This window comes from Tiliqua scincoides, chromosome 1 (genome assembly GCF_035046505.1).
Source record: "Tiliqua scincoides isolate rTilSci1 chromosome 1, rTilSci1.hap2, whole genome shotgun sequence".
Taxonomy (NCBI): Eukaryota; Metazoa; Chordata; class Lepidosauria; order Squamata; family Scincidae; genus Tiliqua; species Tiliqua scincoides.
Window position 1 is genome coordinate 248,250,040 of NC_089821.1, and position 71,766 is coordinate 248,321,805.

General features: G+C 45.7%; 1 protein-coding gene and 1 pseudogene across 4 annotated transcripts; one reads left to right on the forward strand and one right to left on the reverse strand.

The window, feature by feature from the left end:
• The first annotated feature begins 850 nt into the window (after window positions 1–850).
• On the forward strand, window positions 851–35,700 carry LIN9 (lin-9 DREAM MuvB core complex component). 4 transcript variants are annotated; one of them, XM_066618691.1, is made up of 15 exons: window positions 851–929; window positions 8,086–8,118; window positions 11,471–11,553; window positions 13,987–14,091; window positions 14,276–14,409; window positions 16,037–16,162; window positions 17,098–17,255; window positions 19,516–19,649; window positions 21,423–21,542; window positions 21,712–21,813; window positions 23,599–23,679; window positions 26,461–26,586; window positions 32,627–32,809; window positions 33,894–33,991; window positions 34,603–35,700. In XM_066618691.1, the coding sequence occupies exons 1-15, from the start codon at window positions 851–853 to the stop codon at window positions 34,706–34,708; spliced, it is 1,668 nt and encodes a 555-aa protein (XP_066474788.1). In that variant the 3' UTR covers window positions 34,709–35,700. The 4 variants fall into 4 exon arrangements, with proteins under 4 accessions (XP_066474788.1, XP_066474789.1, XP_066474791.1 ...); XM_066618692.1 differs by having other exon boundaries at window positions 14,279–14,409; XM_066618693.1 differs by lacking the exon at window positions 851–929 and adding an exon at window positions 6,747–6,765.
• An 8,964-nt stretch (window positions 35,701–44,664) lies between these two features.
• LOC136636533 (DNA/RNA-binding protein KIN17 pseudogene) lies at window positions 44,665–46,523 on the reverse strand (annotated as a pseudogene).
• Window positions 46,524–71,766: the final 25,243 nt, after the last annotated feature.

A 71,766-nucleotide genomic window follows, 5' to 3' on the forward strand; every position in this document is an offset into this window, starting at 1 on the left:
TTAATTACAAGAAGTCTATGCGCTGTCTGCTCACAGGAAAAGGAGGATATTTAAGTTCTTTTCCAGGACATGGAGCTAAAAAAAAAAAAAAGAGGACATGTCCTGGAAGAAGAGGGTATCTGGTCACCCTATTTGTAGTAGATAAAACTGTCCAAGTTGAGGAACGCAAAAAAAAACCCGAAGCCATTTCAAATAAGGGCATAACAAATCTGCAAAAATCCAACATCAATAGGAGACAGCTGGGAAATACGTGGTGTACAGCGGAGTTGCTGAAGGGAGGGGGCAATGCTATCCACACTAACCTGGGAGTAAGCCCCACTGACTATACTGGAACTTACTTCTGAGTAGACAGTTATAGGGTTGTCTCTGAGGCAGCGATCCTATGCACACTTTCCTGGGAGTAAGCCCCATTGACCCTAACGGGACTTACTTCTGAGTAGGCGTGCACAGGACTGGGCTGTGAGGCTGCAATCCTATCCGCACTTACCTGGGAGTAAGCCCCACAGACTCTAAGAGGACTTACTGCTGAGTAGACAGGCTTGTGCTGCCAGTGCCATTCCCGCCCACCCCGGAGCGTCCCACTGGCAGGCAGGCGCCGGGAGCTGCTCCGCGGGCGAGTCCTGGTCCGTCTGTGGCGTTCCAGCGGCAGCCAACCTGAGCCGCGCCCGCGGCCGCGACCCACCGGAGACGGGCTCCCCTCAGCCCCGCTCTCCAGTTCCCGCCTCGCGCCCGGAGCGAGGCTGAGAGCGCGAGGCCCCTCCGCCCCTTGGGGAGCCCGGGCGGCCGAGCGCCTGTCCGCGCCGCCCCCCCCCGCCCGGGCCAGCAGGAGGACTCGCTCTCGTCGCCCACAATGCACCGCGACAGGCAGCCTTTGAAAAAGCGGCGCGGCTCCTTCAAGATGGCGGAGTTGGATCAGCTGCCTGACGAGAGTGAGTAGCGCTGGCGCCCCGCGCTGTGCCTGCTCCGCCACCCCTGCCCGCTCGCCGCCAGGGTGGTGGGGCCGGCACGGCTCCCGGCCCGCCCCGCCCCCTTCGCGGAGCCGTCGCCGCGGTCGCCGCCGCCGCCGCCGCCGCCGCCGCTCCTGCCGCGGGTGCTGGAGCGGGTTTGTGCGGGGCCGGAGCCGGAGCCGGAGCCACCGCCTCCCCCCTCAGTGCCCGGCCTGGCCTAGCTCCGCTCCGCTCCCCAGTGCCCTCCGCCGGTCGCACCCCGGGGCTGGGGAGCCGGGGAGGCCGGGCGCAGGGCCGGAAGCCGCTGTTATGTAACCTGTTCTTCTCCTCCCGGGGTGAGCCGCGCCCCGCGCCCCCAGACCTGGGGCAGGGAGTAGTGCGCGCCTCCCGAGGCCGGCGGGGAAGCCCTGTCTGCGAGCAGCGGCTGGCACTGTCACTGTCACTGTGCCTCTCCGGGGCGGGCAGCCCCACAGCGTCACTGGGGAGGGTCTGGCCCTGCCCTGGGCGTCCTGCTCCTGGGGTTTGACGTGCCACTCACCTGGGGCGCATTGGGGGGTTGAGGTGCTCTGCCCCTTGCAGGAAGGAGCATGCTGTGGCTGGAGAAAGAGACTCTCTCCACAGCCCTTTGCCCACACCAGCAGGGCACTGGGAGCCCAGTCCTAGGCATGTCAACTCAGAAGTAAGTTCCCTTAGAGTCAGTGGGGCTTACTCCTAGGAAAGTGTGCATAGAATTGGGCTGTCAGACTGATAAAAGAGCAGTTTCCTTCTGTCTGCCTCATGTATACATACCCAAACCAGTGATCTGAACAAATGTTAATGCCTACAAGTACAGGACCAAGGATAGTAGAACATGTTTCTGTGGACAGGGTAAATAACCCTGTATACTTCCTGGTATTTGATGTGGTATGACATGCACATTGCACCAAGGAAAACAATACTGTGTCATATCTTGAGGGTAGGATCCACTTGGATTGTCTGGACAGTATCTCAGGAAGCCAAATCAAGAATATATTTTCAGTGGGGAAGCATTTAGAGAAGAATGGCTGGCACATTGTTTTTCTGCTCAAAGGCAGTACCCAAATTGCCATTTGTGACTGTCCCCTTGTCTACTATGTTTTATAAGATGATGAGGAAAGGGTACATTGTCAGGTGAGAAGGAGGGTAGGTTGGTGCTGTTGGCTCGTGGCTTTCATGAGGGGTGTCCTTATCTCTGCCCCCTAATTCAAACACTACTCAAAGTTACAAAAATTGAGAAGCACTGGATGGGGGGGGAAGGTGTCCTGGTTAAGTACACAATTGCCTCACTGCAGTCTTTTGGGGGGGGGGTACCTGCTGTCATAAACATACACCTCAGAGACAGGTGAGGGTATATTTAACCTTTTGTTATGTTCATGCAAAAATACATACAGAGAATTAATAGACGGCTCAGGATGAGCAGCAGTGGATGTTAATGTAAAGATGTGTGCGAGTACCTGGTGGTAATGCAAAGTCATAGACACTATAACTCAAGTGCACATTTGTGTTGGTGCTACACAAGTTAAGAGAAACACTGAGGTGTCTACATAGTACCACTTGCTGATAAATTATAAACAACTTTTGAAGTGTACCTAGTATGTAAAGCACAAATATTTGGACATAGAGCTGAATCCTTAGCAAGTAAGAAGAGTCTAAAATATGTTGTTGTGTTAAGTATTTAACTGAAACAGAAAACTGAAATTGAGAAATGAAAGCACTCAGGAAATAACTTAGAGCCCAATCCTATGCATGTCTAAGAATGAAGTATCATTATAGCCAATGGGGCTTACTCCCAGGTAAGTGTGGATAGGATTGGAGCCTGAATAATAATGTTTTAAGGTAGTATTTGTAGAGGATTTGAAAATAATACTCTCTAGTTTTTGGAATAGTTTGTGTAACAAAGCAAGGTTTCCATTTTCTCTGTATGGTTAATAAATCTTTATAAAAGAAAGAACAAATGTTTAAGTCGTGAAAGAGGTTTTCTAGACTGTGATGATAGTATAGTTAAGGATGTTCCTTTGCATTAATACATGATCATGTACAATACTTGCATATGTGTATTATTTTATATACATACTTCTTGGCTCAGTTGCTGATTATAAACTCTAAAGCCCAAATGGTTTGGGACCTGAATACCTTAAGTATTGCCTTCATCCAATATCCCTGTCCATACTTATGCTGTGGAAGGCAAAGGCACCCAGAGCAAGACCCAACCTGGTGTTCAGACCAGCTTCTTGGGTCTTGCTCTGGGCGCCTGCCTTCCATGGCATGTAGGACATCCACTAGGAATAGGACCTTTTTGGTGGGAGCACTGACCATGTGAAATGCCTTCCCAACTAGCTCAATTTGCCCCACCTTATCCTCCTTCATATACTTTGTCTTGGCTTTTTCTTTCTGCTTTGGTGCAGGATGATTGTTGGCTGTCGTTGGTAGTAGGGTGAGTTGCCTTGGCGAGAGAGGTGAAGCAGGTTTTCTAAATACATAAAACTTTTGCAGAGGGAAATGCATCTATAAAAATGCCCTACGTGGATATTGTTAAATGAACATGGATACGATATTTGTAACTGTTCAATATAGTAATAAAGCTGGCTGAGGCTAAAGACCATATAGCCTACCCTTTCCCTAACTCCGATCTATTTTCATGCTTACTCACATAATCCCATGTGGGAATTCGTACACCAAGCAGAGGACACCTATACCATGTCAGAGGTACTCATCATATGAAAAATAATTTAGTGAAACTGTCTTCAAATGACTTAACAAGTTTATTCAAGCCAAGTTTTACAGAGAAAGATAATCCAGCCTGAATTGCTGGTTATTCTGACCCAGAGGAAAATTTTAACTTTAATTGCAGTATTAAGGCAATCAGTTATTCCTGAGTGAGGAAAACTAATTCTCTGAGCTTTTTTAAAAGAGGTCTTTATTGAGACATATAATCACCTCTCCTGATATAGCATTCTAGCTGTAGAAGTCTGTGATGCCTCATGTTTGGTCCTCACAGACAGAAGATAAGGTAGTACACTTGTCCTGAACTGTGCTACTTCATGCTGTAATCGAGAACTCACACAACTAATCCTGTACACACAACTGTGTACCAAAAAATTGTCTGACCATAGAATAGTACATATTGGGAGAAGGGTTTTAGCTTAACTTTCTACAGGTAGGATTGTTGTGATTTGTGGGGAACATTCCATCATAGGATCTCTCTCCTGCAAACTGAACTGTTGCAATCATATACAGGGTTATTATCTAATCTGCTGATTGTGGGAACTAGGCCTCAAAGGAAAGCAGTTTAAGAGAATATTTCTGTTGAATGTTCTGTTCACACGAATTATTTCTAAGACCTTCTTTTTACTAGACTCAGTTCCCTTACTCTGGGTAAGTAAACAGACAAAAACAGTGGCAGATGGGAGGGATTTTAACTGATCTCCCTTAACCCTGCAGCCCTTTGCACCCTATACCAGAGGTTCTCAAACTGGGAGCCACTTTTTAGAATGACAGTCTGTCCGGGACCCACCGGAAGTGATGTCATGGCCAGAAGTGAAATCAAGTTAATTAAAGTAAAACAGATAAGGAGAAGCCAGCCCTGTTCCACCAAGTGAATTTTCTCTGTAACCTGCCTGCATTAATGCCCCCCCCACAAAAAAAATCAGTAAGATTTTCAGCCATACCCAATGCCCAGTTCACTTTAAGTTCTTATATTTAAACCATAGCACCATCAGGACTCACCTATCTTTACAAGTCTAAAAAAGAAAAAAAATTCACCTTACCAGCTAAAGTCTCTGTTTTATTCTTTTTATGGGATGGGGCTGCCTCTTGGAGCATTTGCTAAACTCCACTTTCATCAGATCAGGACCATTCTGGTGGCCTTGCATTCCTCTTTGCCTGACCTGAGCATGAGTCAAGGCACATTTGCTTACTTGTAAGTAAACACAACCGTGTAGCTTACTTTTGCTTTTCAAAGGGCTCAATACATTTGTCAGCTTGGAGGGAGGGATTTCCTTCTCGGGTGTTTTTTGGGGTGTGTGTTCATCAGATCGGGACCATTCTGGTATTGTTGGATTTCTCTCAGCCTGCCTTTCCAATGGACTGAGGCAAGTTTGCCTACTCATGAGTAAATGCACAATATGGCTCAGTTTACTTTCCTTAGGCTTCATGCAGTGGTTCTCAAACTCTCAGGGAGAGTTTTGAGAGCCACTAAATCTTTACTGCAAGGGCGGGTGGAAGGTGGAGATGCGATGCTCAGCATCATGCCTCTGATTTGGGTGCAAGGGCGCACTGCCACACACCGCCACTTGCAGGAGCCTCCCGGGGGTTGGGGGAGCCCAGCACCAGCCTCAGTAGGGCTCCCCACACAGCACAGAGCCCTCCAGAAGGTGATCGCGACCACTTCCTGTTTCTTGATCGCAAAATCGACCCCTGGGAGGCTCCTGCAGGTGGTGAGAGTGGCAGCGTGCCCCTGCGCCCCAAGCAGAGATGTGATGCTGGGCATCGCATCTCTGCCTTCCCCCTCTCCCAGCCCCTTAAGGGAATACTGCCCAGGGCTTTCAGGCTGGGGTGTCACGGCACCCCAGTTTGAAAAGTACTGGGTTTCATGCATTTGACTTCTCAGCTATCAGCTAAAGCTTCGTGACCCACCAACACTGAGATCACAACCCACAATTTAAGTAACAGTGCCATATACAATCCACTTTCAGATGATCTCTTCTTTCTGGAGTAGAATTTTAGGAAGGCTGTTGTGCTGAGGAGGGAAAGGAGAAATTAGCTTTCATAATTTTGTTCCAGTTGTGCTTTTTAGGATTTAATCCATACACTTTAAATATTTTGGAGGTGAATTTCCATTATAACCTCACCTGGGCTGTCCATCGGAAGCTGTCAACTAATCTAAAGTTTTACAGCATCTGGACCTTATATGAAACTGTATAGCAAAGTTGGCCAGTATAGCAAAATGTACTTCAAAAATTGATGCTCCCCTAGGATCATAGGTATTCTTACATCTTGATAAATGTGTTGCTTACTTGTGGGCCTAATTGAAATTGTGAAACTCCCATTTACTTGGCAGATTGGCCCATGAAGATGCTCATAGATCATTGGTGTTTATCATCCAGGAAGATTCATAACTGGTAGAAATTGTAAAATTCATTTCTTCTTTTGGTCTTCAGTCACTTTTACAATTATTTTTTTATTCTAACTTTGAGTCCACTCTGAGAGCCCTTGTGATGACATAAAGCTTTTAAAGCCTTTTCCTCTGGCAACTTGTTTATCTACTGTAGTTTAGGAGACATTGGGGAATGAAGAGAGTGGAAAGCAAGGAATGTATAAACATAGCTTTGCAAGTTCATATTTGGCTGTGGTATCTATTCTGTTGATGTAGTAGAGCAGGGGTGCCCAAACTCCAGCCTGGGGGACATTTGCGGCCCTTAGGGACCATCCAATCCAGCCCATGGGGAGCCCCCAGTCTCCAGTGTGCCTCAGGCCCTCCGGAGACTTGCTGGCCCGACACAACTACTGTCAATGTGAGGGTGACTGACCTCTCGTGTGAGCTACGAACTTAGGGCTCCCTCCACTGCTTGCTGTTTCACATTTGTGATACAACAGCGAAGGAAAGGCCTTTTATAGGCCTTGAGCTACTGCAAGACCTTCATTCATTCATATAAGTTCCATTTCTAATGTATTCATTTATGTAAATTTATTCAAATTTTAATGTAAATTCATTTTTTCCCAGCCCCCGACACAGTGTCTGAGAGATGATGTGGCCCTCCTACCAAAAAGTTTGGACACCTCTGTATTAGAGCAGCCTACGGTCCTGTCTGCACCAATTTTTTTTTCTTGCTGTTTGTTCAACTATGCAATATAAATCCCGGTTTAATATTCTATGTGTGCTAAGATAGATGTTGATCTCAGTGTATCAACAAACTAGTTAATGTATCAGTTGCAGTTCATTTTGTTTCAGTGTGGATTAAATAAGTCTTGAACTGTTTCAGGCACCTAATAATATAAAGCATTTATGCAGCTGTCTGTAGAGCTGGCATCCGATGCTAGTGCCAAGGTATTGGAGATATTTTGATGAAATTGTATTAATGAAGTAGCAGAACACTTAATTATATCCAACTAGATTTCTTTTTCAGCATTGTTAGTTAAGATGAAACTACAAGCTCTGATTTGCCACAAACCAGGACATAACTAATTAACAGCGCAATCCTATCTTGCACTGGAACAGGCAGGCCAGAAAGCATGCACGTATCCAGTGCAAGATAGAGGTCCAGAGTGGCTCAACCAGAAGTAAGGGAAACTATTCCTCTTACCTTTGGGTAAGCCACCGCAGCCCCAATAGGTCTCCTTAGACTTGCGCCACCTCCAGAGGTGGCATGAGGAGAGCACAGTGGCTTCCAGCCGCTCCGCACCACTCAGGAACAGGGACTAGGATCCAGCATATCTGTTGGGTCCCAGCCCCGCCTGCCTGCCCACTCCCCAGGACTGCCCTCTGCCCACCCTCCGCCTGCTCCAGAATGCCTCTCTCCTGCCTCCTCCCTGCCCTCCCCAGTCCCTTGCGTCGGCCAATGCAAGCCTCCCCTTTGAAGTGGAGGCTGGATTCAACCTCTGCAGGCTGGCACATGTTCCTGTGCTGGCTAAGCCAACTCTTGAGGAGGTGCAACCAGCACAAGGGACTTGTGCCAGCCCAAGGCGCAGTTTGGATTGCGCCCTAAGTGGACCACACAAAATGATTAGGAGAGTGTGCAAGTTCAGTCTAGGAGCACCGAACCATGACTGAGCATTAAAAACTCACTCTAATACAGCTGCTGTTCTGATACTTTATTTGTACACTACAATTGTTTAGCTGTCATGGTGCTCCCAAAGAAATGTAGTTTTGTGAGAATACCTACGCTTCTTTCTTGGAGAATCCTGTCCCTTCACAGAACTACAGGTTTACTGAATTACAGCTCATTGGTTGGGAGTCATAATAGTTAAACGGGTTTGAAAGTAGAATAAATTTGTGAAGTAGGTATACCCTAAATAATTCCTTAGTAATGAAGAAAAATAAATTGAATGTAATTAGTGCATGAACTGTGTATCCATGTGAGACATGTTTTCACTATATTGACTTTCTGTTATTTATTTTCAGGTTCATCAGCCAAAGCTTTAGTCAGCTTGAAAGGTAAAACACACAATTTATTTCTTAAGTTGAACACTGCTTTTGCTCTGAAAATCAAATCCTCTATCACCTGACTTGTATGCAACTGCTACAAATAGATCTGCCATCCTTGCATCTCAGTTATCCATTACCATAAAGCAGTGATTCTCAAACTGTGGGTCACAGGCCAATTTCAAGTGTGTCCCCATTCATTTCAATATTTTATTTTAAATATATTAGACTTCATGCTACCCTAGTATGTGACTGCATTTGGGGAACTGTTACAGACCTGTACTTTGAACAGGCTACTCTGTATATGCTTTTAACAATGATAGTAAATGGAATTTACTCCTGGGTAAGTGTGGGTAGGATTTCAGTCTAGGATTGTTAAAACTATTCCTGCTTGATGATGTCACTTCTGTTCATGACATCACTTCTGGTAGGTCCTGACAGATTCTCATTCTAAAAAGTGGGTCCCAGTGTTAAAGAAGTGAAAACCACTGCCATAAAGTATACTAGTATTTAAAGTTATATCATATCAGTTACAGGGATATAGTGGGATAAATATGATTTAGGATAACTTATGTTACACTTATGCTGTGTCATAAGAATGCTCATTCATAGGCAAGTCTCACCAAGTTCAGTAGGCTTACCATCAGGTAAGTGGGCAGTTTTACTGTGCATGAAGAGGTCAGTGCTACTATGAAGTTTAATGGAAAATCTACATTTATTGCCTGTTCTAAATTGTGAAAAATAAATACAGGGATATTTATTTTTGAAGCTTTTCCCCTAAAAATTGAGTTTATTCTGGTTCTTCTTGGTATTGCTGAGGTTCTTCTAAATCCTTCCTTTTGTTAAACACAGTATCAATTTCATTTTTTTAGACCTTTATTTTCTTCTTATCCCAATGGACAAAAACTAAGGTATACTTAGGTGCCTTAAGATGCAGCAGTTTACAGGGTTAACAGCTTACAATAACCCTAGGTATATTGAGTGAATAAAAATCAAGGTATTTATTTTGTTATATATACAGCATAAGAACATAAGAACAGCCCCACTGGATCAGGCCATAGGCCCATCTAGTCCAGCTTCCTGTATCTCACAGCGGCCCACCAAATGCCCCAGGGAGCACACCAGATAACAAGAGACCTCAACCTGGTGCCCTCCCTTGCATCTGGCCTTCTGACATAGCCCATTTCTAAAATCAGGAGGTTGCGCATACACATCATGGCTTGTACCCCGTAATGGATTTTTCCTCCAGAAACTTGTCCAATCCCCTTTTAAAGACGTCTCTTTTCTAGGCTGAAGAGGCCCAAACGCCGTAGCCTTTCCTCGTAAGGAAGGTGCCCCAGCCCCATAATCATCTTAGACGCTCTCTTTTGCACCTTTTCCATTTCCACTATGTCTTTTTTGAGATGTGGCGACCAGAACTGGACACAATACTCCAGGTGTGGCCTTACCATTGATTTGTACAACGGCATTATAATATTAGCCGTTTTGTTCTCAATACCTTTCCTAATGATCCCAAGCATAGAATTGGCTTTCTTAACTGCCACCGCACATTGGGTCAACACTTTCATCGACCTGTCCACCACCACCCCAAGATCTCTCTCCTGATTTGTCACAGACAGCTCAGAACCCATCAGCCTATATCTAAAGTTTTGATTTTTTGCCCCAATGTGCATGACCTTACACTTACTGACATTGAAGTGCATCTCTCCTCCATAGTATATTTGTGCATGCAGCTCCATTATACATAATATTTTTCATGCCATTAATGCAATAAAGTACATTTAAGTTCATAAATACCTCCTTATATTTCCATTTTCCCCCATCATTTCTTCTCCTCCCCCCCCCCCCACACCTAGACTGAAAAAGGCACCAGTTTTCTTGTTTTTGTAGATCCCATGCATTTTACAACTGCAAATGCAATATCTGTGTTAGGAAATTGTAATATGAAATAGACTTTAAGCTGAGTACTGCTTCCATACATTCTATGCGGGAGGCCCAGACATGTTTACAAATATGTATTTCTGAATGCTTTAGCAAGATGCTTGAATGTGTCTCAGAAGAAGCAAGTTCTGCAGTTTCTTTAAGTGCAGTGAATAATCCTAATTTGGAATACACATTGTAGGGCCAAAGAGCCCTTCTAAGAGATCTTGTTGGAACGCAAGGTAGAAGATTACATTAGTTCCAAATGCATGCCCTCTTTCTCACAAATTGTCTTCCCATTTTCAGGCATGCCAAAGGACCATTACTCATTTCATTTTCAGACGTGGTTCAGGGGAAAACCTGCCAATACTGCTTAGAACCAGACAGCAAACCTGAGATACTGGACACACATGAAAACATATACAGTATCTTCAGGGAATGGGACAGAAAAGATGCAATAAGATTACTCTAATTAAGAAACACGGTTTTTTTTGCCCCTCAGTTTGGAAATGACATCTGAAAATGAGAGAGGGAGGGAAACTCAGAGATTGCTTATCAAAAATGTAGTAACGCTGAATTATGTACTCTTCGAAAGTGCCATGTTGTCCTTCTATATTACATTATGCTCCTCTTTTTGTCCCATTGGTAGAGGTGTGCTTTTTCAGTTTTATTTGACAAAAATGAGTCACGCAGAAAGCAATGTTATGTCTTTTTATTCCAATGGTACATTTTTATAAATTATAATTATGAGTTATAATTGCTTTAAAAGCATACTGGGTAGGTGATATAAGTGGTATAGTGTCGGCAGATGCAGCCACATACATGTAAAAGTAGAGATGTTAGAGAACGGTTTTTTCTTTTTTTGCAGATTTCAGGTTTTTTGTTTTACAAAATGAGAAATGCAGAAAATGGTGTGTATTTTTATTTCATTATCACTGGAAAAATTCCACCTCTACCCATTGGATATGGTATATAGTGCTCTGGCAAAAATGGCTTCTTTGAGAAATTGAAATCTATTTTGAAAATGCCACACGAAAAATTGTGGTTTTTCATGCTAAAAGCAATTTTGAAACAAGAATGTATGTAATATTTTAAACACTGTGGGATCCAGAACTGCTTTGCCCTAGCAAAAAGCAACTCATGGGAGGGCACAATTTGTCCCAATTATCAGCAGACACCTGCACTGTATTCCAAACTATTCCTGGGAGTTCCCAGACCCCTTTTCAGGGAACACCAGGGGCTGTAGCACAGAGGACCAAGTGGAATACCACTTTCAGTTGTCTGAATCCAACTCATTATTAAATACCTTTGGTCACTATTAAAAATTATGAAATTTTACTTTTAAATTGTACAGGATTTTTTGAAGTGTACACTGTACTGCTTCTATACTAAGTTTACTTATATGAGAGAAACCCACACATGATTTATGGCTTATTTATAACAGAAGGAAGCTTATCCAATACGTGGAATGAAAAATTCAGTTCTTTACAGAGGAAAAGCAAGAGTGCAGGAGCTACTGTAGAAATGGTAATGAGCAAAGTTGATCTGTTAATGACTCTATAATATTGTGCTTTTTTGACTTTTCTACATTTGGGGGTTTGGGGACGTAAAAATGTTTCCCCTGGCTTCATTGACATGTGGGGTCACATTTTCAAAATTATCTCTTTGGTTCTGAATGTCTAACACAGTGATTTTCAACCTTTTTCATCTCATGGCACACTGACAAAGCACTAAAATTGTCAATGCACACCATCAGTTTTTGGACAGTTGACAAGGCACACCACGCTGTCAGTAGGGGCTCACATCCCCCAGTGGCCCTACTAACAAATGATCCTCCCCCAAAGTCCCATGGCACACCTGCAGACCATCCGCAGCACACCAGTGTGCCATGGCACAGTGGTTGAAAATGGCTGGTCTAATATTTTTAATGGCAACAGAGATCATGGCTTTATGTGTGCTTTCTTAGGAGTGAGTTCCACTGAATTCAGTACACAGGATATTGTCATTTGCTGTGCCCATGTAATGACTTGGCCATCAACTTCCTAGAGGGCTGCCTGAGACACAGTATGTAGCTCTTGTTACACAAATTAACCTGAGAGTAAATCCTGCTGAACACATGGGTGGGATTGGGGAGATGCCATGAAAAGCTTAAAAATTTCCCACTATACCGTTGATTTTGATGTTGCCTTACAACAACCTTGTAAGGTAAGTATTATTATTCCCTATTGCAGCTGGAGCTGCAACTGTGAGGGAGCGGATTGTCTAATGCCGCCTAGTGAGTTCATGACAGAGATTAGACTTGAACCAGGCAAATTCTGATTCACAGTCCAATTTCTTAGTGACTGTTTTACAATAGCTCTTGTCAGCATCAGTAGACACTTTTATCATATCAAAATATAATTTAGAAGAATCTCTCTGCAGGTGCTAATGATTTGTGTTAAGAAGTAAGTAATGTCCTTCATTTAAATGTATATGCTGCTTTTCCAAAGCTCTGAGGTTTTGTGCCTAGCACCTAACTGAAGTTTGCTGCATACTAAGGCTGAGAAACACTTGAGACCCTGCAGAAGAACTGCCAGCAGGGTAGATAATACTGTGTTAGATCAGTGGTTGACTCAGTGGCATAGCTAGGTCATTTGACACCTGGGGCCCATAAATTTTGTCACCCCATACGACGTGGTTAACTTTTCATGTGATGTTATGGCTGAAAGTGACATCATCAAGCAAATTAAAATAAATAATTATAAGTAATTAAATTAAAGAAAAACAAATAATTAAACAAGGGGAAGCCAGCCCTGTTCCACCAAATAATTTTCTCTGTAGCCTGCCTGCAATAACACCCCCACAAAAAAATCAGTGAGATTTTCAGCCTTACCCAGTGCCCAGTTCACTTTAAGTTCTTATATTTAAACCATATCACTATGAGGACCCACCTTGCTTGGCAAGTCTAAAATAGAAAAAATTCATCTACCAGCTCAAGCCTCCATTTTATACTTTGGGGGGGCTGCCTTCTGGAGCATTTATTTAACTCCACATTCTCATCAGATTGGGACCATTCTGGTCACCTCACATTCCCCTTTGCCTGGCCTGGCCAGAGCCAAGGCACGTTTGCTTACTCACGAGTAAACATTTAGTTGCCCTTTCCATAGGGCTCAATACATTTGTCAGCTTGAAGGGAGGGACTTCCTTCATAGGTGTTTTTTAGGGGCTGGGTTCATCGGATTAGGACCATTCTGGTGTCCTTGAATTCCTCTCAACCTTCCCTTTCCAATGTACTAAGGCATGTTTGCCTACTCACAAGTAATCACATGAAATGGCTCAGTTTCACTTTCTATAGGGCTCCATGCATTTTTTGTTTTCTATTTTTTTTTACCATAACGTTTGATAGAATGAAGATGCTTCACTCTGGTTTCTTTCATTGCATTCTGCTGTAAATTCCACTTCCAACAGTATATAGCACAATGGTATTATTCCTAACCACCATGATTTTAGTGATTTTGGTCACTTGTGATGTCACACCCCCCGAAGCAGATACCTAGGGCGGACTGCCCCCTGGCCCTCATTAGCTATGCCACTGGTTTGACTTCTGTATAAGAATATTCTTTTTCAATCCTCATAAACCCAATCCTAAAACTGGTTACACTAAAATGCAAGGATTTAAAATAATCCTCCCAGTTCAATATCATAAAACATAGCATCACACCAATACAGTGGCAGTCCTTCCTGGGGGAACTGACTTCTTAGGTTTTGCGAAGACTTCTTGCTTTCAACATAGAGCAAAATGAAATTTTAAAGGTGTGAAATAAGAAGGAACAAAATGACATCTAAGGTGTAATTGTGCAACACAAATCAAAAAAGATGTTATAAACAAAAACACTTTCTGTTTCTTTGTCGTGGCTTTGGTGTATTGCAAGAAGTCACTTTGAGCGACTTTTCAGTCAGGTTTTACTGTGTTTGTTTCAGCCCTTCAGAAGTTCCAAACGAAGTCGTTCCTTTTGTGAAGAAGAAGAAAGACAAATGAGTACAAGATCACCCAAAAGAAATCAGAGGGTTGCAATGGTTCCACAGGTATGTCCCTGTATAAAGCTTCTTGTATTCATTGATAAGTAGGATAAGTAGCCTACGTTTTAAAATTTGTTTGTAATCTCCCAATAGAGTATTTTTTTAAAAAAAGCAGCAACAATAGACAAATGCTTCTGAACCTGTTTTCCATGGCAAAATTACTCTTTAAAAGTTTTTTTTTACTGTTTAGAAGTTTACAGCATCAATGCCAACACCAGACAAAAAGGCATCGCAGAAGATAGGTTTGCGGCTCCGGAATTTACTCAAACTTCCTAAAGCACACAAGTGGTGTATATATGAGTGGTTCTACTCAAATATAGATAAGTATGTCTGACTTTTTGTTTGTGACTTCATTATTTATTTTGAAGCAGCTTGATGGAATTAAACCATATTGTTTTCACACAGTGACTGAATGGATATTTTGTATTCAATAAAGTTAATTTTTTAAGAGGAATGGGGCAAAAACACAGTTTTTTGGTCAGTATTCTAATATTTTTACAACTGTTCACTTGACTGGTAACTCATTAACATCTCTACACAATATTTGGCACTTTCACAGATTTTAAGAGGGATAATGTTGCAAATTTAGGGGGGTTTGGGGTGCTCAGAGTTCTTGGTTCTCGAACCCTAAAGCCCTCAAGGCCCCCCATCCGGTAGTAGTGCCACCACCCTGTATGTGCCAGTGCCTCAGTCCAGGGACACTGAGACCCTCTAGGCTTAACTCTATCCCTTGCAGGCACTGAGCTCTTTCTCCAATTAAAGCTTCAGTCCTCAAGTTACTAGACCTCAATGAGCACTTGGTAGCTTGCTGAACGGCTAGGCAGGATTCTAAACCTTTGTCCCCAACAGACAATGAAACAACTTGGTAAAAGAGATTTTAGTTTATTAAGTACATAAGGCAGCAAATGCTAGAGGCATAAACATCTAGGAAACATATCAGCAATAAAATAGTAAAGCTAGCTGGCTATCTCTATTAAATACCTATCTCTCACCTGGGTCAGCTTCTTTTTTCTCTTAGCTCCAGGCTACCTGTGAGGCCAGATACCCATGGTGGACAATGGAGCTCACAGCATGCAAGATGTTGCACCCAAAAAAACTCTGCCCAAGAAGAACCAGACACACCCCTTGGGGCGCTCATTATTATACTTCTTATGCTAATAGTACTGAGGTGACCTCATACTTATTTAGACTGTCCAATCAGAAACTTTTGAGGACAGAACCTTTTCTGAGTGGGTCTGGTTGCTAGCTCTCCTAGTTCTTACTCCTCCCAACTAGAAATCCATAGCTGCACTTCATCAGCTTGATAAGGCGCCTTTCTGTCTGCATTCAGACAAGCTTCCAATGGGTTGTGATTCTTGTTGTCCGTCCTTTCTGGCCAGCAAAGGAGAAACAACAATCTTTTTGTTTACTCACATTCTTGCAGCTAAGAACTGCTAGCCACTTCTCTGTTACTGACATAGTTTAGTTCAGGCTTCACATGCTAACCAAGGCCTAACATGTACATATTCATGACATATAAGAAAATAATTGCTATTTGTGTTCCAGTTCCTAAAATATTCTTTCAGTAATGTTATTGGATTGGTTTTTTTAACCTACTATATTTTGACACATTTTTAAATTTTTTCTAAGCTGCTATAATGGTTTTTTAGTTTCATTTCTAACTTGTACAATTATTGTAGTCAGGAGAATCATGTCTAATATGTTTCTGCCACTCTATGGGTTAAGAAGAAAAAGTAGATTCTACTGCGACTTTATGTTTGACCTCAAATTAGTAATTGGCTGCAACTGAAAATTTTGGGAAGCAAAATTCTCTTTTAGTATTCTATGGGAAATTGTAATACATCTTTAAAGTGTTGCATTTGTGAAGGTGAAATTGTCTCAGTATATCATAATATATTTTTTCTGAAACCACTCGAATACACCATAACAAAATACCAACTGTTTTTTACAGGCCACTGTTTGAAGGTGATAATGATTTCTGTGTTTGCCTGAAAGAATCTTTTCCCAATCTGAAAACCAGAAAGTTAACAAGAGTGGAATGGGGGAAAATCAGAAGATTAATGGGGAAACCACGAAGGTAAAAAATGAGTGTGTCTGGAAGAACTGAACATTTTTAGGCTGGTTCTTGGGTGGGGTTACTGGTAGAGGTTTTTGTTAAAAGGTTTCCTGAATGATTCCGGGCCCAATCCAATCCAATTTTCCAGTGCTAGTATAGCCATGCCAATGGGACGTGCACTCCTTCCTGTGGTGGTGGAGCAGTCACAGAGGCTTCCTCAAGGTTTGGGAACATTTGTTCCCTTACTTTGGGGCTGCATTTCAGCTGCACTGGTGTTGGAAAGTTGGATAGGATTGGGCCCTCATTCTTCAAAGTTGGTGGTTGTTTTTTATACTGTGAGATATGCTGCTTAATTATAATTGAGAAAGAAACAACGTGACTGTTCTTTCCATCGTCTCTTTTCCCACCATACCAAATAGCTATATTCCAATCCTGTATCTTGGCAGTTCTCAAACTGTGAGTCCAGGACCCTCCAGTGGGTCATGACCCAATCTTTAGTGGTTTGTAAAACTGACAGGGCAATTTAAGCTATGTGCATTGAAGGTTAAACAAATTGCGACTTGTGGTGGGAGCACCATCACCATTAGAGCCACAGCATTTGGCATTTATAAATCAGGCAGCAAAAATCTAGGGTCTCTAAAAAGTTTTGAGAACCACTTCTTGTACCTTATTGCACTTACCCATATTCCCTACTGACAATCTCCCTTTCTCTGAGTTGCCGTTAAGGTAAAAACCAAACTTCTTTCCAGATGTATTTTAAACTCTATCATGTTGATCCTACAGCAAGTCTTTCTCAGTATCAGCTATTGGTCTGTTGTGCTGGAATTGTTTTCCAAATGATTTTTTTTTTTTTGTAATGGCAATGTATAATATCTTAGAGATGTGCTGAGTTGCATGGAGGAATAAAACAGAACAGATGGAAAGAAGTCAGAATAGTTCTGCTTACTGTTTTGCAGGTGTTCTTCTGCATTCTTTGAAGAGGAACGGTCTGCATTAAAACAGAAAAGGCAAAAAATTAGGCTTCTGCAGCAGCGGAAGGTGGCAGATATATCTCAATTTAAAGATCTTCCAGAAGAAATTCCATTGCCACTAGTTATAGGAACAAAAGTTACAGGTAACTTTTTTCCATCTCTAAATGGAATTAATATTTTAATTGATCAACATCGTTCTGAAGAGGCAGCTTAATTTGAAGATAACTATCAAATGAATCCTATGCATATTTACTGAGAAGTAAATCCAATTTTGTTTAATAGACCTTACTCCCAGAAAATGTGCATAGGATTGCTCTGTAAGTCTGCCGTGCTATACGCTCTTACCTGGGAATAAGTCCCATTGAACTCAATGGAGTTTACTTCTGAGTAGACATGCATAAGATTGTGTTGCTAAGCAATATAGCTTTTGCATGTTCCTTTGCTAGTATTGCGGCATCTAGTAAATGGGGTTTCTTTCCCTATAAGCTACTCTTGTTAAAGTGCTCTAGTCCTGGGCTTGAGAAATGATGGGTTAGTTCCAAACTTAGCACTGCACTTGCAAAAGCATCTCCCATCAATTGAATGAGAGATATGCTCATAGATCAGGTCTAACAGTTAATGCAGTATTATGATAATACTGCATTGCTGTCACTAGCTTTTCTGCTGCACTAGTGTCCTACCATCAACCTCCTAGAAACAGGCTAGGTATTTTGCCCACTGTTGTAAAGTAGGAGGAGTGCAGTTTTGTTTTAACATCCATTGTTCTGTGTTTCCCAAATCAATTTATTTATTCAGTATAAGTTATAAATGAGGGCAAATTTTGTATTCTGCAATTTTTCACAGGTGCTAAATTCAGGGCGTAATCCTAACCAACTTTTCAGCACCAAGGTAAGGGCAATGAAACTCTGAAGTAAGGGAAGAAACATTGCCTTACCTTGAAGAGGCCTCCATGACTGCCACCTGTCATAAACTTAAGGGGGTTTGGGGTGCTTAGAGTTCTTGGTTCTCGAACCCTAAAGCCCTCAAGGCCCCCTGTCCAGTAGTACTGCCACCACCCTGTATGTGCCAGTGTCTCAGTCCAGGGACACTGAGACCCTCTAGGCTTAACTCTATCCCTTGCAGGCACTGAGCTCTTTCTTCAATTAAAGCTTCAGTCCTCAAGTTACTAGACCTCAAAGAGCACTTGGTAGCTTGCTGAACGGCTAGGCAGGATTCTAAACCTTTGTCCCCAACAGACAATGAAACAACTTGGTAAAAGAGATTTTAGTTTATTAAGTACATAAGGCAGCAAATGCTAGAGGCATAAACATCTAGGAAACATATCAGCAATAAAATAGTAAAGCTAGCTGGCTATCTCTATTAAATACCTATCTCTCACCTGGGTCAGCTTCTTTTTTCTCTTAGCTCCAGGCTACCTGTGAGGCCAGATACCCATGGTGGACAATGGAGCTCACAGCATGCAAGATGTTGCACCCAAAAAAACTCTGCCCAAGAAGAACCAGACACACCCCTTGGGGCGCTCATTATTATACTTCTTATGCTAATAGTACTGAGGTGACCTCATACTTATTTAGACTGTCCAATCAGAAACTTTTGAGGACAGAACCTTCTGGAAGTGGGCCTGGTTGCTAGCCCTCTTAGTTCTTACCGCTCCCAACTGGAAATCCATAGCTGCACTTCATCAGCTTGATAAGGCGCCTTTCTGTCTGCATTCAGACAAGCTTCCAATGGGTTGTGATTCTTGTTGTCCGTCCTTTCTGGCCAGCAAAGGAGAGACAACAATCTTTTTGTTTGTTTACTCACATTCTTGCAGCTAAGAACTGCTAGCCACTTCTCCATTACTGACTTAGTTTGGTTCAGGCTTCACATGCTAACCTAGGCCTAACATGTACATATCCATGACACCACCCAACTGCAGGATGCAGCACATGCCCCACTGGCACAGCTATGCCAGTGCTGGAATGTTGGTTAAGATGCACCCTCAGGATCCTGAAAATCTTGTCTTTTCGATTTTAGAAAATTTAAATGTCTGACCCTACAAGCAATAGGGATAGGCTTTTAGAGTATGCAAGCAATGCTTGCTGAAATCTTCGTTAACCACAGGAGATATTCTAGCCAGAATGAATCCCCACCACTTGAAGAAGCAGATTAAATTATATAAATATATATTTAAATGTTCTTTTGCATAACTATACTGGTGATATAAATCAGCCTCTTTTTTGGCCTAGAATTGAAGGAGATGTGATGTCAAACATTTGTTTCTTTGGTGTACGGTATACATAACTTTACTGTATGTAATATGTATGTACTTTACTGTATGTAATAATTGTATTAGGCTAGTATGTCTTTTCTCAAAAAGGCACCTCAAAATACTAAGACTGTGATATTTATTATTCATATTAGCACGGTTACGTGGTGCTCATGATGGACTCTTCACTGGACAGATAGATGCTGTTGATACTCTTAATGCTACGTACAGAGTAACTTTTGAGAGGTCAGGGCTTGGAACACATACAATCCCAGATTATGAAGTCCTTGTAAGTATTTATACTGCTTGTGAAAGTGTCTGAATAATGTATTCTGTATTTTTAATCAAGCAAAATATCATTCATGAATGAAATATAGAAATATAGAATATACAGCACAAAGAAGTATGCAAGTGATATGTATAGTAAGTAACCAACCTTAGTAAACTGATGTGTAGCTTTAGGAAAAGGTGCTAAGAGTTTGGCTGGCAGTCAGAACTTGACTGGCAAGCACTTATCCAAGTCTCCCTCCACTTATTTTCTGCTTTTAAAAAATTGTCTACCTAGCAATAGATATACACAAATGTTGAAAATCATTAAATACTGTTGCTAAGTGAAAAATAGTTTTGGATGAGGTGGTAGGAGTCTGGAAGAAAGAGAATTCTCATAGTCAAATCAAATTAAAATAAATGACTTGAACAAGGGTTTTAGAGAGATCTTCAGAAAGAGAAGAATATATTTTAGAAATATGAATGTGTTGATATACACCCTCATAGCATAACAAGATTTTAACACTTTCTCTAGTCTATCCCATCCTTATTTCCCTCAGCAAAAGCTCCTGAGAAAACTGCACAGTCAGGGAATAAGAGGGTAGGCCCTCTTATGGATTAGGAGCTGCTGAAGACTGGGAAACGGAGTGGGAGTAAATGGACAGTTTTCACAATGGAAAGAGGTGAAAAGCGGTGTGCCCCAAGGATCATTCTTTGGACTGGTGCTTTTCAACCTGTTCACAAATAACTTAAGAGTTGAGGATAAGCAGCAAAGTGGTCAAGTTTGCAGATGGCAGTAAATTTTTCCAGAGGGTGAAGTTCCAGAGTGGATTGTGAAGATCTCCAAAAGGATCTCTCTAAACTGGGAGAATGGGCAGTAAAATGGCAGATGCACTTCAAGTAAGTGCAAAGAAATGCACATTTTTAAGAAATCAAAAATTCACATATACCCTAATGGGTTCTGAGTGGTTTATGACAGATCCAGAGAAAGATCTTAGTTGAGAATGAAACAGCCAATATATTATTGTACCATTGTACAAATAGATGGTAAGGCCATCATGTACAGTTCTGGTCACTACATCTCAGAAAGGATACGGTGTAGAAAAGGTGCAGAAGAGAGCAACCAAAATGATTAATGGGCTAGGGCCACCTCTCTTACAAGAGAGGCTACAGCATTTGTGGCTCTTCAATCACCTGTGAGATTGGGACATATAAAATTATGCACGGGATGGGTAGAGGAAATTCCTTCTCACACAACACACAAAAATAGACTGGCGTGGAGAGTTAGAGGAGTTAGACAAAAAGAAATATTTCTTTACCCAGCATGTACCCAGCATGTAATTAATCTGTGGAACTCCTTATCACAGGAAGTTGTGATAGTGTCTGACCTAGATAACCTTAAAATGGGATTGGATTGATTTATTGAGGGGAAAAAGTCCATCACGGATTATAAATCATGATGACTATATGCAGGGATTTAGAAGTAGCCTACCTCTAAATACCAGATTCAAGGAAGTGGCAACAGGATACCAGTATCTTGTTGACTGTGTGCTCTCTGAGGCATCTGGTGAGCCACTGTGAGATACAGGAAGCTGAATTGCCCTTGGCCTGATCCAGCAGGGCTGCTCTTATGTTCTTGTGTTTTGTCTGAAACTATCTGAAGCAGGTTTAGCCTGCAGTCCTATCCACACTTTCGTTGTACAGTTAAAATGCTCAAAATATAAACAAAAAGTTTTAAGTAAAACTTGTGGAGTGCTTTTAAAGACATCCTTTTTCTTTTTCTCTGTAACCTAAGAGTAATGAACCTCATGAGACCATGCCAATTGCTGCCTTTGGACAAAAACAACGCCCTTCTCGATTCTTTATGACTCCTCCTCGGTTACATTATACACCTTCTCTCCAGTCGCCAATTATAGTAAGTGACATGAAATGGAAGTTTTGCTTTATTGAGTAGCTTTCTGAAGGATCTGAAGCCAATGAAAGTAACAGTTCAATAAATTCTACCACTTAGCCAACTCGAGATTAAAGCTTTACCAAATATTTTTAGCAATAAGTTGTTAAATGCAACTTTTTTTCTTATATAGGACAGTGATCCTTTATTAGGACAGTCTTCTTGGAAAAACAAAATTTCAGGCTCAGATAGCGAGACATTAGGTGGTTTTCCAGTAGAATTCCTTATCCAAGTGGTGAGTGTTACCTGCTTTTCTTTCAGTTGTATCTGTACTGATTTTGAACTTCAGTAGTCTATTTGATTAGTTCATATGTGACTTTCAAATACAAGCTTTGCATAATAACGTGCCATAAATATTTGTTCTAAAATGTTAACAGCTATATTCCTTCTTATAAAATTGATTTGCTTTTCCTGTTTTGCAATATTGATATACCAATGTTGGGGGCAGATTATTCTGTGTAAAACTGTAGAAATGTATATGAAACAGGAGCACATGATTATTCCTTCCTCATGATGTTTTGTTATCTTTACCACTTCATAGCTATCCCATTCAGTTTGAAATAATTATGAGAGCACTTCACTTTAAAGTCATGTTAGACTTTAGACTTTAAAAGTTTAGCAGGCATAATCTATGGTTGTGATTTTGGACAGGCATATAGTGCTGTTCCAACTTGCATCCATTCTGACTTCCAGACCAGCCTCTGGAACAAAACCAAGATACATCCTGGTTGGGGATTGACAGGCCAATCCTATCCACACTTTCCTGGGAGTAAGCCCCATTGACTCTAATGGGACTTACTTCTGAGTAGACATGCAAAGGATTGGGCTGTTAGTGTAAATAAACCAATCTGTGATTGCCTGGCATGGCAGAATTTGAAACCATACTTCTTGGTGTCTGAATTAACATAGAATAGTTACAGCAATTGCTCATACTCTGAAGGCTGTTGCTACATGGCAATAGGAATTAACATGAAGCTGACAGTTAAGAGGATGGAAACGAAAGCAGAAATGTGGCTCTAAATCATGGCTTCCCTTTTGTACATTTGGAAGCTCAGACCATGATTTGTGATCTAACTATGGTTAGCACAAATTGTGATTTGATATGCCCCTGCTGGTTTAGTTAAGTCATAAGAACAGCCCCACTGGATCAGGCCATAGGCCCATCTAGTCCAGCTTCCTATATCTCATAGCGTCCCACCAAATGCCCCAGGGAGCACACAGATTATTTGCATCCTGGTGCCGTCCCTTGCGTCTGGCATTCTGCCATCTCCACATCTCCTTTTATCTCCCCTTTCCCTCCCTCACTGTCTAGGGGGCCAACTGCTTCTCTGGCAGGTTTCCTGCTTCTAACATATTTGAAGAAGCTTTTATTATTCCCCTTAATATTGCTGGCCATGCATTCCTCAAAGTCTTTCTTGGCCTTCTGTATCACCTTCTTACATTTTTTGGCCACAGTTTGTTTTTTATTCTCCTCATTCAGGCACAACTTCCATTTACAGAAGGCAGCTTCCTTGCCTTGAACAGCCTCTCTAACTTGGCTCATTAGCCATGCTGGCATTCTCTTAGACTTAATCAAACCCTTCCTCCTTTTCGGTACACACTTTTACTGGGCCTCTATTACTGTTGTTTTAAATAGCTTCAATGGAGAGGTTGGACCCTCTTTACCTTCCCTTTCAACTTCTTCCTTATAGTTTCCTCATTTGAGGGAAGTCCACCCTTCAGAAGTCAAGGGTTTTTGTGTCAGATTTGTTTGGCACTCTTCCCCTGACATGCATGGTGAAACTAAATGCAGCATAGTCACTGTTCCCCAATGGCTCAGTAAAATTTACATCTTTAACCAGGTCCTAAGTACCACACAAAAATCCAGAGTCGCCTGTCCTCTGGTGCATCTGACTTGCATCCATGCTATCTGATTTATTTTTAAAACATTAGCTTGATGTTTCTACTTCTAAAACATACAGCATTAAATTTATTTAAATGATTATATTGATTCCAAAATATTTCTCTGATTTTTCTACAGACCAGATTATCAAAAATTCTTATGATCAAGAAAGAACACATCAAACAATTAAGGGAGATGAACACAGAAGCAGAAAAATTGGTATATATACTTTTGTTTGAATTGTTTTTAGAGTAACATACATTTTAATTAGTTTTTTTGATGACCATTTCTATGAGCAGCATTCTTAGTGTACAACATAGAGAAATTTCCAAAAAATATTCTACAGTCCATAGGATGTACGGTCCACAGAAAATGACATAACGTTTTGTTTTACAGGAATATGGACCAGACCAGGGGTGGGCAAACATTTTGGCAGGAGGGTCACATCATCTCTCTGATACTGTGTTGGGGGCCAGGGGAAAAAAGAATTCACATTTCAGATTTGAATAAGTTTACATAAATGTGCGTAAATGAATACAGGCATGCCCCTGTATCTGTGGGGGTTCCATTCCAGAACCCCCTATGGATACTGGAAACCACAGATAAGAACAAACACAAAAAATGTGGTTTGCAATTCCCCCCTCCATCGAAACAAAGTACAATGCTTTACTGTGTCTGCTGCAGCCTCTGGGCAGCTGTCTTGCAAAGGCTACCAGGAAGTGCTGAGAGGCAGGGATTGGCTGAACCAAGGCTGAAACCAGCCAGAGGCTGTGGCACATGCTTGCCTGTGTACTTAAGGGCTGGGGGGTGTAGTTAAAGGAACAGTATCATTAATAATTCATGTCAGGAGTTGGTGCTGCAGCCTGCCTGGGGGGACAGTACTTCCTCTCATAAAACTTCGGAGCCTGTGGCACCTAATCTGCTAAAGAAAGGGGGGAGAGCCTGTTGCCGGGAGATTTGAGGCACTTTGTGTCTAATTAAGCATTGTCCCCCAGCCAACAGCCAGACAGGAGATAGCCACCCGGAGGTTGCAGTAGACACAATACTTTGTGCAGGGGGGGATTTGTGAACCGCGGATACAGGATCTGCAGTTAAGGGGGCACACCTGTACATTAGAGACAGAACCTATATGAATTAATGAATATTACTGAGCTTATTTATGAGGACTGTTCTGAAAGTAAGTTTTTTAACAGCTTGGCTGTTAAAAAACAAGACTTAAGGAAAACAATTTAATACTACTCAGAAGTTAAATATCATGGCCACACGACTTCTCCATCTGAATTGAGGCAATTGTCATGTGGGACAAGCTTCTTTATCCCCTGTAGGAAGAACATTGCCGCCAGGGAGTTAAGCCAGCTCTAACCCATTCTGCAGGTTGCTGTGTGTGTGCGTGCATTGTCAGGCGGAAGAAGCAGCCCAATGTTGAATTCCTCTCCTTTTGTTCCGACTTGCTTTCCTGCCTCCCAGGTGATTGTCATCCTTTAAGGTCCCAGACCACAGTGGCCATTAGTTTCTTGTTGGAGAAAGTTGGTTTAAACTGTGGTTGTCTTATGGAGCTTACTGCCCAAACAGCAAACTTGCCAAACAAACTTTGTCTCTGGCTGAGCTCCCTGGTGGGAATGTTCTTCATGGAGGAGATAAAGAAGCTTGTCCCATGATATGACAATTGCCTCAATTCTGATAGAGATTGCATGGAAAAGTAGTGTGGCCGTGGTATTTAACTTCTGAGCAGTATTATTTTTTTATTAACAGTATTTATATACCGCTTTTCAACTAAAAGTTCACAAAGCGGTTTACAGAGAAAAATCAAATAACTAAATGGCTCCCTGTCCCAAAAGGGCTCACAATCTAAAAAGATGCCAAAAGAATACCAGCAGACAGCCACTAGAACAGACACTGCTGGGTTGAGATGGGCCAGTTACTCTCCCCCTGCTAAATAAAAGAGGAGCACCCACTTGAAAAAGTGCCTCTTACCCAATTAGCAGGGGGTGTATTAAATTGCTTTCCTTAAGTCTTGTTTTTTTTAACAGCCAAGTGGTACTTACTTTCAGAATAGCCGTTGTATAATACACATAACTATAATACAGGCATGTAGAACTATGAACTGTGTTCATAGTAGAACTATGTAAAACATGAGAACTATGAACTGTTTGCCACACACGTTTTGCACAGTGAAAACATACAGACCAAGCCAGAAACACATGGAGACATAAGTTGTTCAGAGGCAATGGGGGGGGGGGTGTTTAAAATAATGCCAGGGAAAAGCAGAAAACGCATAGAGACATGAATTGATGCACACGGGACAATTATGGATGTGCTTTCTCCAGACATGCAGACCAAGCCAGAAACACATGGAGATGTGTTGTTCAGAGGCAGTGGGGGGTTAAAATAATGCCAGGGAAAAGCAGAAAACACATAAATACATGAATTGATGCACACGGGACAATTATGGATGTGCTTTCTCCAGACATGCAGACCAAGCCAGAAAAATGAAGGAGGGTATAATACCTCCTGAGCACACACTTCCAACCTAAAGCACAGCCACAGGCTAGCACGGGCTCCAGCAGTCTCTGATGGACCAGAGGCTCATTGGAGACTGGGGGCTCCCTGCGGGCTGAATTGGGGGGTCCCTGAGGGCCACAAATGACCTGTGGGCTGGGGTTTGCCCACACCTGGCCTAGACTAAGAGACAGCTTAAATTAGGAAGCTCTCTAGTGATTTAGAATTTTCATAATCTAAGTAACACCATCGGATGCACCCTAACTAAAACGACTGATTTTTTTTCTATTCTGCATTAGCTGTAGGATAAATTTATGTCAGTCAGATTTGATTTTTATTGCAGAACTTACTGAAATATCTGCTCAGAAATAATCTGTCAGCCATTTAGATTTGTTTGCAGTCATTGACTGTGAGAGGGCCTTCAGCATGGTGAATAATCAAGATACAGTACTATTGTACCATTTAAGCACAGTCTCACTTTTTTCCTTTTCTTTTATTCAGAAATCCTATTCTATGCCCATCAGCATTGAATTTCAGAGAAGATATGCAACTATCGTTTTAGATCTTGAACAGCTGAATAAGGATCTGAACAAAGTTTTGCACAAAGTTCAGCAGTATTGTTATGAGGTAAAATGTGCCTACATTTATTTAATCTTTCTATTTAGTCAGATCAGCAGGATGCAGCCACTTCAGGGCCCTGGCCTCTTACTAAGCCTTCTCTCTGAATGTTCAGCTTACTACTTTTAATTAATTAAAGTTTCTAACCCTTTTACTTAACTAGAAGAGGAAATACACAAGCAATATTTCTACCCATTCCACCTCACGGTGAGAATTCCAGATTTGTTTGCCTATTTTGGACCATTTTAGCACCCTAGAGGCTTCTGCAATGCCTCAGCATTCTGAAGAGGCTGCAGTGTCATTCAGATACAGCAGCCCTTGTCGTTTGAGCATCTTCTTCTCTAACGGACAAGTAAACACTGAGCCTGTCTGAGAGCCAGAATTGTGAAGCAGTCCCTGGAGTGGATGACTCAGGTGACCCTCAAGTTTCCATTTCCACAAATAAAGCAGGGTTAATACCCACAGGTTATAAAAGTGGAATCCTGAACTCTCCTTTGTGCAGTTGCCCATTTGGAAACATCTGGTGCTTCACAGGGACTTTCCTGCCCATCTTGCTACAAGTGTGGGTTTTAGGATGAGGGACCTTGGAACAGCATGTTAGGGATCCTATCCCTATGATAGGGATTTTGATAGGGATCATAGCTGCATCAGGACTTTTGTTTTATTTTAGATTGTGAGCCCTTTTGGGACAGGGAGCCATTTAGTTATTTGATTTTTCTCTGTATACCGCTTTGTGAACTTTTAGTTGAAAAGCGGTATATAAATACTGTTAATAATAATAATAATAATATTTACTGCCTGTATCTCAACCTGCTTGCCAGTTTTGGCCATCCTCCCTACTCCTTTTCTGGCTTTGATCAGAACCCTGGTTTTATCTCTTGAATTTTTCCATCAATTGTTTTGATTGTTCCAATTTTTAATAAACTATTTTTACTGGTTTATCTTCTTGGTCCCAGTTTAGTCAGAAACATGGAACATGACTATCTGAAAGACATGGCTACAATACTGGCTAGTTTTAGAGGAATTTCCTGGATTTGGGGATTCTGCTCACCTGCTAGATGGGCTTCCCCACGACGACTTTTTTCGGACTGTGCTTCCTCGCTTTGAGTGGTTGCAGCAGCCTTCCTTTTCCAGTTTACCTAGTAAGAAGAGTGAAGCAGAGAGCAAGGGAGCAGTGTGTTGTCACTGCTAGGTGCTGTGCCTCTTTTGCCTTCCAACTTTGTTTGTATACCTCTAACTCCCCTCCTAATCAGTTATCACCTTGGGATAGTCTCATCCCCATTACTTTTTCTTCCTATTCTCTTTCCTCCCTTGTATGTTTCCTTGCCACCTTAAGCCATTTCTGCCCAGTGTTGCATACACACAACAGGGACCAAATTTGTACCCGTGTGGGGCCAGGCAGAAATCGGTTTTAATATAAGCAATGGCAAGTGAAGCGCTATGAGCAGAAAATCTGAGTAAACCTATACTGTTTTTAGTGTCCCCTTCATGTCCAGATGGATTTGCCTCAGGTGTGGGCTGGGCTGTGTTGGGAGAGACCAGGAGGAGAAAAACCAGTTCTTTGTCTTAATCTTCCATTGCTGCAACATTTCTGTGTAAAGAAGAGCGTGCTCCTAGGAAGTGCAAAATACATTTCATCTAAGAATGAATAAGTCCAGACCAAGCCTCTGTTCTTGCCTCCCTGACATCTAAAATTAGAGGTAACAAGGGCGTTGTTTTCAGGCAGGTTTAAACCCCCAAATCTCTTGTTGCTTAAAAAGTAGTACTGTATGGTATAGGGGTAAATAATTGAAGGGGCATAATAAACATGCAGGCTTAAGCCCCACCACTAGCTACAGAAAAGGGAGGTATGGGGGAGGAAGGGGTATCTAAACATATTTAAGCCATAGATAAACTCAGTTCTGAGTGCTAGAACTCTGAACCCATGAGTAGCAGGAGTACCTCTCGGCATGAGCAGCATCCCTTTCTCTTCCTACAACTGCCTGCCTACCAGGTATTAGGTGAAAAGGATGTGGCTTGCAAGCAAGTGAAGCTCTGGAGCCTCTCATTTTAATAGTGAAGGCACTGGTTATTGCTATCTGTTCCTCCCAACACATACCCACCTTTTCCATATGCTTCCCCTGCTGCTAGATTCGTGGTTGATGTTGTTATATGGAAACTATTTCTCCAATTTTGTATAATTTGTATTGGCTGTCAAAACAACTTGGGACCAAGGGCTGCCCCTTCAGTGAGGCCAGATAAGGCAGCCCCCCAGGTGGCAGACTTATGGAGTAGCAGCTATGCTCCCCAGTGCTATCCATACTTTACCTGTTAGATGGCTTTCTTGCATATTAGAGTAAACATTACCTAGTGTACATATACAGGAGAATGAAGTATCAGACTCCTAGATGGTAAAGTGGTGGAAAGGATTCTACCACTTGATAATTCAGGTGAGGAATTCCCCCATAAAGTGGTTTCTTTCTTTTTTTAAGCATCTAGCCCAAATCACTCCCTGCATGCTAGTTTTCTCCTTGTAGGGATGTTAAGTAAATAACATCCCCTGCCTATAGTCTAAGACAGGGGTGCCCAAACCCTGGCCCTGGGGCCACTTGCGGCCCTCGAGGACTCCCAATCCGGCCCTTAGTGAGCCCCCAGTCTCCAATGAGCCTCTGGCCCTCTGGAGACTTGCTGGAGCCCACACCAGCCTGATGCAACTGCCTTCAGCATGACGGCCAACTGTTTCACCTCTCGCGTGAGCTGTGGGATGAGGGCTCCCTCCATTGCTTGTTGTTTCACATCTGTGACACAGCAGCGGCAGCGTTGGAAAGGCCAGCCTTGCTTTGTGCAAGGCCTTTTATAGGCCTTGAGCTATTGCAAGACCTTCATTCATTCATATAAGTTCCACCTCTAATATATTCATTTATGTAAATACATTCAAATTTGAAACGTAAATTCTTTTTCCCCGGACCCTGGCACAGTGTGAGAGTGATCATGTGGCCCTCCTGCCAAAAAGTTTGGACATCCCTGGTCTAAGACTTAAGTCATGGTGGTCCCACACTTGGCCCACAGGCTGCATATGGCCCACGAGACCCTTTTTGGAGGTCCCCCAAAGCCCAGCTGCAGCCCTCACCACCCTCTCCTCCCACTTCATTGGCTTTTTCAGTCTCCCTGCTGCTCTGTTCCAGCTTCTCCTTTGGAGGAGAAACTGGTACAGCGAAGCAGGGAGATGAGAAAACCCCACCACACCCACCTTCTCCTCCTCCTGCTTGTGTTGTGAGACTGCCGAATAACTTCGGTGGCTCAGAACATGGAAATAATTGGCAATGACATCATCACATCACCACCAGTTACTTCCAGGTCAGCGCAGCTGGGGATCACACAATGGTCGTATGTCTCCCCCCAGCTGCTCAAAGTTGGACCACCCCGGTCCAAGTGATACAGTCTACCACCTCACACGCTTCATGTTTAGACCACTAGACCAGTGATTCTCAAACTGCCTGGGAGCTTTACTCCTGAGGTAAGTTTTTGCAGGGGTGGGGGCAGTGAAGTGATCCCCAGGATCGCATCCCTGCAGGGGAGGGGAGGCTATTTTTAAACTAAGCATATGTGCTCTCAGGGTCCAGAGGTGTGGGGAGACTGACAGAGTGCTTGCAGGACTCCTCACAGCTTCTAAATAGTGAATGTTGCAAGTGTGCGGAAACCAGAAATTCCACTTGCACTATTTAGAAGGCGTGGGGAGCCCTTGAAGCACTCCATGAGGTTCCCCACACACCCTGGATCCTGTGAGCATGTATGTTTAGTTTAAAAATAACCTCCTTTCCTTAGCAGGGGCACAATGCTAGGGATCGCTTCACTGCTTGTCCCTGCCCCTTAAAGGGAACGGTATTATATGCTGTTATGTTATATGCATTATATATATACGCATTATATATATATGCATTATATGCATATATGTTATGATTACATATATGTTATTTGCATTATATATATATATATATATATATATATATAAAACAGCATTATACAGCAAAGGCATTATATGAGCTGGTGGGTCGAGACCCACCTGTTTGAGTACCACTGCACTAGATCATTGCTACTGCACCTAATGAGGTTGTGATTTTGTTTCTGAAGTGCAAACATTAATCAGGTAATACTGGACTGGATAAACAGCCTCTTTGTTTTGAATACAACATACATTGGTCACCCTAGAATCTAGAGCCTAAATAAACATATGGCATTTCAAATTGAATTCTGTTTAAATTGAATAAATGTAGATAACTTTAAACGTATAAGAATTAAATTCAGGTTTTTGCTGGTTTGCTCTGAATTGCAACGCCCACCCCACTCCAGTGTGCCCTTAAGTCATTGGTTCCCAACCTGTGGTCTGGGGACCACAGGTGTCCGGAAGACCCTGAGAAGTGGTCTCAGGGAAAAAAAAAAGATTGCCTTTCACTTCCATTATTCTCCCGTACAGAGGGTGGAGAACAGAGCACCCATAGCTGCAGCCAGCAACAGAAGCAGCAGTCCACAAATCTTCTCTAATAAATCTTCTCTAATAAATCTCTAATAAATCTTCGCTAATTATTACAAATTTAATTGTATTTTTTATGTAAAGGGGAGGGGTTGCATGCAGGGCCCATGAGAGGGAATAAAGGGGGTAATTTGTACCTGGAACCAGGTTCAAAAAGGGGGCCCAGGAGCCAAAGGTGTGGGTCCAGAAATTTCCCGGAATCTTATTTTTTCCTGTCTCACCTGACTAACTGCCTGCATGGAATGCTGGACGCACAGCGGCTATGGCTGCCACAAGCCATATGTGCTGGGTCGAGGAATGCATACATGACACATACATACATGACATGATGGAAAGCTCTTCAACCTCTCCAGACTGAGAGCAAAATCCAAAGTCCAGCTGAAATGTCTGCGTGACTTCCTCTTTGCCGACGATGCAGCTGTCACTACCCACTCTGCCAAAGATCTCCAGCAGCTCATGGATCGTTTTAGCAAGGCCTGCCAAGATTTTGGACTGACAATCAGCCTGAAGAAAACACAGGTCATGGTTCAGGATGTGGACTCACCTCCCTGCATTACAATCTCTGAGCATGAACTGGAGGTTGTCCATGACTTTGTGTACCTTGGCTCAACGATCTCCGACACTCTTTCTCTCGATACCGAGCTAAACAAGCGCATCGGTAAAGCAGCTACCACGTTTTCCAGACTCACAAAGAGAGTCTGGTCCAACAAGAAGCTGACGGAACATACCAAGATCCAGGTCTACAGAGCTTGCGTCCTGAGTACACTTCTGTACTGCAGCGAGTCATGGACTCTTCGCTCACAACAGGAGAGGAAACTGAGCGCTTTCCACATGCGCTGCCTCCGACGCATCCTCGGCATCACCTGGCAGGACAAAGTTCCAAACAACACAGTCCTGGAACGTGCTGGAATCCCTAGCATGTATTCACTGCTGAAACAGAGACGCCTGCGTTGGCTTGGTCATGTCGTGAGAATGGATGATGGCCGGATCCCAAAGGATCTCCTCTATGGAGAACTCGTGCAAGGAAAGCGCCCTACAGGCAGACCACAGCTGCGATACAAGGACATCTGCAAGAGGGATCTGAAGGCCTTAGGGATGGACCTCAACAAGTGGGAAACCCTGGCCTCTGAGCGGCCCGCTTGGAGGCAGGCTGTGCAGCATGGCCTTTCCCAGTTTGAAGAGACACTTTGCCAACAGTCTGAGGCTAAGAGGCAAAGAAGGAAGGCCCATAGCCAGGGAGACAGACCAGGGACAGACTGCACTTGCTCCCGGTGTGGAAGGGATTGTCACTCCCGGATTGGCCTTTTCAGCCACACTAGACGCTGTGCCAGAACCACCTTTCAGAGCGCGATACCATAGTCTTTCGAGACTGAAGGTTGCCAATACAAAAGTGACTGTATCTATAGGTTTCTGGATAAAAATAAAATTTGCTGCCTAACCAACTTTCTGATTTTTAAAAGGAATCTTGGCCAGTGTATATGTGCAACTTACTTTAATAATCTTAGTGGTTTATTCTATTTTTTAACTTTATCTTCCCAGCTTGCCCCAGATCAAGGCCTCCAGCCTGCAGACCATCCAACAGATTTGAGGAGAAGATGTGAAGAAGAAGCTCAGGAGATTGTCAGACAGTCAAATACATCAACGACAGGACAGCCTTCTGTTGAAAATGAAAACCTGACAGATCTTATTGCTAGACTTACAGCAATATTATTGCAGATAAAGGTAAGTGGTATTAGAAGAAAAAATGCATACTATAAGAAGGTCTGCCTACCTTGGTTAGAAGCACTAATGCCAAAAATGGGGGGTGTTCTATGATTATTTGGTTGCATCCAAAGGAAGAGAATCCTGACTTTGTGGAATCAGTGGGACTGAAGTTTATCATGACTAACTGGTCTCATTAATTTCAGTGGTACTTAGGATTCCTTTTATTTGAATGTAGCCTGTTACATTTAAAATACAGTGATGTAATTATTTAAATTTTCTACTAATGCCCACCACCACCACACCTGACAATATTCAGAGTGGGGCTTGGCTCATCCATGACCTCAGACCCTTGTTTGTAGTGCTTAGCTGTCTTTCTGACTATCTTGGCTTTCAACTTCCCTGGCTCATGACCTGTAGGTGACCAAGCCTATGTCAAATAACCATTTGCTAGCATGCTCCAAGTCCTACCACATGTTTTCAAATGGGTCACCCTGAGGTACCGCCACAGTTGCCTCAAAGCCTGATCCAGTCAGGTGTGGCACCATCACTCTGCCAGTGCCTCTGACCCAATCATCGCAAGAAGTGCCATAAGGCACTTTTGCACCAGTCTAACAGGCTTTCCTCCAGCACCGGGCCCAGCGGCAGTTGGCGCAGGGCCACAGCACTGAAGGACATGCGGCAAGAGCTCTCAGCAGTAAGTTTTGTCAGCGGCAGGGCAGGGGCAGGACCAGGTGGGGGAGGGGTGGAGTGGGCCCAGGACAGTGGCAGGCTCTGCTGCCATATGTTAACCCCCCTCCTGGGCCAGGAAACCCAACACAAGTCTCCTTGAATCTGCGCCCAGATTCAATAGCAGGCGCAGATCTGAGCACACTCATTGGTACCACCTGGGGTAAGGGAACATAAGTTCCTTTACCCTGAGGAGACTTAGTGATGCTTCCCAGACCCCATAGGCATTTTGGTGCTATGGAAGCTTAGGACTGGGCTGTCAGTTGGTGGTGCTGTTGGTGTTCCTGTATCACATATGTCCCTCTTATTGTACATCAGAGGGTTATAATGTAGTTACACAGATTTTGTAAAAAAGCTAATCTTTGATTTATTCTAGTGTCTGGCAGAAGGCGGCGACCTGAATTCCTTTGAGTTTAAGTCACTAACAGATTCATTAAATGACATCAAGAACTCCATAGATTCCTCCAATATCAGGTAATATCTTATACTATGAGTGCTGCATGCTAAGGGTACTGAGTTTAATGTTCTTTAGAGCATGCTGAGCACATACAAGTTGAGCCTCATTATTCCTATGGGTTCCGTTCCAAGCAGCACTATAGCAAATCAATTTAAAAAACAAAGTTTCTTTGCTCTGGTGATTTAAAAACAGCCTTGCTGACCTTTGTGATGTATGATAAGAGTCATTAAGAAGACAATCCATCAATCAGTTGTCCTCCAAGAGCTTAGAAAGGAGCTTCACTGAGCCCCTCCTTTCACCAATGCAAAGTGATCACCTCACTTTCACGTGCTCAGGGAGAAGGGAGGGGTTGCCTGGAGAGAGAAGGTTTGATGGCTTGTCAGCCAGCTACCCTCTCTCTCCCTCTCATTAAGGAGGTATTGTTAAAGGACTGTTCAGTTTTTTAAACAGATTTTAAAGGGATGCATTTTTCCCCTTCTCCAGGGATCAGCACATTCCTTCTCATTTGCAGTGGCCATTCGTGTTGAGTCAAATCCGTGTATAAAAAATCGGTATATAAATAGGCTGGACCTGTACTTCCTTCTGACAGTTCAAACTCACAATTAACAACTGTTCTTTGTTCTTTTAGTTGTTTTCAGAATAATGTTGAGATCCATGTTGCACATATCCAGAGTGGTCTCAGCCAGATGGGAAATTTACATGCCTTTGCTGCAAATAACACCAACAGAGACTAAGACATGTTTACTTTAGACCAAGTGTACAGAATGTAGTTGTGGAAAAGCCTCCCTATATAAGCTTCACCAAATATCCTAACTGCTGGAAGAGAAAGGAAAAGAGGATATTTTGAGATCTGTTGTACTGCTTCTGAAGAAACCAGCATAAAGTTACCAGCATTACTATAGACTTCATCACTTGCTATGCACATACAGTGTCTTGTTTAACAGCTAACTTTTAGTTACAAAAGTACATGTGTTGTTTTAAATTGAAAGTTATACAGAAATGTTTTCATATAATGTAATATAAGAATATTTTAATTTAAATTTAGTTGCAACCAGCCCTGTCAACTATTAACTGATGTGTTGAAAATAGTGACGAGGAAATGACACAGAGGAAGGGGCTGTACAGCAATCTCCTACTTTGAAAGCTACAGTGCCCCTAGTACTAGTGTGTTACTGCCTTTTGATTTTAGTCTCTGAACAGTGTGGTGATTGATAAAGCAGTGTATGTATTCCTGTTCTTGGGAAATAGCAGCAGAATGGGATACGCAAAGGAATGGTAGTGGGTAGATAGCTTTAGTACACTTGTGGATACTGGGAGTCCCTGTAAATCAGTTAATATCTTTTGGAATGTTTAATTTATCGTAACTTATAAAAGTAATCTAATGAAGGAGTAGAAAAAGACTGCTGAATTCCCAGAAATCGGTATGACTTGCTTTTTCCCTTCATAATGGGCAAAAAGTTCGAGTTAAGATTTCACACAAATAACTGGTAATGTTTTCCATTGATTTGTTTGCACAACCTTAAACTAGAGAACTGGTTAGCAGGCGTTTCACAATGCAGTTGGATATCCTGTCCTGCGAACTGCCTAAAAAAATAAAAAAGGCCTGAGATATATACAGAAATGTTGATCTTGTAAAAAGTGTGTATTGAGTTGTTTATTTAGTATAGTCTTGTAAAGCTTCAGTGTAATGAATTGTTTCCAGATTTGAATTTTCCAATAGCTGTAGTCATGTTTTGATTCTTTGATACCTCATCAAATGAGGTTATTTGTATGTTAATGTATAAAGAAAATGTAAACAATTATTTTTGATTTAAAATTTTGTATAGTTTTAAAAATGCTTCTGTATTCTGTGTGTGTATTTGTGCCATTTCAATACTTAACTGAAGTCTATTTAGCAAAGGCTGTTTTAAGATATGCTTAAATCTTTTATTCTCATTGACTTATATAAATTGAAATACTTCACAAAAATTTCAAAGTACTTTAAACAAAAAAATTAGCTCAGAAAAAGTTTTCAAATATTCAGTTGATATAGTTGCAGAAATATTTGATGGAGGGGTTGAAGAAGGTTCATCCTCTAAATTTGTTCAGAATTTTTTGGCATTTTTCTTCATGAAATGTACTTGCCTTGATAAGAGGATTGTTATATTTTTATACAGTTTAATAGAAGGTATTCCTTATTTGGTTATGAAATAACCACATGGATTTGATGGCATACATTTTTTCCTCCCTTCCCTTGCTAGTCTGATATGACTCAGTATGCACACTTGTCAAAGATGCATTACTGTACAATTTGCATCACAATAATATTTCTTCAACTTCCGAATCCCTTGTATTGGAATCCTGGAAGATCTGGTGAGGAGGTAGGATGTGGTGTCAGCAGTGGCCCCTTTAAGGGTAAGGCCTGGGCATTCAGCAGAGAGGGTGCTGCACAGCTGCAGCCACTTGAAGGCAATAGGGCCCTCAGGGATATAAGCACCTGATGAAGGTAGAGTTAGGTGTGGGTAGCAGAAGGAGGAAAGCTTGAGGAAGGACAGACTGGATTAATGGACTGAGGAACTGATGTCTAATGGACTACTGGAACTGCTGATGGACTGATGTGTGAATGGACTGAGGAGACTGCTTGAACAAATTGCTGGAGGCACTGTGATTGGTGTTTGGCTGCCATGCCTGCTGCTGTAGTGATGGGAGGAGCTGCTGGCAGAGGAGGAAGGAGGGCTCTGCAGGTGGAACAAGTGAGCTACCCTGGTGGTGGGGTCCAGCAGTGCTGCAAGGCAGAACTAGGGTCATTTTTGAGGAAATAAGGGGAGCTAATTAGCTGAAAGTTGGCATAATTCTCCAGGCAGAGCTTGAACAGGGAATCTAGCAGAACCCCTCTACCCAAACCTGCCAAACAAGTACATATCAGAAAGTGACAATGGGGCTATTAGTTGTGCCCCTGTTGCAGAAATTGTTTCAAAGGTGAGGCATATGCTTTCCCATTACCCATTAAGCAGCGCCATGGGGCCCATCCACACTCAGAGGCAGTCAGGGCCTGCTGCTGCAGCTGCTCCTCTCTACCCCCTGGCAAACCTGGGGGAGCAGTGGTAGCAGCAGCAGGTGTCATTTCACAGTTTCTGGATGCAGGTCTGGCCCAAGCAAAATTATACTCGACTTCCACCTCTGCTTGTTGTTCTTCCCAAATATATCACTGCCTCCTCCACCCACTGTCTCTTGAAGCTTGGTATTCCAAGGAGGAACATTGGCATTGTGCTTCAGAATCATTCCCAGCCAGCCAAGATACAGATAGCAATCTTCCCAAATGCTATAAGATCATTTGGGAGGTTAATTGCAACAGCCACCCCAACCTCTTTTTCCTGTTTTGTTGCTACATTTTTCAGCAGTGGTGCTGGAGGAGAAGAAAGGGGCAATGGCAGGTAGAGAGCTAGAATGGGTGTACCAGTCAAGTGGATACATTGATGTCCCATCTCCAATGTGGTTGTCTTTAGTGTGGCTGGGCATTAGGACTCCTGCAGGTCTTTTGTGACTTGCACAGTCTGGCTCTCCTGGAACCAGACCTATGAGGAAATAAGAGCATTGTGAGTAGAGATGAACTCAGAAAAACCAAAATAGCAAAGTCTACAGTTATTAAAGCAAGATCTTTGCCCCCACTCTGCAGAGAAGTGACTGCATGTACTCTTGTGTAGATGGAGATGAAGTGCTCCATCCAAAATCCAGCCCCAATGTCTTTTGTTTGGCCCTTCCTCCAGAATTCTACCCTGCTTTAGGCTTGTGCCTGTAGGCTTGTTTGCGTGCTCCCAGAGGCATCTGGTGGGCTGCTCTGACACACAGGAAGCGCCTTTGACCTGACCAAACACGGCTGTTCTTATGTTCTTGGGGTCCAATCCTATCCAGTGCTGCAGTGCAGCCTGGAGGTAAGGGAATAAACGTTCCCATACCTTGAGAAGGCCTCTGTGACTCCCTCCCCACCACAGGTTGCAGTGCATACCACAATGGCTCAGCAGCACCTGAAAATTGCCCTGGAAAATTGAATAGGATTGGGTCCTCAGTCATCTGCAAACATGGCCACCTCGCTGCTTACTCATGACTCCAGGTCATTTCTGAACAAGTTGAAACCGGTCCCAGGACAGATCCCTGGGGCACAGTGCTTATCACCTCTCTCCATTGTGAAAACAGTCCATTGATGCCCAGTCTGGACCTCAACCAATTCTTGAGCCATAAGAGGATCTGCCCTCCTATTCGCCTTTGCCCAGGGACCATGTCAAATGGTTTCTGAAAATCCAGATCTATAATATCTACCAGTTTGCCCACATCCAGATGACTGATGACCTTGTCAAAGAATTCTAAAAGGTTCCTGAGGCAGAACCTTTACCCTTACAGAAGCCATGCAGATTCTCTCTGAATCTTAGTCCATTTCGTTCTCCAATTAAAACCAACTCCATTATAAAATCTTCACATGGCTTCCATCTCCACCCAAAAGGGCTTTTGTTCTATTGTCATAACCTGGAACCACATTTACAATGTGGAAAGACAGACAGACAAAAGGCACTGCAGGCCTTGTCTCATTGATCAGATAAGCAGAAGAATGGTATTTTTTAATCTATAAATTGTAAGACGCCTTGGGCGTATTATGCTCCTGCAAGGGAAAGGTGAGATTAAATCCTTTCAATAAATAAATATGCAGGAGAAGCATGCTCTCTCCTGGAGCCAGGGAGGATGTGAGTGAAGGAATGATAAGAAGGAAAGAAAGAAAAAAAAGGTCATTTTTGTTTCTAAATTGTATTGTTCCTAAATAGCATTTAAGGTCAACTTATTTTCTCAAAGGTCCATGCAAAAAGGGACAAAAAATTTGATTGGAGCTTGGATGCCTGGATCCTTCTTATACCCAGCAGAAGTGGGGTCAGCGAGCAGGATCACTGGGAGCACCTTGCATGCAGGGACCAGGTTCATCTGGTAATTTTTTGTCAAGTGCCAGAGGATAGATGACACTGTCAATGATAGCCTGGTTGTGATACACAAATAGAAAAGAGCTGCCAATAGAAAAGGGGTGGCCAACCCTTAGCTTAAGGGCTCCTGGACCTTTAACAATTGTGTAGAGGAGGGAATTTCAGCAGGTGCAGATTGTCATCTGTGAGGTGTTGACATTCCCTCTTCTGCGCAATTCTTAAAGGTCCAGGCGTCCTCCACTTGAAAAGTTGGCCACTCATGTTCTACAGAACTATCCCTGCTTTCTGCATTGGCTTCTGAGCATCCCATTTCTCTCCTTGTTAAATCAGAGCCTAACATGTAGTGAGCTCCACAGGTCAGCAGCAGATCCCATGTAGTTCCATACATCTGGGTAGATGGGGCTCTTCAGTCGTACTTCTCAGTTACAAATAGCATAGGTGCTTTAGATGTCGGGTACAGCCTGGTTGAAGGCTGCAGAAATAGGACCACCACCCTGCAGAAGCTGCAGACTCCTCCCCTCTGTTATTTTCCATCACAGCTAAGTGGGGTCCTTCCTCTCTCTCTCACACACACACACAACTTTCAGCTTTCCTGGTTCTTCGATGCTGCCCCCCTGCATACATCCTTTGGTCTTCAACCCCACTGAGCCCCTTCCCCAAGTAAGGTGGGACAGGACTGCAGCCCAACTGCCTGCCCTTGAGCAGTCAAGCCTCTTATGTTTCAATAGGATTTCTTCCCAAGGAAAGAGGATACTGAATGCAATCCCAGGCATGTCTACTCAGAAGTAAGCCCCATTGTGTTCAATGGGACTTACTCCCAGCAAAGTGAGCTTAGGAGCGCAGCCTGCCTGAGATTGGTAGAGATCTGCAGCCTGAGATGGAGGGAGACTGAGGGACCAGTCTTATGCAAGTCTACTCAGTAGTAGGTCCCCTTGTAGTCATTGGGGCTTACTCGCAGGTAAGTGTAGCAGGGTTTGCAGCCGGAGCCTGGCCTTGGAACCAGATGCACGAACACCCCTGGAGCCCCCACTTTGGCAGCTGGAGGGCTTCCCATGGGGGTCACAGTGTCGTCGTCCCCCCCAGGATTACACAACCATCCAGTATGAGGACAATGACCTAGGGGCTTGATGGACACCAGTACCTTCTCCATCCTCCCATAGACCAAGCAGGACTTCTGTGGGCAGAGGCAGGGCCTAGGAGAGGGGGGTAAAGAGGGTAATTTGTACCTGGGCCCAGGGTCAGAAAGGAAGCCCAGGAGCCAAAGGAGGGGGCCCAGAAATTTCCTGGGATCTTCCATTTTCTAATCTCACCCAGACTCACTGCCCACACGGGATGCTGGGGGCATTATCACGGGTACATGGCAGCAGCTACTGCCACAAGCCAAACACACAAGGCCCAGGAATGCATATATTTCTTAACAGTGTCACATCTAGAAGGAAACTGACCTGCTACAGTAGCTCTTTTGCTAGTGGATCTGCTTACCATGAAGGAGTGTAGAGGAGCTCAGCAACACAGCTGCAGGATTGTAGCTGCTGCAGAAGTGGTTTTGGTGTACAGAGGACACTTTCCATTCTAGTGTGAGCCTAAATACAATGCTACTAATCTCCTGCAATGATTTCTATATTTGAAAGATTTTAGAGAGACTTAGGAGTGTGTTTGGTTTTCTATATTACTGTATCTAGCTTCCAACGCTGGGCAGGCAGGTACACATTGGAAAGACTGGTAGACCTGGGCTCCAAAGACTATTCCAACTGTTATCACTTTCCCTCTGCTTGTTTTGCTCCCATTTTGCCCTCCCCCATTGCCACCCCCCACTCTGTTTCACCCCCTCCCTCTTTGGAAAGAGGCCCAAAAGAAACTTTGTAACCACTGATTGTTACGTGAAAATCCCGTTTCCTTTTAAGTTGTGATTTTTATATCTGGTTATGTTATTATGGACTAAAATATCATACAGGCCAAGCAAACAGGCCTGATTTCCAAAACCCTGGTAAAAGTCACAAGTTTACACAACCTCTACCTCTCCACGCACACAGCAACAAAGACTTTAGCAACAAAGACTCTAGCAATGCAAAAGTGTCTCCTGTTCCAATCACTGTTATGCAAACCCATTAAACCTCAACACACAGGACAATCAAGTCAAGTCAAGTCAAGCTCATGGTGACCACATCCCCATCCCCCAGTCAAGGAGTCTGGAAGAGAATCACTGTAAATCTTTGCTTATATGTCTCATTTGTTGTAGCTTAATCACTCTTAAGTACCTTATGCAAACTGCCTTTCCCCCCCCCCCCAGGTCAGCCATGGCTGGTAGCTGACTTCCTGATCTTTGCATGCTCCACCTGCCCCACTGTGTGTAGTGAGTATCCAGATCAGCTCTAGGCCACATCTGGGTCATTCAGGTCAGCATCCAGGTAAGCAAAAAGCCTTTTAAGAGAGAACTTCGCTACATGTTCTCTCTCTCTGGGCTCCCCCCCCTCCAAGGACACAACACATCTGTGTTGTGAGGGTCCTCCATAGGACTCTCCACCCCCACCCCCATCCATCTGCTCCTCAGGACAGGTAACTATCCTGCATTTCTGGAACTCTTTCCCTTCTCCCCCCTTTTTTTCCCTCCCCTTCTCTCCCCATCTTTAGTCAGCAACTGGGTTGGCAGATCAGGGACCCCTAAAATCCTTCCCTACAACCTATCCTTTTCTGATTTCCTCGGATGCACCAAATACACTCCACATGCAACCACCATGAAAGTTAGGTACCCTGGATCCAAGTACTAGGATTCAAGTAGACATATACTTACCATCTTTTCATGTGCATTATGTATACCTGTGTGTTTTTGCAATAAAAATATATTCTTTTACTGAAAGTTATCTTTCTCTCAGTCTCAAGCTAAAAAGGAATTTCTTTGCATTACACTGTCTTGTTATCTAGCCTTCGATCCTGAAGTTTCCAATGAGGGCACTGTAATAATTCCCCTTAAAACATAACAGCCCTTTTTGGTAACATGACATAGACCAAATGGGCACCAGCATGGACAGAATGGAATTGGACTGTATGGGAGCTTCAGCAACCAGTATGGAGATAAGGCAGACCAAGGGGTGAATGGCCCAAGAAAGAAGACAGGCCAAGGGGTTGATGGCACAAGAAATTAAACAATGGACAACTGATCAAGGGGACCACTGTGACACCAAGGGGTGGAGTGTATTGGAATCTCGGAAGATCTGGCAAGGAGGTAGGATGTGATGTCAGCAGTGGCCCCTTTAAGGGTTGAGACCTGGGCATTCAGCAGAGTGTGCCCTACACAGCTGCAGCCACTTGAAGGCAATGGGGCCCTCAGGCATAGAAGCACCTTATGAAGGGAAAGTTTGGTGTGGGTAGTTGGAGGAAAGTTTGAGGGACCGGAGACTGGATTAATGTACTGCTTATGGATTGATGAACTAATTGACTAAAGGACATAGGAGTGAATGCACTTTAGAGACTGCTGGAGACACTGAGATTGGTGTGTGGCTGCCTCACCCAGTACCTACTGAGGACCAAGGTGCTGCTATAGTGGTGGGAGGAACTGCTGGCAGGAGAGGGAAGGAAGAAGGACCTCTGCAGGTTGAACAGGGGAGCTACCCTGGTGGTGGGGTGGAGCAGTGCAGAACTACGGTCATTGTTGGTGAAAGAAGGGGAACTAAATAGCTGAAAGTGGGTATAATTATCTAAGTGAGGATTGGATTGAGAATCTGGCATAACAGCATGCTTTCCTGATATGAAGCGTTCAGAAGGAAGTATGGTGGGGCTTGCCAAAGCTCATATGACTGCACATTTCAGACATCAACCCACACAGTATGCCACCTTACAAAAGCTAACTGTGCCCACCCTCCCCCATTCAGAGATGAGGCCCAGCAGCAGGGAAAATGCAAGTCACAGGTGAGCAGCCTGGAGGGCTCCCAGGAGGTGGAACAAGGATGGGATACAAAGGCACCCTGAGAAAAGCCAGGAGAAAGGGGGGAGGGCTGTTCAAGTGGTCATGATCGGGCTGAAAACACCGCTTCCTACTGCTGCCTGGCCACACATCAGAAGACCCCACAGATGTGGAGGGGACTTAAACATCATTTCTCAGGGGGAAGGACAGTTTGGGGGGAGGGAGTAGTTGACTAGAAGGGTGGTTTCAGAACAGGTTCAAAGACCATATTAAAAGGATGGTGGACCCAAAAGCCTCCCTTCTCCTTCTCCTCTTGTTTTCTCCTTCATGCCTGGACCAAGACTGACCCACAACACTCCCTCCCACCCCCCACTTCCAGGGCTGCCGCTTAGCTCCTAGCAGGGTCCTTGTGGGATGCCAGACAGGCAGCAATTCGGAAGGAGGGGCCTTTCCATTCCATTCATGCATCCTCCCCTCCCCTCCCCGCGGAAGCCCCCTGGCGCTGAAAGCTGCTTCTTGTCAGGAATAAAGACCGCTGGCTGACCCAGGTGGGACGGGCAAAGCCTCCCTTGGAGAACCTGCCGGCCAGCAGAGGTGCCTCCAGGGAGCAGCCGGTGGAACTCCTCAGGACTTGACCGAGTGAGTCTGCCGGTGGCAAACCAGCTGCAGCCCGGCCGGCCCTGCGGGCAGAGCCCGCACAGGACTCGAGGCGCCTCCGGGCGTGAGAGCGGAGCCTGCTCGCCTGCAGTCACTTGTTTATTTTTAAATGGCATTAAAAATACACTGTACAAGTCATACATTTTTTACAAGTCTACCGAAGAGGATGCCAGTATATGAAAGAGCACTTTGGAGAATGTCTGAATGTTTGGAGGACATCTGTATTTCGGCTGTGGAGTTGTCCACAGCTACCTTGGCATTGTTCTCTTTTCTCCAATAAGGCATTTCTATGCTATTAGTATTATACCTATTGGCTGAAAGAATGAAGATCCAAAGAGCTATGGGGGAGACTTTCAAAGTCCTACATCCCATCCCAGTTTGAGTTGTTCCTTCAGACCCACAACAGCCACTCCAGGACATCCTAGGACCTTTGGCAGTAGCATTCGTTTCAACAGGCAGAAAAAGAAGAATTTGGTAAGTCCATGTGCATGTGCTTAGGTCACAGGCCTTTCTACACCCTAGCCAAACTCTCCCACGGGATATTCCTAGATACACTCTGATACATTAGATTAGGCCAACAAAGATCTATCCTGGAACAGGGTTCTCCACATGTGCATTTGTGAGTCATGGTAGGAGGAACTCAAGAGACATAACTGGCAAACCAAAAGTTGGATCCATCACCCAGGTATGTTTCTTTCCCTGAACATCTCCAACTGCGCATATTTGCCCACAGACAAATCTGCATTGGGTCTAGCCCTGAATTGCCTTGGCTAACATGACCCTAAAGATTCTACTCCTTAAGAGGCAGCCATGGGCCATATTTATCCCACCAAGCCTACATCACTCAACACTAACCCAAAGCTTCACTCATAAATGCATATATAATATCAAAAATTAAAATGGTGGTCATGGGTGAGGTACTAACAGCCACTGTTAACACAGGAGTGGTGTTGGCCTCCAGGAAACTGGTCCAGCCCACGCTTATAATTTAGAAGCACTGCCTGATGCCACTGTATGTAAACTTCTGTGACAGCTGGAGAAGGAAAGAGATGAAAGAATCAATTTTGGAGTCACCAAACACAAACACCATATCATGTCAAGCCCTGCCCTAGTAAGTCTAAATGTTCACTCATAATGCTTAACTCTGTTGGTAGATTATCACTCCTTGTTGTTTCCTTGCTTCAATTTTTATTGCAACTGCAAGAAATATAAGCTACCACAAAAGCATCTGAAATGACACAATTTATCTGGAGCTAGCAACAAATTACACACAGTGCTTAACGAACTGAGGGTTTCCAGCTGCAAAGCTCAAATGATTTGGAGAAAATTAAATATCAGAATCTCATCAATTCTATTATATGAAAGTGGATCCATCAGAAGTTCACAAGCTGTCTCCCATACACTGCACATATAATGAACATGTGTATAGTGAGAGACAACATCTCCACATGTCCCTTGTTGAAACAGGTGGCTGCAAGCAAGCATATGCACACAGGCAGTGCTCCATACAACTGAAAACCCTACTTTTCAGGGTTCTTAATTGGTGGAATACTGTGTATATATGTTGCAGATGTGTTTTAATGGCAGTAAAAGCAATGGGCAGTGCCTGCTGCCTCCTTCCCCACTTTATTTATTGTACAGAAGAAGAAGGGGGTGAATGGGGCTAGTGTCCAACAAGTTCGTTTGAAGGAAAAAAAAAACCTATTTGCTTTCTTATGTAGAACTCTTCACACTATGACATAGCAGAGTCTAGTGCTCATGGTTTGGGTTGCTTTTAGACTGAATCCATCAGCAGAGTCCAGAGCAATCCCAGAGTCCATCAGCAAGTCCTGTCAACTCAAGCCAACTTGGAAATGTCTTCATATGGTATACCTTCAACTCGACATCCTTTCAAAGGTCCAGATTCGATGACTATTGTTGCTGAAAATGTTTTCTCACTTATGCTCTCTAGAGTAGCTTCATTTCCTCTGAAACTTCCATTTAAAACCAACACCTTTTTGCCTGGTGCAGGGATGACTGTCTCCAGATGTGTCTGGTCAAGTTTCAGCTTATCTCCAGAATCAATTAGCTTCACAATCGCTGCGTATTTGTCAATGACTTCCTTAATGACAGACTTCTTTTTATGGTATTTCTCACCAAGCTTCTTCGTTATGATTTTGACCACAATTTCAGACTGCAGCCAATAGTCTGTTTGGGTGGATTTCTTCTTTCCTTCTTCCAACTCTATGATCTCATCCAAAGCTGATTTCTTCTTCTTTTCTTTAGGCTGTCCTGAATTAGGTGTTTCTTTTCGTTTAACTGTTGGTGTTGTTCCCACTGCTTTCAGTCCTAGCAAACTGGCTTTAGAAGGTCCTGCTGTTGAAGTACTTGCTCCTTTGTTCAAATTAAATACCACTTTTTCTTCATCATTTTCTCTGTTTAGTTCTGTGTAGACTGGCCCTTCCTGCTCTTTCCCCTCCAAGCCTCTCCTGACTTGTTCTTCAAGGAACCTGGCTGTTTTCTCTTCATCATCCAGATCCTGCTTTTTCTTCTTCTCTTGCTCTTGCTGCCTACGGATCGTTTCAGGGTCTCTGTCGATATACTGGATGTACCAGCCTTTGGGAGTTTCATCCACTTTACAAAAGCCTTCTCTCCCCAGCCACTTAGTAAAATCTGTCAGTGTTTCCCACTGGGTGGCATTCATATGGATATGTTCCCGATGGCCAATATGTTCATTATACACTATATTATTGTGGACTCTCTTTGTTCCAAATCGTCTCCTGAGAAGTTCTAAGAAATCATTCCGAAACGCCTCTGAAAAGTAATCCATGAATTGCTGCGGATTCTCAGAAGCAAGCAACAGCTGTCTCTGGTGAGATTCCGACCTGCAGTGACATTTAAAGCCATTCTCGTCCCGGCACTGCTTCTGGCACATCTGGCAGTACCAGCGCAGCTTCTGCAGCCCCTTCGACTTGATGCGGTTGGCGATGGCCTTGGGGGACAAGAAGTCCGTCTTCCCCATGGCGACAGGTCCTCCCCACCTGCTGCTCCCACGCCGCAAACATCGGCAGCGACGCTCTGGGGGCGCTTCCGCTCTGGGGCGGCGCTTCCTGTGCGTGCCGCTCTACCCCCGCGTCTCGCTGGCAGTCAAGTCAGGGGTCGCTCCGGTCTCGCCGCCAAGATCCGAGGCTGGCGTTTGCTGGGGAGGGAGCCAAGGAGGTCCTGGGCTGGGCTGCGCGGAATCCCTTCGGGGAAACGAGCAGGCGCAGGTGGCTGGTCCTCCGGCCCAGGAAGTCCGTAGGCGACGGAGCCTGGGCACCCACGGTGGGCGAAGGAGCCAGTGGCGTCGCGGGGGGGGGCAGAGCACGAGGTCTGGCAGGGTCCTCACCGCAGCCTGCAAGGGCCCCCCCTCGGAGCCACTGCGGGCATTCGCCCCTTTTCGCCCTCCCCGCCCCGAGGGGCTCCGAAGGAGGCGAGTTTCCCTCGCAGATCCCCGCCAGACTCAGTGCTGGGCCCCGCTCTGGCTGCGCCACTGGAAGGAACTCGTGCAGTGCCGCTCACCTGAATCCTGTCTTCGGGGAGCCCCGTGAGGGCGGCCAGCTCCTCCCTCTGCTGGATCCCTGGCCGCGGGTTGCGCTCGAACGCCTGCTGGAGGAGGGCGAGTTGCCGCAGGGTGTAGCTGGTCCGCTTCTGGCGCTGGGAGCCCCTGCAGGAGGCGAGGACGTCCGGAATCGAGTCGTCTTGTGGGGGGCACGGCTGGCGCAGAGCGCGGGGCGCCTGCGAGGGGAAGGAAGGCGGGAAGGGTTAGCGGGCAGGACCACGTGGAGGGCAGTGCAGGGAGGCCAGCGGGTGGAGGAGCGATCCGCCTGCGCTCCCCGCGCCCCCGTTGGGACAGCCCCCCACAGCAGAGCGCCTTTGGGATAGGCAATGGCTAGACCAGTGATTTTCAACCTTTCTCATTTAAGGGCACACTGACAAGGTGCAAAAATTGTCAAGGCACAACATCAGCTTTGTAATAATTGACAAGGCACACACCATGCTGCTGGTGGGGAGGGGCCTACATCCCCCAATGGCCCTAATAATAAATTACCATCCCCCAAATTTCCATGGCACACCTGCAGACCATTCACAGCACATCAGTGTGCCACAGCACACTGGTTGAAAATCTCTGCCCTAGATATTAACCTATGCCCCTTGGCAAATTTGCTCCCTGATGTTGCTTTATCTACCTGCTTTAACAAAAAGTAGTTCACAAAGTGGTTTGCACTTTATGGCTAAGAAGCATGCAACTGCACTGTCCCAAATAACCAAAATTAATGCGTACTCCATTAGGTCCCATTATTCAGGAAGACTTAGGGCGCAATTCTAACCCCTTATGTCTGCTTTCCAGCACTGGCATAGCGGTACCAATGGAACGTGTGCTCCATTCTGCAGTTGGGTGGCACTAATGGAGGCCTCCCCAAAGTAAGGGAATGTTTGTTCCCTTACCTTGGAGCTGCATTGTCCTCATGTCAGTACTGGAAAGCACTGGCATAAGGGGTTAGGATTGCTCCCTTAGTCCCAGAAGACCGCAGCCTCAAGCATGAGCTACATACTGTCTCTTAGGCATTTGTGTCTAAAGAGGCTCTTCATGGCTGGCAGAGAAATCATCCAAGTCATAGGCTAAAAAAAAAAATTAGCCCTCTAGTCTAGAGCAAGGATGGCAACACAGAATCTGGAAAGTCCTCCTGGCTGTTACAATTGCAGCTGCCTCACAGTGGCCAAGAAAGAGATGCATCATATCTGGATATGAAGAGTTTTCTGAATACTTGATTGCCAGGCTGACTGAGGGGCAATGCCATATATATTTGAGCAGCCTAATTTTGTTTTAAAGAGGGGAGAAATGGTGGAGAGGAGAAGTGACACAGGTTTCAGAGCAACAGATGGGGTGTGTATGCACTGTGGAGATCAGACCTGAGTCTAGCAGGATAGGGAGGGTGTGTGTCTCATCTTGACCAAGGCAATGATGCAAATGAGGTTCCACTTTACAGAACCTTGATTCAGTCTTACCATCTTCCCTCATACCCACCTCTTCTTCTCCTACTCTAGCTTTCAGAATATATCTTCTTGCTCTTGCACCATCAGCAAAATGTGATCTAATACACAATCAACACTGCCTGCCTGCCTGCACATCTAGCTGCCTCCTTTGACCCAGTTGATTGAAATAAACTAAGGACGGGCAGGTTACCATCCATTAGTCTTGACTACAATGGTAGTCCTTTAAAAGCCCAACTTTTGGAGGGGGGGGCAGCCCTCAAGCCTGTAGCCAGCCTTCCAGGATCTGTGGAAGGACAGGTTGACTTGCTTATGAAGTTTATGGGAGGAGTATACAAAGATACTTGCAAAGGAAACAAACTTGTGTACTTGTTGCAAACTTAGGGGGGGTTGGGGTGCTCAGAGTTCTTGGTTCTCAAACCCTAAAGCCCTCAAGGCCCCCTGTTTAGTAGTACTGCCACCACCCTGTATGTGCCAGTGCCTCAGTCAGTGCCTAGAGGGACACTGAGACCCTCTAGGCTTAATTCTATCCCTTGCAGGCACTGAGCTCTTTCTCCAATTAAAGCTTCAGTCCTCAAGTTACTAGACCTCAATGAACACTTGGTAGCTTGCTGAATGGCTAGGCAGGATTCTGAACCTTTGTCCCCAACAGACAATGAAACAACTTGGTAAAAGAGATTTTAGTTTATTAAGTACATAAGGCAGCAAATGCTAGAGGCATAAACATCTAGGTCACATATAAGCAATAAAATAATAAAAGCTAGCTGGCTATCTCTATTAATCTCTATCTCTCACCTGGGTCAGTTACTCTTGAAGATCTCTTAGCTCCAGGCTACCTGTGAGGCCAGATGCCCATGGCGGACAATGGAGCTCACAGCATGCAAGATGTTGCACCCAAAATCTCTGCTCAAGAAGAAGCACACACACCCCTCGGGGCACTCATTATTATACTTCTTATGCTAATCGTGCTGAGGTGACTTCATACTTATTTAGACTGTCCAATCAGAAACTTTTGAGGACAGAACCTTCTCAAAGTGGGCCTGGTTGCTAGCCCTCTTAGTTCTCACCCCTCCCAACTGGAGCTGCATTTCATCAGCTTGATAAAGTGCCTTTCTGTCTGCAAAGCTGCTACATTCTAATGGGTTGTAATTCTTGTTGTCTGTCCTTTCTGGCCAGCAAAGGAGAGACAACAATCTTTTTGCTTGTTTACTCACATTCTTCCAGCTAGGAACTGCTAGCCACTTCTCTGTTACTGACATAGTTTAGTTCAGGCTCCACATGCTAACCAAGGCCTAACATGTACATATTCACAACAGTACTAACCAACAAAAGGACCAGCAGAGACTATGGTGAACTTTAAACACCCAGTCAGCAGATCATTAGGAAGGAATTGCTTTCAATTCAAGCAGGCAGTGTTGATTCCAGCTTAGGGGTGGCTTGTGGGCCTTGCAAAGCCCCTCCCACTGCTCACTTCCAGCACAAGCTTTGAGAAGCACACAAAGGTAGTGCTCCTGATCCATGGTCCACAGGAATCAGCAGTGAACCAGTGAAAGTTTTGCTCTGCAGCACTAATGATGAGGGGGCAGCCCCCTCCTGCCCTTTACCAAGCAATAGTGGGGAGCAGAAGCAGCAGGATTTGTAAAATGGTTCTATGGGAAGAGAAATATAGTCTGCTGCCACCACTGCCTTCCAGTACAGGGCCAGTGAGGAGCAGGCAGCTGCAGTAAACTGTCCTGGCTATTTTCCTGGTAATGCTGAACCATATCCAGACATTCCAGCCCCTGATGCAACAACAACAGACAGGACTTCCAGGCAGTAACAATTCACCTACTAGGCAATATGAAGCACCCACTCTGAGTGGCAGGCTGGGGGACATAGCAAACTAGCCAGGTGGGAGCCTGCACCCACTCTAGTCCTCCACCTGCCACTGTGCCTTTCTGCTCCTCCAGCACCACTGCTGAAAAATGCAGCAACCAAACAGGAAAAAGAGGTTGGGGTGGCTGTTGCAATTTTGCTTCCTAAAGGTCTTTTATCAGTTCGGAAGCAGCTGCCTCCTCTGCATCTTGGTTGGCTGGGAAGGACTCTGAAGCAGAACAAGGCCAAGCTTCAAGAGTCAGTGGGTGGAGGAGGTGGTGGTGTACCTGGGCAAAACACAAAGCAGAGGTGGAAGTAGAGTATCACTTTGCTTGGGCCAGGCCTGCATCCAGGAGCTGTGAGATGACACCTGCTGCTTCCACCACTGCTCCTTCCCTGGTTTGCCGGGGGTAGAGAGGAGCAGGTACTGCAGCAGGTCCTCACTGCCTGTGGGTTTGGCTGGGCAAACCCAGCCCCTCTCCCCATTGTTATGGGTAGATTAAAAAAAAAATCTCCACTTAAATATAGATTGAAGTGATTTTTAGGTCAAATTAGATGGCAAGCAAGCAGGTAAAGAATGGGGCTCAGTTCTTTTGTTGCAGCAAACAACTTTTATTTGATGTGGAAGTGCCACAAGCAATGCCAAATTCCCCTCCCTCCTGAACAAATGGGCATAGCATTGGTTGCAAAGGTGATATTCTTCAATGGAACCCTCTTCCACCTCAAAGTATAACCAATGTATTGTATTGTAGCAGAACCTTTCAATGGACTAATGTTTGAAGTTTTCTTAATTTTCTCCATTTCTGACTTACTTTCCTGAGTGTTTTTAACCTGCAGTTCATGTAGTATTGGAAGATCTGGGTTCAAGTCCTCGCTCAGGAGTCAGGCCTGATGCTGGTTGAGTGACCTTGAACCATTTGCTGTCTTTCAGCAGAACCTTCCTCACAGGATGGTGATGTGGAGGGGCCAAGTGCTTCAAACTCCTGGCAGGAAGGAGGATACACACAACTTCTTGTTGGCATCCTTCAGTCTCAGAAGACTATGGTGTCACGCTCTGAATGGTGGTTCTGGAACAGAGTGTCCTCTCCAGTGCACAAAGCCTGGGTAAAGTAGATATGGAGGATAGACTGTTACCCATGCAGCAAATCCCCCCTCTCCACGTTGCTGAAATGGTCCAATGGAAAGGCAGAGGCCAATATGGTTGGTTCCAGCGGCGTCGCAGGAGTTGCCAGAACGTGACTGTGTTCAGCCATGAACTGCCTCAGGGACTCCGGCTCCGGATTTTGCCTCGAGGTTGACTCCTGAAGGCTTTTCCATAACTGGATGTAACCACAAGGCAGTGGAGGTTTGGGATCAGAGTTTTCCTTCTCTCAGATGAGCTGCCTTCCCAGGCTATCGAGTCCCATCTACGCCTCTTACGACAAGTACAGCCAAACTGAGGGCATATTCTTATCCCCAGCCCTCAGGATTCACAACTGTGAATCATAAAGAAAGAATGTGCTCATTTGCTAGCATGAGAAAAAAGTATGTCATTTTCTGCTTCCAACTGGGAAAAGGGTAGTGACAACAGGAGGAAAAAAGTGTGGGGGACACACATAAGGGACAAAAGTACAGTTCCAGGTGGGGGCAAACCTCCTCCCACATGCAAGATTTCTGAAGGACAAATAATGGTGCATCACACATTCAATAATGCTCTAAAAACACATGGATGGAACTGTAGCATTCCCATGTTGTGCTGTGTGTGTAGAATAGAGAGAAGCACTCCTGAGTATATGAAAAGTGCCTTTCTTCAAGTTACCACAGGGGGGGCAGGGGGGAGGGTCCCTGACTCTGGGTGTGTCCCTGTTCATCTCCCATTCAGGGTTCCCAGTGGCTGCTGCGCCTGCTCTGTGGCCACCAGACTGCTTCTGTTGGGCTCTCGGGGTCACCACAAGACGTGGTTCCCTTCTGAAAAGGGCTTCTCCTGGACCAAGTCCTGCTGAAACTGCCAGGGGGGCCTTTGAGGGCCCCGTGTGGAGGGCCAAAAACCACCCCCAGGTCTGCCCCACTTTGGATGGCCGGAAAGGCTTCGGACGCCGTCCCACTCTGCGGGCGCCTGGCTGCAGCAGGGCGTGGCGAGAGGACGATCGCCGCCAATTATCCTCTAGGGAGGCTACTTGGACCACCCGCCATCACTTCTGCCCTGGGGCGCAGGCTGTTCTTCCCTCCGCCCACAGAAGTTCTGCTTGATCTTAGGGAGGGTGATAGAGAGACTATCCTTTTGTGTCGTTGTCCTCATGATTGAAGGTTGTGTAATCCTTTTGGGGGTGGGGACCGTGACCCCAGTGGCACGCCCTCCAACTGCCAAAGTGGGGACTCCAGGCGTGTTCGGTGCATCTGGTTCCATGGCCAGGCTCCGGCTGCAGACCCTGCTACACTCCCTCCCAATGACCCCTCCCAATGACTACAATGGGACTTACTACTGAGTAGACTTGCACCAGTCTGGTCCCTCAGTCTCCCTCCATCTCAGGCTGCAGATCTCCACCAATCTCAGGCGGGCTGCGCTCCTACGCTCACTTTGCTGGGAGTAAGTCCCATTGAACACAACGGGGCTTAGAAGTAGGCATGCCTCGGTTTGGATTGCGTTCCGTATCCTCTTTCCTTGGCAGGAAACCTGAGAGGCTTGACTGCTGAAGGGCAGGCAGTTGCAGTCCTGTCCCGCCTTACTTGGGGAAGGGGCTCGGTGGGGTTGAAGACCAAAGGATGTATGCAGGGGGGCAGCATCGAAGAACCAGGAAAGCTGAAAGTTTTGCGTGTGTATGTGAGAGAGAAGAGAGACCCCACTTAGCTGTGATGGAAAATAACAGAGGGGAGGAGTCTGCAGGGTGGTGCTCCCATTTGTGCAGCCTTCAACCAGGCTGTACCCGTCATCTAAAGCACCTATGCTATTTGTTAGTATTTGTAACTGAAGAGCCCCAACTTTTTGGCTGTACCTTTTGATAGAACAAAGATAGAACACATGCTGCATGAAATCACGCATTGATTGATATATAACATGCTGGTATTATTCCTCCAAACTGTGATTTTCGTGATTTTCATCACTAGTGGTGTCACCCCCCCCCAAGGGTGTCAACTTACTAACACCTTATTGCAGCAGTTCTCAAACTTTTAGCACTGGGACCCACTTTTTAGAATGACAATTTGTCCAAGACCCACCAGAAGTGATGTCATGGTTATGTCATGGTTAAATCATCAGGCAAATTAAAATAAATAAGTATAAATAAAGTAAAACAAATAATTAAAAAAGCAGAAGCCAGGCCTGTTCCACCAAGTGAATTTCCTCTGTAGCCTGCCTGCAATAAGACCCACTCAAAAAAATCAGGAAGGTTTTCAGTCCCACCCAGTGCCCAGTTCAATTTAACAACTTCTGTTTAAACCAGATGACTGCCAGGATCCATCCGGCAGAGTGGGCGGGGTGAGAGTGCAGCACCTGTCCCGTCCCCCCCTCCCAGGCACGCCCTCCAGGCTCCCCATAAAGACCCGGGAGGCTTCCTGCAGGACCCTGCCCTCCAGCAGAGACGCCTCGGAGCCCAGCCGGCGAGCGCCCCGGTTCGCCTGGCAACGAGGATGTTCCGCTCGCAGCAGAGCCAGGCCGGCTACGGGACGGCAGCGGCACCCGGCCTGCCCGCGCAGGGCCAGCAGCCCTACCCCGCCTGGGAGCTCGACGCCAGCCTCCCGCCGGCCACGGGCGCCCCCGACCCGGCCAGCTTCTACTCGGGCTGGGCCGGGGTGCCCCAGGCTGGACACCAGCACTTCGCCCTGCAGCCCCAGAACGCGCCCTCCGCCCCGGGTGAGCTTCTTCCCCTCGCTGCGGCCCGAGCGGCGCCCTGGCTCTGGTGCTGCGCCGTCTCCGCGGGCGTCTGGCTCTGCTGTCCCGAAGCGGATCGCTCCTCCACCCGCTGGCCTCCCTGGACGGCCCTCCACGTGGTCCTGCCCGCTAACCCTTCCCGCCTTCCTTCCCCTCGCAGGCGCCCCGCACTCCGCGCCAGCCGTGCCCCCGCAGAAGGACTCGATTCCGGACGTCCTCGCCTCCTGCATGGACTCCCAGCGCCGAAAGAGGACCAGCTACACCCTGCGGCAACTCGCCCTCCTCCAGCAGGCGTTCGAGCGCAACCCGCGGCCAGGGATCCAGCAGAGGGAGGAGCTGGCCGCCCTCACGGGGCTCCCCGAAGACAGGATTCAGGTGAGCGGCACTGCACGAGTTCCTTCCAGTGGCGCAGCCAGAGCGGGGCCCAGCACTGAGTCTGGCGGGGATCTGCGAGGGAAACTCCCCCAAAACTGCCTTCCCCTGAGAAATGATATTCAAGTCCCCTCCACATTTATGGGGTCTTCTGATGTGTGGCCAGACAGCAGTAGGAAGCGCTACTTTCAGCCTGATCCTGACCACTTGATCAGCCCTCCCCCTTTTGCTTGGCCTTTCTGAGGGTGCATTTTATCCCCTCCTTGTTCCACATCCTGGAAGTACTGGAGGCTGGTCACATTTGGCTTGCAATTCAGTTTGCATTTCCTCTGTCCCCTGCCCCCCCTCCACAGATGCGTGAATGGGCACAGTTAGTTTTTGTAACTTGTCATACTGTGCAGGTTGTGTGCAGTCCTAAGGGCACTGGGAAGTATGGTGGTACTTACTGCTACTGTGTTGCTGCTGCTTGAACTATGGCCACCTCAAACTGTGTTCCATTCCCCTCCCCCTTGGAGCAATGTAGCCTCCAGCCTGTGGCAGCCCCAGAGTGTGAGGGGAGCCAAGGCAAGCCTACAGGCACAAGCCAAAAGCAGGGTAGAATTATGGGGAAGGGCCAAACAAAAGGCTGGATTTTGGATGCAGCACTTCATCTCCATCTACACAAGAGTACATACAGTCACTTCTCTGCAGAGTGGGGCAAAAATCTTGCTTTAATAACTGTAGACTTTGCTATTTTGGTCTTTCTGAGTTCATCTCTACTCACAGTGCTCTTCTTTCCTCATAGGTCTGGTTCCAGAACAGGAAAGCCAGATGGCGCAGATCCCAAAGGGCCTGCAGGAGTCCCAATGCCCAGCCACACTAAAGAAGGGGCACTGTCTTCAATGCAACACCCACACTATTAAGATGGGGCACCAGTGGATGGGTGGGCACCACTCCCAGTTGCCTGGGAGCAGCACCACTACCACCACCACTGCTCTTAATACCTGTGTAATCCAGCGGTGGCTCCCTCTTTTCAAAAATGCCTCTTGTTCTTTCCTTTTAATTATTTTAAAGTGCCCTGAGTATTATGTGCAATATTTGAATACCAAATATTTATTAAAAGTTCTATTGAATATTCTTGCATGTTTCTTGCACTCCATCTTCTGAAAGAATGGCAGGTCCCTGGATTTCTTACAAGGCTGCAGTCTTAGATTTGCTTTCTCTAGCACATTCCCCAGGGCAGGTTCCATTAGGAGCAATGGGACTTACTGCTGAGGGGAGACACACAGGATTGCACTGGAAGGCATATTAAATTGTGCTTCTACAGCTTCTGCCAGTGTGAGGTAGATAGTAACTTGTTGCTGTAACTTTTGAAGTGCCCCCAAGCTATTCCCTCTTAAGAATAGACCAGCACAAAGGAAAAGCTGGCAGCACAGTCCTATGTATCCTTCCCTGGAAGTGAGCACCATTGAACAGAGTGGGTTGCACTTCTGCTTAGGAGTCCACTGTAAGACCTTTCTTCTCCAGTCACTTCTGTTTTGAAAGTCAGGCTTCCTTGAAAGATGGGGCTCATTTCATCCTGAACTCTTTGGAGCAGGTTGCACTAGTTTAAGAAAGTATAACAATGGATTAGAAGGAAATATTGGAGTGCTAAGGTATGCAAGATGAAGTAGAAGTGGCTGCTGGTGTGTTTCACCACAGCACAGACACTGAGCCATTTCCCCTGCAGTGGTGAAAGGCAAAGAAAGGCACTGCCCTCCATTGGATCTGGTCCGCCTGCGATGTATTCTGCTCTTTGGGGAAGAGCAGAGTGTCAAAGGGCTTCCGAGGAGGACCTTCGAGGCTCCTGCTCTGTTGCCACCAGACTGCTTCTGTCGGGCTCTCGGGGTCACCACAAGACGTGGTTCCCTTCTGAAAAGGGCTTCTCCTGGACCAAGTCCTGCTGAAACTGCCAGGGGGGCCTTTGAGGGCCCCGTGTGGAGGGCCAAAAACCACCCCCAGGTCTGCCCCACTTTGGATGGCCGGAAAGGCTTCGGACGCCGTCCCACTCTGCGGGCGCCTGGCTACAGCAGGGCGTGGCGAGAGGACGATCGCCGCCAATTATCCTCTAAGGAGGCTACTTGGGATTCAAAGGACGCGCCACCCGCCATCACTTCTGCCCTGGGGCGCAGGCTGTGTTTGCCTCCACCCACAGAAGTGCTGCTTGGTCTAAGAGAGGGCGATAGAGAGAAGCACTCCTATCTGAAGGATAGCAGGGGGGCAGCATCGAAGAACCAGGAAAGCTTTGTGTGTGTGTGTGTGTGTGTGTGTGTGTGTGTGAGAGAGAGAGAGAGAGAGAGAGACCCCACTTAGCTGTGATGGAAAATAACAGAGGGGAGGAGTCTGCAGGGTGGTGCTCCCATTTGTGCAGCCTTCAACCAGGCTGTACCCGTCATCTAAAGCACCTATGCTACTTGTAACTGAAAAGTAGGACTGAAGAGCCCCATCTATTCTGCAGATGTAAGGAACTACATGGGACCTACTGTTGACCTGTGGAGCTCACTGCATGTTACGCTCTGATTTAACAAGGAGAGAAATGGGATGTTCAGAAGCCAATGCATTGAACACAATGGGACTTACTTCTGAACAGACACAGAAAGGACTGCTGTAAATCCCATTGACTTCAGTGGAAATACTTCTAGAAAGGGTGACCAGAAACAAAGGAGGACAAAGTTCTTATATACCTTTAACCAGTGTATAGAATGGGGGACTTTGGCAGGTGCAGCTTTTTAAACCCTTCCAGGTTGAGTTGCACCAGCCAAAATACCCTCTTCTCTACAAAGATTAAAGGCAGAGGTTCTCTAGTCTGTCCCCCTTTGTATCTGGTCACCCTGCTTCTAGATAACTATCCCTGCTTTCTGCATGACATTCCACATTGGCTTTTGAGCATCCCATTTCAAGCGTCTTTTCTCTCTTTGTATAAAGCAAGTTAAATCAGAAAGTAACATGGAGTGGAATCCACAAGTCAGTAAGGTGATCCCTTGAAGTTCCATGCATCTAAATCAGGAATGGGCAAACTTTCAACTTTAGGGATCCTGGACCTTTAAAAATTGTATAGGAGGGCAGGTGCCGCTGAAAAAGTTCAGCAGGTGCGGCATGTCGTCTCACAAATGCATCCCTTTAAAATCACAGTTTAAAAAACTGTTTTTTACTGTTGCAGAGAGAGTCGTGCACGTGATTGCAGTTGTAACCTAATTATCCACAGATTCCACAGATTTTTCAATCTCAAAGCTGGTGAGAAGGAAAACAGTTCTTTAATAATGCTAGATAATCCATCAGTCATTTCTCTCTGCAAGCTTCACACCTCCCTTCCCCCTAAGCATGTGAAAAGGCTAAATGGCAGTGATCTTGCACCCCCATTCTTTCCTCTGATTGCCTCTGTGTGCATTTCAAAAGGTCAGTGAGGCTGTTTTTAAATAACTGAACAAAGGGTCTTTAAATTGATCTGCTTTAGTGCTTTTGCCATTCAGGCAACTTGTGTGTATTTCTATCCACTCTATCCATCCCTTGAATAATTTTGTATGTCTCAATCACATCCCCCCTCAGGAAGAGCCCCAAATCTGTCCTGTAGCCTTTCCTCATAAGGGAGGTGCCCCAGCACAGTAATCATTTTGCTTGCTCTCTTCTGCACTTTTTCCATTTCCACTATATCCTTTTGGAGATGTGGGGACCAGAACTGGATGCAATGCTCCAGGTGTGGCCTTACCATTGATTTGTACAATGGCTCTGAAAAGATAGTGGATAGAAAGACTCTCTTTTCTCTCTCATGTAACACCAGAACCAGGGGACAGCCGCTAAAATTGAGTGTTGGGAGAGTTAGGACAGATAAAAGAAAATATTTCTTTACCCAGTGTGTAATTAGTCTGTAGGACTCCTTGCTGCAGGAAGTAGTGGGGTGGGCCACTGCGAGATACAGGAAGCTGGACTAGATGGGCCTTTGGCGTGATCCAGCAGGGCTCTGTTTATGTTCACTCTCTCTGCCCCCCCATTGGATCTGGACCCCTGGTCTTTGAAATGTAAACTGCTTTTGTGATCACTGTTGTGGTAGAGCAATGTATACATGGGCTTCATAGGAAGACCTTCTTAGGTGCCTGCTTTCAGGGTCACCACAAGATGTGGCCTTCTTGGAAAGGGGCTTCTAGTGGACCAAGTTCTGGGGAAACTGACAGAGGAAATCTTTGAATGCCCTGTTTGGAGGGCCAGAAACCACCCCTAGGTCTGCCTCACTTCAGATGCCAGGAAAGGCATCTGAGGAGGACATAAGAACAGCCCCACTGGATCAGGCCATAGGCCCATCTAGTCCAACTTCCTGTATCTCACAGTCACCCACTAAATGCCCCAAGGAGCACACAAAACAGCAAGAACCTGTATCCTGGTGCCCTCCCCTGCACCTGGTATTCTGACAACCCATTTCTAAAATCAGGAGGTTGCACATGCACATCATGGCTTGTAACCTATGATGGATTTTTGCTCCAGAAACTTGTCCAATCCCCTTTTAAAGGCATCCAGGCCAGATGCCGTCACCACATCCTGCGGCAAGGAGTTCCACAGACCAACTACATGCTGAGTAAAGAAATATTTTATTTTGTCTGTCCTAACTCTCCCAACACTCAATTTTAGTGGATGTCCCCTGGTTCTTGTGTTGTGTGAGAGGGAAAAGAGCATCTCTCTATCCACTCTATCCTTTCCGTGCATAATTTTGTATGTCTCAATCATGTCCCCCCTCAGATGCCTCTTTTATAGGCTGAAGAGGCCCAAACGCCATAGCCTTTCCTCATAAGGAGGGTGCCCCAGCCCAGTAATCATCTTAGTTGCTCTCTTTTGCACCTTTTCCATTTCCACTATGTCCTTTTTGAGATGTGGCAACCAGAACTGGACACAGTACTCCAGGTGTGGCCTTACCATAGATTTGCACAATGGTATTATAATATTAGCCATTTTATTCTCAGTACCTTTTCTAATGATCCCAAGCATTGAGTTGGCCTTCTTCACTGCCACCGCACATTGAGTCGACACTGTTATCGACCTGTCCACCACCACCCCAAAATCTCTCTCCTGATCTGTCACATCAAGATTGGATGTCCACCCAGGCTCCTCAGCATCATCAGATCTTTCCACAAGGACATGAAGGGCACTGTTGTCTTCGATGGCTCCACATCAGACCCCTTTGACATCCGAAGCGGAGTGAAGCAGGGCTGTGTTCTTGCACCAACCTTGTTTGGGATTTTCTTCGCTGTCCTGCTGAAGCAGGCCTTTGGAACTGCAACAGAAGGCATTTATCTCTGGACCAGATCAGACGGAAAGCTCTTCAACCTCTCCAGACTGAGAGCAAAGTCCAAAGTCCAGCTGAAATGTCTGCTGAAATGTCTTCCTCTTTGCCGACGATGCAGCTGTCACTACCCACTCTGCCAAAGATCTCCAGCAGCTCGTGGATTGTTTTAGCAAGACCTGCCAAGATTTTGGACTGACAATCAGCCTGAATAATAATATATAATATAATATAATAATATACAGTATTTATATACCGCCTTTCTTGGTCTTTATTCAAGACTTTATTCAAGGCGGTTTACATAGGCAGGCTTATTAAATCCACACAGGGATTTTTACAAATTGAAAGAAGGTTCTTTCTTTCAAGAACCACTACATTCAAGGTGTTACACTCCAATCTGGTTTAACATTCTGGCCTCCATCCTCCCACGCTCCGAGCAGATGGAACAGCTCAGCTGCAGCTTGCCGGCTGCTCCAAGGTCGCACGGTGCCAGTGGCCTCGAACTGGCGACCTTGTGGATGTTAATCTTCAGGCAAATGGAGGCTCTACCCTCTAGACCAGACCTCCTGCCCCTGAAGAAAACACAGGTCATGGTTCAGGATGTGGACTCACCTCCCTGCATTACAATCTCTGCGCATGAACTGGAGGTTGTCCATGACTTTGTGTACCTTGGCTCAACAATCTCCAACACTCTTTCTCTCAATACCGAGCTAAACAGACGCATTGGTAAAGCAGCTACCATGTTTTCCAGACTCACAAAGAGAGTCTGGTCCAACAAGAAGCTGACGGAACATACCAAGATCCAGGTCTACAGAGCTTGCGTCCTGAGTACACTTCTGTACTGCAGCGAGTCATGGACTCTTTGCTCACAACAGGAGAGGAAACTGAACGCTTTCCACATGCGCTGCCTCTGACACTCTCGGCATCACCTGGCAGGACAAAGTTCCAAACAACACAGTCCTGGAACATGCTGGAATCCCTAGCATGTATGCACTGCTGAAACAGAGACGCCTGCGTTGGCTCGGTCATGTCGTGAGAATGGATGATGGCCGGATCCCAAAGGATCTCCTCTATGGAGAACTTGTGCAAGGAAAGCACCCTACAGGTAGACCACAGCTGTGATACAAGGACATCTGCAAGAGCGATCTGAAGGCCTTAGGAGTGGACCTCAACAGGTGGGAACCCTGGCCTCTGAGCGGCCCGCTTGGAGGCAGGCTGTGCAGCATGGCCTTTCCCAGTTTGAAGAGACACTTGGCCAACAGACTGAGGCAAAGAGGCAAAGAAGGAAGGCCCATAGCCAGGGAGACAGACCAGGGACAGACTACACTTGCTCCCGGTGTGGAAGGGATTGTCACTCCCGAATTGGCCTTTTCAGCCACACTAGACGCTGTTCCAGAACCACCATTCAGAGCGCGATACCATAGTCTTTTGAAACTGAAGGTTGCACAGACAGCTCAGATCTGTCACAGACAGCTCATAACCCATTAGCCTACATGTGAAGTTTTGATTTTTTGCCCCAATGTGCATGACTTTACACTTACTTACATTGAAACACATCTGCTATTTTGCTGCCCATTCTGCCAGTTTGGTGAGATTCTTCTGGAGCTCCTCACAATCATTTCTGGTCTTCACCACTCGGAAAAGTTTGGTGTTGTCTGCAAACTCAGCCACCCCCACTGCTCAACACTGTCTCAGGGTCATTTATGAAGAGGTTGAAAAGCACCAGTCCCAGGACAGATCCTTGGGGCACACCACTTTTCACCTCTCTCCATTATGAACCTTCCTCTAGGTTAGACCTTCCTCTAGCACTGCATTTAGCAAAGAGGCTGGGGCTTTTTCAAGATCCTATAAAGGGAAAATCCTATTGGTATTCCTCAGTTGAACCATCATTTTTGTTTGTTTGTTTGTTTATTACTCAGAATTTATTTATGTACTTTTTTTCTCAACAACAAAAAGGTCAGGGAGCAGTGGACACAGCAAAGGCCTGGAAAGAAGGTCAAAAACCTCTTCCCTGTTCTTAAAGGGCCAAAACCATCACAGTAAGCAACCAGAAGAAAAAGATGCCTTTTCAGAAACACCTTTGTGTCAATTGCAAACATGAGCTGTGACTGACAACTCCAACCAAACAATTTTCATCAGCAATGGATGAATGAATGAACATGACCATAGCTCTCTGCTGAGCTGAATTCTCAGTTTGTTAGTTGTTCAATAGTCAGAATGCTATCCAGAAAATCTAATACTGTACTACTCTAAATGCTAAGGAGAAACAAGTACTCTATTACTCCAAGCCAAATTGAGATGTGATGCTGCTGGAACCTCTGCTATGAGCTTAGGAGACCTTGACTTCTTCCATTAAAAATACCTGCCTTTCTGTTCCCTGTACGAAGGTATTCCATGTAGCTTATGCGCCCTCTGCTGGCCATTGTGAATAGAGAGCCCAAGAGAATGTTCAACAAGAAATGTGGGCTTTCAAAGGATGAAAGCAAAGATGTCCAAGTCAGTCTGCAGTGCCTTGGTGGCGTCGCTATGGGGGTGGGGACCGCAACGGGTGAAGCGCTAAAATCGCGCCTTTACGAGCTACCACGTCATGCCGTACACCGTTGGATGTGGAATGACCAGCGGAACACAATGCAAAAAACCCTGTTGAGATAGCTCCTTTCGTTCAAACGTTATGGCCAAAAAACCGGAAGGAAAAAATTCATGGAGCCCTATGGAAAGGGAAAGTGAGCCGCATCGCGCGTTTACTCGCGAGTAGACGTAGGGGCCTTAGTCCGTCGGAAAGGGCAGGCTGAGAGGAATCCAACAGCGTCAGAATGGTCCTGATCCAATGAGGGCAGCCCCCCAAAAACACCCAAGAAGGAGGTTCCCCAGTGTGTTCAGCTCTATGGGAAGGGAAAGGAAGCCACGTGGCTGCGTTTACTCGTGAGTAGGTGACCTTGCCTTACTCCGCCCAAAAGGGCCGACTGAGAGGACTCCAGCGTCAGAATGGTCCTGATCCAATGAATGCAGCCCCAAAAACAGCTGAGGAGGAGGTTCCTCCCCCCAGCTGCCAGTGCATGGAGCCCTATGGGAAGCGAAGCAGTCTCACATAGCGTTTACTTGTGAGTAGGCAGACGTGCCTTGACTGGTGGTCAGGCCAGGAAAAGAATGTGAGGACACCAGAATGGACACCAGGACTGGAGTGCAACAAAAGCCCCAGAAGGCAGCCTCCCCCCCCCCCACCACCACCACTAGAAAGGACCAACAAAGAGGCTTGAACTGGTAAGGGGAAAGTTTTCTATTTTGCACTTGCAAAGTTTCCCTCACAGCCCAATCCTACCCACACTTTCCTGGGAGTAAGCCCAACTGACTCTAATTGGACTTACTTCTGAGTAGACAGGCATAGGATTGGGCTCTCAGACTTGTAAAGCCAGGTGGGTCTTTGTATCGATGTGCTTGAAATAGAAGGACTTTAAACTGGGCACTGGGAGGGCTGAAGATCTCACTGATTCTTGGGGGGGGGGGTTATTGCAGGCAGACTACAGAGAAAACTCACTTGGTGGAACAGGACTGGCTCCCCCTTATTTAATTATTTCTTTTATTTTAATTTATTTTAATTTGCTTGATGCTGTCACTTCCGACCATGACATCACTTCCAATGGGTCCTGGACAGACTGTCATTCTAAAAAGTGGGTCCCAGTGCTAAAAATATGAGAACTGCTGCAATAAGGTGTTAGTAAGTTGACATGTGTGTGTGTGTGTGTGTGTGTGTGTGTGTGTGTGTGAGAGAGAGAGAGAGAGAGAGAGAGAGAGAGACTCCACAAGTTTTCAAAATCACTAAAATCAGATTTTGGAGGAATAATACCATCATGTTATATATCAATCAATGTGTAATCTCATGCAGAATGCAATGAAACAAACCACATTGAAAGATCTGTGTTCTATCAAAAGGTACTGCCAAAAAACCAGTGGGGGTGGGGCAATGGTACATCACCATGCCCACCACCTGGGGTGTTGCCCCACCCACTGCATGGGGTGACATGCAGGCCTCCCGCACCGGGTGACGTGAATCCCAGTGACACCACTGCTTGGGATTCAGCTTCCTACAAAGCATGCTTAGAACTCAAAGAGGCATAACTTCTTCCCCGTTCTTAATTTCTCTAAGGTTTTTTAGAGGACAAATGGCAAGAGTAGAACCAGGGAGTTCCGACTGAAAAGTATTTCTGCTTCTGATGTACTTCTGATAAGTTTTATGCTTCTAATAAAGTTTCTGCTTCTAATGGTGTCTTCATGTCCTGCAGAAACTCTGTGTAAACAGTTCACTGGGTACAATGTTATAGCATTACAGCTTAGATCAGTACTGTTTTTCTTTTTCTCACCCAGTCCTGGTGCTAGGGAAGTTACCCCCTTACTCTGGAACAATCCTATTATGCTGTCCCCATATGGTGGGGTTATTAAAGATAAGTTGTTTTGGTGCCTGATGTGGAACATTCACATAATACCTTTCTTGTGTTAATTAATGTGGGGCAAAACCCCTTGGAAAGTTCTCTTGTGCAGCCCCACTTGAAATGCATAGGTGTTTGCAACACCATTAAAAAGCTGTGAGGTAGTTCATTGGTGTAAGCAACAGAAATTCATCATGGATCAGGCTTGGCTGTCTTCCACTTTGCTGCTCCAATGGTATCTGGTCAGTAAGGCTACCACCTCTGCTGAGCAGCCTAATCCTAACATGCCATGCAGAGGCACCAACGCACCTGTTTTATCCCACGAGGGAGTTGTGGGCCACTGAAGGCCTCCTTGGGGGTAAGGGGACATTTGTTCCCTTGCCCAGAGGGAAGCCCTTGCCAGGCTGCCAGGTCTATCCAGACCAGTGATATTGCTGCTGCAAGTTCATGTGGACCTGGGCTTGGGGATCAAGGCTGAGAAGGAGGTTGAGTCTTGGTGGACGATGCCTCCGTCAAGCCTGCCCCCTTCTCGGTTCTTTCACCCTCCTCCCCACCTGTGTTGTCACCTTGTTACACCCACCCCAACCTCCTTCACACCCCCTGTTCACTCTTACCCATGCCAGTGGCATCTGATGGCCACTAGTGTGTGGAGCTGGCTGCTCGCTGAACTCTGGTGCATCACCTTTTGCAACAGCCAGAAAGTGCCTTGCACTGCCAGCATGTTCATTTCAGTGGTACTACATGCCTTTAGGACTGGGCCAATAGGAAAAAAGTGTGGTCCAGCTGCATTTAGTGGGATTGTGTAGGATTTGGATTTTGTTCTGGGGCTCTTGTATGCAAGTCCCACCTCTACTATGGTCCCATGTGGAGTTGTGAGCGAGGCACTTGGTTTGCCCTCTGTCAAATTTTTTAAAAAGTATCTAACCTTATAGAGCTGATGTGACAGCAAAAACAATAAGTCTTGAATAAAGCATCTATGTTAAATTCAGCAATAAATATTTATAGAGGATTGTAAAGAATGTGGTTTCATATTGAAAAAGCAATAAGTTCCACTGGAACATTTCTAATGGAGCAGCTGTAAGCAAAATTCATAGATTGTCTCCATCTTATCTGCAGGTCACTCAGGGGTCAGAGCTGTTCAGGCATTTCGCAGCAGCCAGAAGGAGCTTTAATAGTGCCTGCAGAATGTCTATGAAGTGCTAGTGTTTTATTAGTGTTTTAGTTTACTTTATTAGTTTATTAGTTTTTATTAATGTAGTCAGGTTTTTTACATGCTTTGTTCCAGGAAGTAAAGCTGAAAGTTGGTGCAGTCTGTATCCAATATAATTTCCCTTCTCAATTTGTTCTAGATTTGCAATAAAATCAGTACCTCTGAAGTTACGTACCACTATTATTTTTATCACAATATTTTCAAAGTACAGGCAGAACAACTATTTCATTGGGTTTGTTTAGATTCGAAGGACTCCACGAAGCAGGAAAAGTTGGATTATGCTCATTCCCAAACTCATGGCCAATTTTATCAGGGGGTCCACTGTTTCTTATGGGCCCCTTTGGGGGGTGGAATGTTTTTGGGGTACACAGTTTCTTTTGAGACCCTTCCCTTTTCCATTGGATGATACTTTCAATTACAGCATATAAAACCATGTAGGCTTATGCAAAATATGAATGCTAGTCTTCACACAATATATGCAAACATTTTATGAGATCCCAGGAAATCTCTGGCTCCCCTCTTTTGGCTCCTGGTCTGATCCCGGGCCCAGATATGATGTACCTTCTGCACCCCCTTCTCATGGGCCCTGAAGGAGGGAGAGCTGGGAGATTCCTTGATAAGGAGGCAGAATGGTTCTCCAATGGTTCACTGCTGTAATAAGGCGAATAGCTAGAATTTGAGACCCCATCTCCACGTTCAGTGAACAGTTATTTTCTTTCCTTGCCCATTTCCATTGGTTTTTGGTCTGTGTTGTTTCTCTCCTGGCTCTCTCTTCCTGACATTTTCCATAACTGCATTCAATTTCAACACTGTACCATATCTGAGAACCGTTCTCCAAAGGTTCATTGCTGTAATTCTGTCCACTTCTTCCTGGGTTTTAATAAACATATTTTTAATACTCGCCTGGCTCTGTTCATTGATGGTTTAGTTAGCAGTTAGTACCGCCAACTGGGCAAAGAGGCAGCTTTTCAAGCGGTGCTCCTCTTCAGTTGCGGAGCTAGAAGGGGGTCAAAACGCTGAGTCTTCCAGGCCCCTGAATGCCCATGTAAAGTGCCCCCTCCCCTCGCCACCAGAGCCATGCCGGGCTCCATGTTGCTCTCACTGCCCCAAATGGCTCTGAAGGCAAGGGAGAGGGGCCTGCTGGGCCTTGACATCTCTCAGGCCAAGATGGTTATGAGCCAGGATGCGGCAGAGGTTAAGTGGGAGTCCTGTGACTCAGGCGTATGTGAGCTGAGTCACGTAGCCCATGGAGAAATGGTGTGATGCGCTACAGGGCAGCCAATCAGAATACGTCACAAGGCTATGAGGTCGCCTATTTCTGATTGACCACCCCCAGTATATAAGGTGGCCAGTGCAGTCACTTGGTGTGGTGGATGTCTGTGCTGAAGTGCTGCTGGACTGGAGTCCAACTGGGACTGCTAATCCTTACTCTGCCTGGCTGTATTCCTGACCTCTGGACTGTCTGATGCCTACTCTCTGCTTGCTGCTTTCCAATACCTGCTTCTATACGCTACAAGCCTGCTGTGCCTGTGGCTTCATTTGGGACTGGCTGCTTGCTGTGCTGCCCATTATGCTGCTGTCTGCTGTGCTGCCAGGGAGGCACATTCCATCCTCCTCCGTCAGCCCCACAGGGCCACTTTACACCGCCCCCTCCAGCCACGCCAAGAGCCACAGACCCTCCTCGCCCCAGTGTGGCGTCTCTGCCAGTGGCGGTTTGTGGCCCTTTGGGGACAGGGAAGCATCGAGGGCTTGACTTCTGTGGACTTCTCTGCTGAAAAGCAGCACATCGCGGTCCCCCTCCAGCCCACCCGCAGGCACTGCTGTCAGGCCCTCCTGCACAAGGGGATGGGTCCTGAAGTGCAAAGGAAGCCTTCCCAGTACTGCCCCAGCCCAGGGCTGGTGGGGCAACCTGGGTCCCTTCACGCCCCTGCAGGCCACGCAGGCGGCCCACAGCCCAGACCCGCCCCCGCTCGTGGCGGGCGACGAAGGCGAGAGCGAAGCCCCGGACCTGCCACTCGCTGCTGCCCAGCCAGGTCCTGCGACGCCAGCCAGAGGATGCAGGCGGGCGGCGCCCTCATTTGCATGCGCGAAGCCCATTGGCGGACGGAGGCCCCGCCCCGCCCCAGGTAAAGGGGAGTCCCGCGGAGAGGTTCGGCCTCCTGAGCTCAGCAGTTCGGCCCCGCTGGCGCCCTGCTCCCCAGAGGGCCGGGAGCGCGACCCCGTGACGGCCACGGCGGCGCGAGACCAGCGGTGGAGTGACGCTGGCTGCCGGCAGAGAGGCAAGCGCGGAGCCCGGACCGGTCTGGGGAGGGAGCCGCTCGCCCCAGGCAGGAAGCGCCGGGAGCGAGGACCCCGAGTCCGCCGCCCCCGTTCTGCTGCCTGCCCACCGGCCCTGGCTGGGCGTCCCCCGGTCCTCGTGGCCTGGCTGGCCCAAGCTTCCGCCCCGGTTGACACTCGCACAGACGCCCCAAACCCCTCGGGGGAGGCTCTGCACGGCAGAAGTCCTTGCAGGCAGAGGACGCACCTGCGGAACGGGCTGCCGCTTGACGGCTGCGGTGCAAGGAGGCTGGAAGTGCCCGATCAGCGGCCCACTTGGGGGGCCGCGGGGATCAGCTGCCCGGGCTCCACGCTGGGGAGGACAGTCTGCACCTCGGGCACCCCTCTGGAAGCACTCGCGTCTCCAGGCCGGGGGCGAAGGGCGTCCGGAAGGCGAGCGTCCCCCTGGCCGGCTCCTGCGGCCGCTTCCTCCCCCTGGCGCCTTGCGGAGAGCCGAGGAGGCGCCCGAGTGCTGCTCGGGAAGGCGGAGCAGCCAAGCAGGGACCGCGATGTCAGGCTGCAGTCCTCCCGGGCGTGTCTACTCAGAAGCAAGTCCCGCTGGCTTCAATGGGGCACTCCCAGGAAAGTGTGGATAGGACTGCAGCCTGAAAGCCCAGTCCTCTGCGTGTCTACGCAGGAGTAAGTCCCACTGGATTAAATGAGGCAGACTCCCAGGAAAGTGTGGATAGGATTGCAGCCAAGCAACAGCCTCCTCTTTTAAACGTTGCCCCTTCCCTTTCCCAGCTGTGCCCCTGAATGATCGATACCCCCCCCCCCACCTTGCTGCATCTTCCACTTCGGGGAGAGGAGCACTGACTTGCAAAGGCAGCGGCAGGGAGATCCATCCCACCCCCACCCTCCTTCCTCCTGCTCCAGGAGAAATCGAGCAGAATGGGGGCCAAACAGGCAGGGGGAACATGGCAACAGCCAGAATAGTCTTTGGAGCCCAGGTCTGCTAGTCTTCCCAGTGCAGAGCTCAGGCCTGCCTGCCTGCCACTGAAAGTGTGTTGGCCACTAGATACAGCAACAGAGAAAACCAAACACACTCCTTAAGTCTCTCTAAAATCTTTCAGATATAGAAAATCGTTTCAGGAGGTTAGTATTTAGACTCACACTAGAATGGAAAGTGTCTTGTTTGCCCCAAAGCATACTCTCCCTGAGCTGCTCTAGACTCCTTCTTGATAAGCTGATCCACTGTAGCAGGCCAGCTTCCTCTCAGATGTGACACTGTTAAGGAATGTTCTGGGCCTGGTGTGTATGGCTTGTGGCAATAGTTGCCACCTTGTGCCCAAGGTCATGCCCCCAGCATCCCACGTGGGCAGTGAGTCTTGGGTGAGACAGGAAAATGTCAGATCCCAGGAAATTTCTGTACCCCCTCCTTTGGCTCCTGGGTCCCCTTTTTGACCCTGGGCCCAGGTACAAATTACCCCCTTTATCCCCCTCTTCTAGGCTCTGAGGTAAGATTCCTGAGACCTAAGACCTAAGAGTTCTTTCCCATTTTTTTTTTTGCAACCATGTTATTAAGTGAGTATGAAAAACCACAACCTTTCATATACCTTGATGGTGAATGGTGATTCATAGGTGCTACATGGCTGCTACTTTTTCCAAAGCCACCTTGGAATGTAGTTTGTCACACCTACCTGCAAGATGCTTGTTGTATTAACCCATTTTTGCCTGGCCCACAGGTGTACACATTTGATCCCTGGTGTGTATTTGCAACATTGGGAAGAAACAGCTTTTAATGCATGGTGAAATGCTTTATCAGCTTCTTTCATTGTAATAATACTCTTACCTAATTATTTATTTATAAAATAATATTATGATGAAGCATCCCTAATGAACTTTAATGTTTGCTCTCCTTCCTTTCTCACATTTCTCCCCAGAAAAATTAAAATAAAATAAAATCTTCTGAGTTTTTTTTGAAATTTTTTATTAGTGGGCATCAATTAAGGCACATTTACCACCCTATATTTACACAAGCTTGCAAACTACAGGAACTCAGCTCTTTCAAATCCCAGGAGCTGTGCTCTTTGCAAGGCAATTAGCAGCTATCTTGCAAACTCCAGGAGCTGAGCTGTTTGCAGGGCTTGAGATACAGTAGTTATCTGATCTTGCCATTATCTGTGTTTACATTGAGGGTCTACCCAGCCTTTTGAGACCCACCAAAAATCACATTTTGGGAGCCACTGTACAGAGAAATCTTTGGTACTGTCCCCCCCCCCCAAACTAAAAACTCATTAAATTTAGATTTTGTACACCACCAGCAAAGATAGGGGGAGCTCAAAAGTTTGTATCTGGCTTGCTGCAAAATTGGAGTTGCTTTGGGTTTTTTTTAAATTTTTTATTCTTTTATTTTTTAAAGTAAAAAATGCAACCTCTTGTAAAATATATGGCACAGGCTAGCCTTTTTAGGTTGCATTCTTATACACAATTGCTTTGGAGAACACCCCATTGAAAACAATGAAGCTCCCTTCCAGGTAAACATGCACAGGATTGCACTGCTTTTTCTCTACAGCAGGTGGCAGCTGAGAATCTGCTTGTCTTTGTTCTTTTTCTGGGCTCCTGTCATAAAAATTGTCAGCCTTTGGATAGTACCAACAAAGAAGGGGTATCTGCTGATGAATACAGAGGATAAAAGAAGTAGAAGAAAGAAATTATGCTACTGATCTCTGAGAGCAGTCAGGCACCAAAATACTAAAATTACTGCTTGATAAGACAATCACGAAGAGTTATCACTCTGGATATAGTATAACGCATGGATCTTAAACTGGGCAAGACTGAACTCACAGGACAGCTTTTGTCTCTGAAAATTAACCTTGGAAGGTTGATAATCCGGTTCTGATTAAAAAGGAAAGACCCAAGAGAGATGCAACCAAGAGGAACTCAGCAAACACAAGGAAAGCAGCAGGGACGGTAGGGAATGAAAGATCCAACCACTTAGCCTCAGAAGTTGCCTGGAGCTTCCAGGCTTTCAGAAGAAAGCCTGGGTAACAGCTTCTTTACAGAAGCTTAAGACTGCAGTTCAGGACTGTAAAGCAGTTTCTCCAAGGAAACAATTTATGCATTTGGCGAAACCACTTGAATTATGGAGTAAAAGGCAGGCGGACCCTTAATGAAAACCACAATATCATTCCCGAATTTCTCCCCATTTTTACCAAATATATTACTCCCCTTATAACCTTCTAGAAACAGAAAATAAGGAAGCTATCACTACAGGTGAGGGGCTTGAGTCCCTCTGGCCCCCTATGAGTGCTGCTGGAAGGTAATAGAGAAATGTGAATTATTTTATTTATTCAATTATACTATATATATATGACACACATCTTGCGCTAAAGGCAAATAACAGGAAAAAGATTTAAACCGTAATAATGATTAACAAGGTGCATTTTCCAGATACTCTTGGCAGCTTTGCCTGAAGATATACCAAGAGATTCTATGTAGCCATTAGTTTGTAAAAGAATCATGCTTATAAAATGTCAGGAAGGCTTTGTATGCGGAAGGGTTGTTACGTGAAAATCCCCTTTTTCCCTTCCAAGTTGTGATTTTATATATATATCATGGACTAAAATGCAGGCCTAAAACTTCTCTTTCAGGCCACAAAAGGAGTCAAATCGTAAGCTCACTCATCTCTCATGTTGTTGGCCACCTCCAGTCTGAAAGACTCATTCTCTGGAGAGACACTGGAAATGTCTTTATTGTTTAAGTCAATCACTGAATATGCAAACACATTAAAGGAGGAGGACTTTGGCAGCAAAGTCTATTGTTAACTAAATCACAGCCATTAAGCCACCTCCAGACTCAAATCCTGTAGCAACAGGAAGTAAGCTACTCCCCCTCCCCCAGAGTCAAGCTTTGCTGATAACTGAGTTCTGGACCCTTCCACCTTTTCTTTACATACTCCAAGTGTTACTGAGCATGCCCACAGCTCTGGGATACTTCCGGTCAGTTTGGATCGACTTCCAGGTCAA

Coding starts and splice junctions, on each gene's coding strand:
- LIN9 (XM_066618691.1), top strand. CDS start 851: ATGCACCGCGACAGGCAGCCTTTGAAAAAGCGGCGCGGCTCCTTCAAG. Junction 930..8,085: donor GGATCAGCTGCCTGACGAGA/GTGAGTAGCGCT, acceptor ATTTATTTTCAG/GTTCATCAGCCAAAGCTTTA. Junction 19,650..21,422: donor TCCCAGATTATGAAGTCCTT/GTAAGTATTTAT, acceptor CTGTAACCTAAG/AGTAATGAACCTCATGAGAC.